This window comes from Eschscholzia californica, unplaced genomic scaffold (genome assembly GCF_041429995.1).
Source record: "Eschscholzia californica isolate CP2 unplaced genomic scaffold, dmEscCali1.0.p SCAF_3, whole genome shotgun sequence".
Lineage (NCBI taxonomy): Eukaryota > Viridiplantae > Streptophyta > Magnoliopsida > Ranunculales > Papaveraceae > Eschscholzia > Eschscholzia californica.
In genome coordinates, this window is record NW_028238420.1 from 27,725,301 (window position 1) to 27,797,389 (window position 72,089).

At 35.8% G+C, this 72,089-nt stretch overlaps 4 protein-coding genes across 5 annotated transcripts; 3 read left to right on the plus strand and 1 right to left on the minus strand.

Annotated features, from left to right (window-relative positions):
• The first annotated feature begins 30,887 nt into the window (after positions 1 to 30,887).
• On the plus strand, positions 30,888 to 42,309 carry LOC147549316 (enhancer of mRNA-decapping protein 4-like). Its single transcript, XM_086665066.1, has 12 exons — positions 30,888 to 32,129; positions 33,683 to 33,732; positions 33,814 to 33,970; positions 34,103 to 34,321; positions 35,514 to 35,642; positions 36,557 to 37,948; positions 38,279 to 38,638; positions 38,722 to 38,841; positions 39,286 to 39,456; positions 40,875 to 41,039; positions 41,144 to 41,287; positions 41,812 to 42,309. The coding sequence occupies exons 1-12, from the start codon at positions 31,305 to 31,307 to the stop codon at positions 42,118 to 42,120; spliced, it is 4,041 nt and encodes a 1,346-aa protein (XP_086521192.1). The 5' UTR covers positions 30,888 to 31,304; the 3' UTR covers positions 42,121 to 42,309.
• Positions 42,310 to 43,441: 1,132 nt separating this feature from the next.
• LOC147549317 (uncharacterized) lies at positions 43,442 to 44,839 on the plus strand. The gene has a single exon (XM_086671891.1). The coding sequence runs from the start codon at positions 43,582 to 43,584 to the stop codon at positions 44,743 to 44,745; it is 1,164 nt and encodes a 387-aa protein (XP_086528017.1). The 5' UTR covers positions 43,442 to 43,581; the 3' UTR covers positions 44,746 to 44,839.
• A 6,596-nt stretch (positions 44,840 to 51,435) lies between these two features.
• LOC147549318 (putative galacturonosyltransferase 4) lies at positions 51,436 to 54,650 on the plus strand. 2 transcript variants are annotated; one of them, XM_086670024.1, is made up of 9 exons: positions 51,436 to 51,655; positions 51,757 to 51,816; positions 51,913 to 51,950; positions 52,065 to 52,149; positions 52,234 to 52,418; positions 52,721 to 52,992; positions 53,081 to 53,438; positions 53,530 to 54,105; positions 54,234 to 54,650. In XM_086670024.1, exons 1-9 carry the CDS (start codon positions 51,652 to 51,654, stop codon positions 54,507 to 54,509), a joined length of 1,854 nt encoding a protein of 617 aa, XP_086526150.1. In that variant the 5' UTR covers positions 51,436 to 51,651; the 3' UTR covers positions 54,510 to 54,650. The 2 variants fall into 2 exon arrangements, with proteins under 2 accessions (XP_086526150.1, XP_086526149.1); XM_086670023.1 differs by having other exon boundaries at positions 51,566 to 51,816.
• A 1,268-nt stretch (positions 54,651 to 55,918) lies between these two features.
• LOC147549319 (glucose-1-phosphate adenylyltransferase small subunit, chloroplastic/amyloplastic-like) lies at positions 55,919 to 59,881 on the minus strand. The gene is made up of 9 exons (XM_086670124.1): positions 59,145 to 59,881; positions 58,071 to 58,367; positions 57,640 to 57,909; positions 57,346 to 57,525; positions 57,074 to 57,177; positions 56,869 to 56,980; positions 56,606 to 56,704; positions 56,360 to 56,479; positions 55,919 to 56,277 (listed from the first exon to the last, which is right to left on the minus strand). The coding sequence occupies exons 1-9, from the start codon at positions 59,406 to 59,408 to the stop codon at positions 56,161 to 56,163; spliced, it is 1,563 nt and encodes a 520-aa protein (XP_086526250.1). The 5' UTR covers positions 59,409 to 59,881; the 3' UTR covers positions 55,919 to 56,160.
• Between the last annotated feature and the right edge of the window lie 12,208 nt (positions 59,882 to 72,089).

Genomic DNA, 72,089 nt, shown 5'->3' on the forward strand with positions numbered 1-72,089 from the left:
GTAGCTAATCTTGTATCTAGGGTGTAGAGGAAACCCATACTTTGCCTTATTTTGAGATATGTTATTAATTAGTAAATCCTTCCATTGAGCTTCAATGTTTATTAGTTGTCATTTCATATTGATTTTATAGTCTTTTCATTGTTCATGCTTCATAGTGAGATATTTCATGTTTTTGTTAAGTTATTAGATGGGGTATGCTTATTAGATGATGAACGATTGTTAAGGAATATAGCATTTATATGATAATCGATTAAAATTACTTTATTTTGAAATGTGTTATTAAATAATATCTTCCGAAATCTAAATAGTTTATTATGTTATAGTTTGAGTTATACATGAAGAAGGGGATTTGTTAATGAAATGCATGTTTTAGATAGTCCATTTATGTGGTGGAATCAAGAACCCTAGATTTTATTAGTCTATTAGTATTGTTTTCTTTTTAAATTAGTTTTTAAAACCAATCAAATCAATGAATGGGGTTTTAATTTAAGATTTAGGTGAAATTGCTTGTCCCTTGGAACGATTCTCGGACTTATTAGAAGTACTATAACTTGACTCGAGAGGCTTCTGTCCCGGTCTGCTGACCGAGACAGACAAACACGTTTGGCCAGGAGCCTAGGACGCGTCCAGCACGCGTCCTAGCCAACACCTTATGGAAACTTCTAAAAAACAAAACTCCAAGTTTTTTTTTTCTTTTGCTTCCAAAGCTGCTGTCCCAATTTTAGAATACTTCTAAAAAAAACCCAAATCTTGGTTATCAAACAATTTCTAAAATCAATGAAAATCAACACTTTTGAAAACAATTTTCAATACAGAAATCAATCAAAATCAAATTTTTTGAAGCTCTTTTCAATCATCAACTTTGAAAATCAATTTGAATAACTTGAAATCACATTCAATTTAAAAAAATTGTAGCCTAACACACTTTAAGACATAACTATCAATCTAATCAATCATGGGTTAGTCCAAAATATAGCAAAAACTAGCTATGTGGAAGAGGCTCTGATGCCACTGTTGGGTTATAGTGTCTCCTAGGGTTGTCTAGCGGAATCTCAGACATCTAATGTCTAACACTAGTGTCCCCAGAATCTCATGCATAAGCTAATAATGAACTAAGAGTTTGAGATTACCTTAATCGCTACATTTTCCCTCGAACCTTTCCAATCGAATGCGAAGACCGAGAGCTCCAATTGTTGCTCCTGTACTCAAAAAACCCGAATGATCAACTTGATCTCCCACCTTGTTGCTAGCTAGAACACCAAAGGTGGTTTGATGAGGAACTCCTTCTTTTTGTGACTAGATAGATAGTTTGGGAATAATCACTCTTTCTTTCTCTACTTTTGGGGATGTTTGATGAGACATGGAAATGTCCCACCTGAGTCTCTTAATTTAGACTAGTTAGTCTCTCTAGAGCAGTTACTCTCACGAATTACTCTCTTTTATGTTCAGGTACCTTTTTACAGAGTTACGCGTGCAAAACGGATAAAGTCGGAAAGAATACAGACTAGGGGCATTTTGGTCATTTGTTGATTCTGACTTCTTGGTCAAGATTGATGCTCGGATGAGAAGAGGGGTCCCTGACGAGTATGTGGGCGAAAACGGAAGTCGAATCGGAATCCGAACGAGCGAATTAGGCAAGGTCAAAGTGTTGGTCCAAGTCGGTTGACTTAAGAGCATCCTGGGACACGTGGTATAAGCAGGTCGCTTGTGGGCTATCTTCGGTCACAGGCGGGTGATATTTGGGATCATATTGGAAAACTTATTCAGTGGGACGAGAAGCATCGTACTAGGGTACTCCCATATACGCGGATCAGGATCCAACGACAGAGAGAATAGCCGAACAGAATGGCGACATCTAAAGCAGTGCAGTAACGGTCTAAACTCTTCCGCGATACACTGGATCATTTTGATCCCTCCTCACGTGAAAGTTGAGCTGCCATTATTTTCGAACAGTTAGATAGAGAAACCGAGAGAGAGAGAATCAAAACAGATTATCTCCTTCTCTCTCTCGTCTCTATCTAATGCTTATGGAAGCTGTCTCATATAAGACCGAGAAAGAGAAGGTGAGTGGAGTTTTGAATTGATAACCGAGAGAGAGAGATTGAAGAAGATATTCTCGGAAGAAATCAAAACAGAAATAGAGGAGGGATTTCGATTGGATTTTTGTTTATAAAACAGTGAAAAAACAGAGAGCAAGGGGATCTCATCTTTGGGGTCCTCTCGGCTAAGAAAGATCAAGGGGTTTGGAGATAGAACAGTAGAGAGAGAAACGGTTTAGAGAAGAAAGTAGAGAGAGAGAGAGAGGGAAACCGAGAGCTTTTGATTCAATTCGTTTTAATTTCTGATTTTATTCTTTGATTTGTAACCTTAATTTCTTAGTGAGAGAGAGAGAGAGAGATAACAGAGAAAGAGAGAGAGATATTCAGATAAAGAGAACCTTCCTGTTTCTTTTTCTTAGTGAGAGAGAGAGAGATAACAGAGAAAGAGAGAGAGATTGTAGAGAGAGAAAGAATCAGTTTATTTTAATCCAATCTGTTTTCCTTAATCTTTTATTGTTTTCTGTTTTCTTGGTGAGAGAGAGATAGAATACATAAGAAGAGAGAGATTACAGCAAGTGATAGTAAAGATTAGAGAGAGAAACAGAAAGAAAGAGAGTTGGAGAAGATGAGAAAATAATTTTCCCAGAAGGAATCCGTTTCCGAGAAGACGAGAAAATCGTTTTCCCAGAGGGTGCGTTTGGCAGATTTCCGGGAAAAACAGAAGGAAATCAATTCCTTAAGGGTCTGTTTGGTGGGAGAAGCGCAGAAAAGTAAGTTTCTTTCTTCTTTTTCTTCTATTACTTCAAATATTTATCGTTTCTAGCATGAGTAGCTAAGTCCTTTATATCTAGGGTTTTAGATGAAGTTTAAATAATTATTCTAATGATAAATTTATTACAGTTTTTATTATTTTAACGATAATATCTTCCGGGTTTTTTTAGACCGTTCATGGACTGAAAACCTGAGTTATACAAAGAACTATCGAATTAGACCAAAATTAATTTGTCCGTAGAATTGTTAGGAAAACGGATTCGAAAACCCTAGGTTCCCTTTTTCTGAATACCGACTTATTTCTTTGTTTATTTATTTTTTTTGTTTTATTTTTATTAAACCACCATCAAAACCAATTTTAAATCTCAATAGTTTTAAGGTTAGAATTTAGTTTAACTTAGTCTCTGAGAAACGAACCGGTCTTACCGGACTTATTACTTGACGCCCGTATACTTGCGGGTGGAGACCTTTTAGGGTAACCTTTTAGGCCCATCAAGTTTTTGGCGCCGCTGCCGGGGACTAAGTTTAAATTTAATCTAATTTTATTTCTATTTTTGGTAAGTTTATATTTTTGGACACTTTTACTTGCTTTTCCGTTTTTGGTGTAGAATAAACAATAAGGAGCAAAGGAGAAGGCGCAACAAGGAGAGGAGCTCAAGAAGAAGAATTTACATTTTATTTTTATTTTTTTTTTTGTGAGAGAGAGACTTTTAGACTTTCTAGTTTTATTTTTTAAGTTTTGACCCTAAATTGGAGGGCTTAATTAAATTGTAACCGAAAACCAAAACGAAGCCTCAGGTTGGAACACTCGCGGGTCATCTACAAAGGTCATCGCCCGTCTTGAACGGGAGGTAAATTTCTTGAACACCCACGAATCTCCTGTCAGTGGGTTTTGGTGTGAATTCGTGTGCTTAATTGCTTTGATCGAACTGTTAGTGTAATCATTCTAGTAAGGGCACTAACCCAGTTACAAGATAAGAAACGGATTTCATCACCGTTCTCTTGCCCACATAGGTAACAACATTCACGAACCTAAACCTCACTTAAAAAGCTAAAATATTATTTAGACATCAACCCCTAAGGTATCGAGCTCATAGGACCCTTCAAAAACAACTCGGGAAATTGACTTTTATCTAGGCATTCTCAGAGGAAAGTTTGTAAACAATTCTTGTCAAAAAGGCCGCCTCGAGAAGAGGAAACGTTTGCCGAAGGAAGACGGCTGTCACAACGTTCATCGTTGGTTGTCTTCCTGGAGAATTGTTTACCGACTACTCTGATTGAGTAACCTTTATAACAGTCAAAGTTCAAGTGTTGTGGCGAAGTAGGAGCTGTCTAGCTTTTTAGGTGAATCTGACAAACCCACTCATTGCTAGATTTTGTCTAGGTTGCTTGGTGGAGTCAGCCTGATTGTGTTTGCTTTCCTATAAGATCTTCGTAGGGCTTCCCCGGTTTTCGATTTAAAAAAAAAAAAAAAAAAAAAAAAAAAAAAAAATTGAGAAATGGATAGATCGTGGTCCCAACATAATGGCAGAAGGGACGAGAGTTCTTCAAATCTACCATGGTGGTATTTAGCAAATGGTCAGAATAGTGTTAGTCATCCTAGATACAATGTGCATAATGATGGTCCTAGGGATTATTATCAACCTCAAGAAGGTTATGAACCATATTATAGATATCCTGACAGATCATCTTACATGCATTATAGTAGAGAGTCTTATGCTCCAAATGTGTCCCAGCCTCAATGGGAAAACATTGAAACTAATGACTCTTACATCTTTAGCATCACCTTCGTTGGTCGAAACTATGAGTATGTTAAAGAAGGTTCATGAAGAGTCTATGAGTGCGCTAAGGAGGATTAATGGAGAGTCTTCTGCTCCACACATGTCTCAACCTCAATGGGATAACAGTGAAACTATTGACTCTCCATCTTTAGGATCATCTTCATTGACCCAAACTGTTAGTGATCTTCAAAAGAGTACTCTCGAGTTTTGTCAGACTTTAAAAGAAAAGACTGACAATATCTGTAGACCTCTACCAGAAATAACAACCAGTATTATAGAAGAAGATCACCATGAGAATGTAGAGTACGGTCCACAGTGTCCCGTATACTATGATGACGAGGATACAATTTTAGAGGAGTACAGTTCTCCCGACAACATCGTTATTGAGACTAAAATCTCAAAAACGATGGAGCCCGATACTGAGATATCCTCTCATTGTATCGAACTTGAAATCCATTCAGACCATAATGAAGAGTTCACTAGAGTGGAAGATGATTTGAAGTCGTTTGACTCAACTGAGGATGATGAATCATGGTTGACCAATTTGCTAAATGAAAGGATTGACTCGCCAGATTTAGGCTAAGATTTAGAATTCTTTAGGGACACCGATGATAACATGATAAAAGAAATTATAGAAAGACTATCTAACTCGACTTCTAGGGATTGTGAGTCTGATAGTAGGGTTTCTCCATTGAAGGAACTCGAAGTACCTGTTTTAGAGAACCCTAGTTTAAGTCCGGGTGTCATTGATAGTCCTCTAGATTGCTTTGTATTTGTCCCTCAAAACCATGTGTAGATTTTGAAGCACTCACTCCCTCTGTCGATCATCCATATGAAGACCCATTCTATCCGGTCTGTGATCTCTCTAGTGCAGTACCAAACTTAACGACCTTATTGTCGTCTAAGTTTGGGGATTACCCTACTTTCTTGATAGTCTCACTTACACTATCACCAAGTTACGAAAATGTGAGACTATCGTTCACTGAAAACTTTGTGTTTTGGGTGGACCCACAGATGTATCGATTATTGGTTTACAGTTAATCACATATTTGTAATCCAGTAGGTATAATTCTTTCTATTTTTCAAGTCATCTGTTTCGTCTGGCTGAAGACGTTAAACTTAGCGCTTTCTGGGAGGCAACCCATGCATAGGACTTCTGAATCTGGTAACATCTTTTCCCTAATCCGGTTATTTTGCATAGTCTTCAGAACATTGAGGACAATGTTCGGTTTAAGTTTGGGGATGGGGGATTGAATTTTTAGTCCTTATTTCAAAAATTCAAAAGGGTTCAAAATTTTTAATTTTTGGATTAGAAACGTGAGTCTAGTTGTTTTTGCTTGTTAATAGTTATAGAGTCTAGTTGGTTGTACTATGCTTTTGTTAAAGGTTTTTCCATGAATTTCGAGTCTTGAAGTTGTCTGTGCTCTAGCCATGTAAGTGTTAGATAGGTGAAGAATAGACTTTTCTAAGAGAACTTAATCGATCATTAGTGGAGACTTAACCCATGTGAGATTCTGAGCCTTTCTTTTGCTTTGAGTGATCTCTTCTGAGCTAATTCTGAGTAGAATGAAGAGCTACTCAACCTCGCAGTATTCCTTAGAACTCAGTGGATCTCTTGAGTTCAAATTTTACAACCACTAGGGATGTCATCAGGAATGCAAACCTTCTCTTGTAGTCTGAGAAACTTGAAAACAGTGTCAACTAGAGGAAGATAGGAACACCATCATTATTTAGAACCCTGAGAATAAGGCATGAAGCAAAGTTGAAAGAATTTTACCCAAGGAAAGAATAATGTGAAGAAAGTGTGTTATGTATTTTGAGTTTTATTACCAGAGTCAGAATTCAAAAAAAAAAAAAAGAAAAAAAAAGAAAAAATAAAAAGAAAAAAGAGTTTGTGTAGTTTGTTTAAGTGTTTATCCCTTGAAGTAGTTCTTGAAGATTTGAAGACGTCGAGTTCTCAGGAGTTCTAGTCAGATCCTCATTAGTGTCTATCTGCCTCTAGGAAGCATTGTTAGATAGTAGATCAGGTGAGAAGAGTTGGTTAGCTTCCCCATTCCATATTAGTGGCTGTTTCCTTCTTTGAGATCAGTCGTCCACAGAATTTTAGTCCGTCTTTTTCATGTGTTGAGTTTTCCTTCATATTCATACTAACACATAGAGTGAACCATTCTTGAGTGACTTTGATTTTTGAGTGTATGACCGTGAGGCAGTAGTCGAGGCGAAATGTATCGAGACGGTAATCGAGGTCTTGTCTTTTCAGAACCGAATGATACTCATATTGGCTGGTCACGTGCACTTCGAGTCTTGATTACTAGTGAAGGGATTTTTAGCATTTGTATGGTTTGGTCGACTTAGATTTCATGTCTATTAACTTTTGAAAATCTACCGGATGAACATTTTTAGTCCACATCATATTTAGACCCTTTTGCATTTTTGATCTTTGAATTTTGTGGGTATATTCACTGCAAACCCTCACGAGACAAAACTCGTCCTCTTGGGTAACCTAGAGGTTTAACGGCTTATTGCACGTGCTAAGTGCAATCGTGGGTTCCTACGAAAGTGGTGAAATGGGTTTAGTTTTATTTTTCTGTTTTGCTCGAGGACTAGCAAAATCTAAGTTTGGGGATGTTTGATGAGACATGGAAATGTCCCATCTGAGTCTCTTAATTTAGACTAGTTAGTCTCTCTAGAGCAGTTACTCTCACGAATTACTCTCTTTTATGTTCAGGTACCTTTTTACAGAGTTACGCGTGCAAAACGGATAAAGTCGGAAAGAATACAGACTAGGGGCATTTTGGTCATTTGTTGATTCTGACTTCTTGGTCAAGATTGATGCTCGGATGAGAAGAGGGGTCCCTGACGAGTCTGTGGGCGAAAACGGAAGTCGAATCGGAATCCGAACGAGCGAATTAGGCAAGGTCAAAGTTTTGGTCCAAGTCGGTTGACTTAAGAGCATCCTGGGACACGTGGTATAAGCAGGTCGCTTGTGGGCTATCTTCGGTCACAGGCGGGTGATATTTGGGATCATATTGGAAAACTTATTCAGTGGGACGAGAAGCATCGTACTAGGGTACTCCCATATACGCGGATCAGGATCCAACGACAGAGAGAATAGCCGAACAGAATGGCGACATCTAAAGCAGTGCAGTAACGGTCTAAACTCTTCCACGATACACTGGATCATTTTGATCCCTCCTCACATGAAAGTTGAGCTGCCATTATTTTCGAACAGTTAGATAGAGAAACCGAGAGAGAGAGAATCAAAACAGATTATCTCCTTCTCTCTCTAGTCTCTATCTAATGCTTATGGAAGTTGTCTCGTATAAGACCGAGAAAGAGAAGGTGAGTGGAGTTTTGAATTGATAACCGAGAGAGAGAGATTGAAGAAGATATTCTCGGAAGAAATCAAAACAGAAATAGAGGAGGGATTTCGATTGGATTTTTGTCTATAAAACAGTGAAAAAACAGAGAGCAAGGGGATCTCATCTTTGGGGTCCTCTCGGCTAAGAAAGATCAAGGGGTTTGGAGATAGAACAGTAGAGAGAGAAACGGTTTAGAGAAGAAAGTAGAGAGAGAGAGAGAGGGAAACCGAGAGCTTTTGATTCAATTCGTTTCAATTTCTGATTTTATTCTTTGATTTGTAACCTTAATTTCTTAGTGAGAGAGAGAGAGAGATAACAGAGAAAGAGAGAGAGATATTCAGAGAAAGAGAACCTTCCTGTTTCTTTTTCTTAGTGAGAGAGAGAGAGATAACAGAGAAAGAGAGAGAGATTGTAGAGAGAGAAAGAATCAGTTTATTTTAATCCAATCTGTTTTCCTTAATCTTTTATTGTTTTCTGTTTTCTTGGTGAGAGAGAGATAGAATACATAAGAAGAGAGAGATTACAGCAAGTGATAGTAAAGATTAGAGAGAGAAACAGAAAGAAAGAGAGTTGGAGAAGATGAGAAAATAATTTTCCCAGAAGGAATCCGTTTCCAGGAAGACGAGAAAATCGTTTTCCCAGAGGGTGCGTTTGGCAGATTCCCGGGAAAAACAGAAGGAAATCAATTCCTTAAGGGTCTGTTTGGTGGGAGAAGCGCAGAAAAGTAAGTTTCTTTCTTCTTTTTCTTCTATTACTTCAAATATTTATCGTTTCTAGCATGAGTAGCTAAGTCCTTTATATCTAGGGTTTTAGATGAAGTTTAAATAATTATTCTAATGATAAATTTATTACAGTTTTTATTATTTTAACGATAATATCTTCCGGGTTTTTTTAGACCGTTCATGGACTGAAAACCTGAGTTATACAAAGAACTATCGAATTAGACCAAAATTAATTTGTCCGTAGAATTGTTAGGAAAACGGATTCGAAAACCCTAGGTTCCCTTTTTCTGAATACCGACTTATTTCTTTGTTTATTTATTAATTTTGTTTTATTTTTATTAAACCACCATCAAAACCAATTTTAAATCTCAATAGTTTTAAGGTTAGAATTTAGTTTAACTTAGTCTCTGAGGAACGAACCGGTCTTACCGGACTTATTACTTGACGCCCGTATACTTGCGGGTGGAGACCTTTTAGGGTAACCTTTTAGGCCCATCAACCCCCTATCTTTTCGATAATCTGGAGGACCTTAATTCCATATAGAGTGACCCTGTTTCTGTGGGCAGTTTGCCTTGGTAAAATCCCCACTATGGACTTCTTAATAAAAGAGGCCTAATTGCTCCTAACAGGTGCCCCCCTCTGTGGTAAGGATGAAGAATTTGTTCATCATCTTTTCTTGGATTGTGCACTCTCCATTGGCGCATGGTTCTATTTCATTCAGAGTTTGGGTCTCGCTTGGGTGTTCCCTTAATCCATTTCGGAGGCGATTTTAGCTTGAAACGTTTTGAAAGGGAGTAAACATAAGAAGACCATCCTTGACATGATTCTGTTTGCTATCATCTGGGCAATTTGGAAAAGTAGAAAATGACACCATTTTCAACAACAAGAAAACTTCCAAAGACCACAATTTCTTCGCGGCTAAATCCCTCATTTATCTCTGGAGTAGAAAGTTTCGTTCGAAAATGCTTTTTCTTTTGTGAGGATGGTGGAATCGTGGGACTCTTTCATCTCTCTTATGTAATTTTTTGTCGTTTTCTTGCCTTCGGGGTCGTTTTGTCTTTTTGCCTTTCGAGGTATTTCTTTGTATGCCTTTTTCTTTAATCAATTGAATCAACCTTTTCGAAAAAAAATGGAGGAGTCGAGGAGGAGGAGATAGTAACGAACACTTTGGACATTGAATTCTATTACAACAACAACAAGTAAGAGAGAAGAAAGATAATTGAATAGTGAGAATAACTAAGGAGTTAAAGTCAAAAGTTTATGAAAGGGAAATTGAAACGTTTTTGTCGTGAGAAGAAATTACAAGGGTCAATGAAGTTTACATGAACAATCACATTTAATGTGGGAAAGAAAATGGAAGGTTGGATTTAAATGATAAGTAGAGTTCATAGTCATATATCTACGTGGATGTCCAATCATCATTTAAAAAAAATTAATTTTATCATCTGATTTGTAATATAAAATATATGTATATATATATATATATATATATATATATATATATATGCTTTCAAAAGGTAATGTTTATGTTTGGAGTTCTATTTCAAAATAGTGGTGATTAAATTTAAATTTTAAAAATTGTCTTACGAAGATATTATAAACTTACAATTTTGTTAATGTATTAAAGTAAAATTGTGACAATGTTAAAAATTGTCACAATTTTATGGCATATATGGAAAACCAGGTGTGATCACTGCTTTCAGCAAACCTTATGCAATGTTAATACCATTCTAGATCTCATTAAAACTTTTACAAAGGTAAGTAATGCTCAGGTAAAACCCACCCTTGCGACTATAGCCAAGTGGCAACCTCCTCTCCATCCTTTCATTAAAATTAATGTTGATGCATCATTTGTCAATGTGGAACAGATTATAGGTACTAGTTTTATTGTTCATGATTCTCAATCCAAATTTGTCTTTGCTAATGTGAAAGTTGCTAGAGCAAGAAACAGTGAGGAGAACGAGGCTTTAGCTATTCTCAATAGTCTTATTTGGGCGAAAGATAAAAATCACATGCAGGTCATTATTGAAAGTGACAATATCAACCTGATAAAACACCTGAATAACCCCCGTCATCAAGTGCAATGGCAATCTTTGGTGCATATCAGTAGAATAAGAAACTTAAAGTGCGAGCTTCAGCAGGTGAAGTTCAGTCACATCAAGAGAACAACGAATACTCAGGCGGATAAATTAGCCAAATGGGCTCGCAGGAAGGAAAGATCTAAAGGGCGGACTTGTATTCCGTATTTTCTTTTGTCTATGTATTGTAATGCGACTTTGGATTCTTAGTTGTTTTATATATCTATCCTTAACAATATATATATATATATAAGTAACATAATTTATATAATAAGATTTAGGGTGTAAAATAGTTTACAATAACATTAGATATTGTTAATTTCAAAAGAGGGTAAAAGTTAATTTTGAACAAACATGGGAACATAATCAAAAAAATTAATCTTTTGGATTCATCCATAAAGAAAAATTGTTATTTAGTAAAGTTATTATACATAATAAGTAAACAGCCCGATGACTTCTTCAAATAATTAAAAGTGTATACGGTAATGTGTAATTGTAGTTTGTGTTTAAAATATTATCTCTAATTATTATTCGGTTCTTGGACCTTTTTCCTCCAAAAATACATAGCCAATAAATTCATGTTATCTCTCAGGAATAACTGGGGATGTTAGAGTTTATTTGTTCATCGTCATCGTCTTTTTCTTGTTCTTCTTCCTTCTGAAATAAACTCTCGATTTCTTCCTCCAACTTCAACACAATGTGAAATTTCATATCCACAAAAACTTTAGTTAATATTAAGGTTTCTAAATCACTTACGGTAAGTTTTCATTAATTTTGAAATCTTGTCTCAGCTCTTGATAATTCATCAACCTGATGCCTTGAGAAATTGGTCGGAAGTAAGTCGTCGGTGTTTATAGGTGTCATACCTAGGGTAATTTTAATGAGAGATGTAAATCTTAAACTTGGTTGCAGGGTCGTGTGGTTGGGGGTGCGCGTGGGGGCAGGGCGCCCGCATTGGCCCCCCACCACCAGGGACCCATTTCATCAAACGTCTGGTTTAGTGTATATATAAGGAATGATATCTATACAAACATGTAACCTTGATTAGCTCAGTTGGTGATGCAAGGAAAGTACCCAACTAATGACACTAGTTCGAATTCCTTGGCCTTTCCTTTCCTTATTTTTCTCTAATTTTTGAGGTTAACAATACAATGTTAAAGCCAATCTTATATTTGCCCCATTACACTTTTCTTTCCCATTTTGTTACTTCCCAATGCATTCTTCTTTTTTCAATTATTTTTTAATAAATTCAAATCTAAATTCTTTTCAGAAGTCCGAGCAATATGGAAATATATATATGTGAAATCATTACCAAAACATGCCATACTCGAAAAAATTCGTCTTTAGAACTTAAATTATTCGTTGTACGACTATCATTTTAAGCTAGTCACGCTCTCTAAGAGTTTTCGTCATGTCCTTGATCATGTTTGATAAGCTGCATGATTTTTTTCAATTATATTAGCATACAAATATTGTAAGAAACTTTAAAATTTCATATATTATTTGTAGTCATAATTTATACTTTAAGATAGAATAAATAGATATTTGTTGCTCACAAGTGATTGTGAATGGTTAAACTACATTTCCTATAAAAATGTAATTTCAAAATGAAATTTTTTACGGCTATTTACTTCAAAATACATTTGGATTAATCTATGGTTTTCATCTATCTTGTGATAAATTATCTTACATTTTGTTCAATTTTTGCTAGTAATTTTTTTGTTATACTAAAGGCCCACTTTGAATTTTGCATTGGGCCTCCGAATTCTCAGCCACGACCCTGCTTGGTTGTCAAGAAGAAGATTTACATATAGAGCAACTTGTTCAAAATATGTAACACCCCTATTTTTCTTATATAGCAAATTGGGTGCAAATGACAAAGTCTAGGTCAGTTTGGTTTGGATGAAATATTGGTGGGTTTTAAAATCTTAATACTCCTCACTTTTGAGAAAAAAAATATATAGAAACAAGAGATAGTGCAGCCGCTCCTTAGTGAAAGAAGAAAAAATAAAGGAGAAAAGAGATAGAGATGGAGTTCTCTAGAGAGAGAACAAAGCATGATTGTGGTTTTGAAGTCATCTAACGCGAAAAGAGGTAGATTTTTTATCTCCTAATTCTTTTGTAGGCTCATTCAAATTATTCCATGATAGGTTTAGTATTTTTAAGCACATAATTTCTATAAAGAATGATTAAATGGTTTAAATATTAGTTTTATCTATAATTCCATAAAACATCTACAGAGGACATTATTTCAGGTCTAGTTTGAATTGAATTTGGTATTGATAGGTGATTGATTTGGTATGTTCCTTATATTTGCATCAAGATCTGTTCTTCTACTTTCCAATGCTTCAGACGTTGTACTGATCGGAGTTCCGAGTGAGGAGTTATTATAGTATTCGTATAAGGTGTCGTATCAGTCTCTACTATATATCGTTCTAGTTTAAAATTAAATATGGTATTGAAAGATAATAAATTTGGTTGGGTTTCTTATATGTTTGGATATTTCCGTTTGCTTACTTTGTAATGGATCAAGCGGTGTTCGAGTGAGGAGTTATAATAGTTTTCGTACAATGTGTCAGAACAGTCCCTACTGTATTTGGTCTAGTTTAAAATAAATTTGGTATGGATACGTGATGAATTTTGGTGTGTTTCTTGTATTTTTGGAAAGGTCTGCTCATCTACTTTCCAATACTTCAAACAGTGTATTAATCAGAGTTTCGACGAGGAGTTATGATAATTTATGTATAAGGTGTCAAGACAATCTCTAATGAACGAATTTACTAAGATAATTCACATGCTTTCTGTTCTTTAGACAATGTATCTTCTAGATGGGATACCTTCTAGTGGCGAGTCTATATTTTTTAACTATTATTGTTATTTGTTTGTTTGAGGTTGCGATCCACGTGAGGATCTACTATAAGCATCATCCATTCTGACTTGTCATGTGTTGTTGGCTTGAAATGTTTGGTGAACTTATTTGTAATTCTTTATAAGAGCCAATGTTTGTTGTGTATTGGTCCGAGATACCCGAACGAGGGTTTGATGATTGTGTCTTTGGCATGATTTTTTGTCGACTTACATGTCGAGTTTGGGTGCTATAAAGGTTTATCTTAGGTAGAGGTGTGATCTTTTTATATCTATTGAAAAGGAGAAAGTTCGTTGTACTATCAAGGTTAGTATTGGATTATTCCAATATGAGAATGTTGAAAACCTAATAATCAAGAACATAAATTATTAATTTCTACAACCCTGAGGTAAATCTCGATGTCTTATGTTAGTTGTCACCGTTGAATTTCTGATAATGTCAATAATAAATATGAATGCAATGCTTCCTTGATTGGGGATTGAGCTTGCCTACCTAGGACTTAGGTTTGTGTAAATCTACTGTAGTTGGATTTTAACGTAGCTATTTTTTTCACATATTGATTGTGCACAGGCTTAGCTCGTGGATCCAGTTCGAAGGTCTCAAATCTTCAATTTCAAGGCGGTTAGCTTGAGATTCGGGATTTAGGGAGCTACAAAATATTATTGAGATCTAGTTTGATTGAATAAGAAGAAGATGCAGGGTTAAGTGTTACAAGATATATTTAATATTTACTGTTACACGATAGATATAAAGATCTAGTGCAATGAAAAATCGAGGAAAAACCGACCTTCAAGTCAGTTTTTTAGTAGGCAAAAAAAGTTGTTCTGAATTTAGTAGATTTGAAAATGACAAAGATAACTCAAAAGAATCATCGTCCAATTATTAGTAGATCAATGAGATATACAAGAAAATTTAGGTTTTAAGAAAAGAGTAATGTTTCACCAAATTTACATCTTTTGATCAAGTAATTTTTCATTTTTTGAAGTAAAGATCAAGTAATTTTTATATGCGTATGTACACGGTGTTTTAGTATTTGTTCAAATGAATAAAATTTGGTTCATATTTGTATGAAAGTGAGTATATCGATGAATCCAAAACGAAACAGAAAATTTGTATGAAAACGTAAGATAAAAAATGAAATAGAAGATTGTTTGTCATGACTCATGTAAATAGAATTTGCATTCTCAGTTTGCGAGTTTTTCAAACAAAGTTGGCTAGATTTGCAATCCTAGTTTGAAATGCAAACCGAGTTTGCGAGATTTTCAAACTGCAGTGGCGAGTTTCAACATCTATTATATAAAATAGGATGTATTACCTACCTAAGAAAAAAAAATAATGTTAACCTCTCATCAAATCTATTAAATCTTTATCTTCAAATCATGACCGTCCACTTCTAGTTGTAGCCGTTAGACCTACATCTGTTTTGACATATTGGAGTTTACAGGTTTAATTTTTGGTTCTCATGTTTGCTTATCTAAATTTTTGCATTGGTTGCTAAAAGAATGAACATATTGGAGTTTATAGGTTTAATTTGTCTGTCACGAAGTAGCTAAAGCATGTCAACATGATGTAATTATGAACAACTATTTTTTATCACCCAACAAAATAGCTAAGCAGTTTTACTCTCGACTTTTTGAGACTTAATAGCTTTAAATGGAATTGAATTTTTTCTATTGTTTTACATGTATCGATCTTGTTCTTAGAATAGTTTTGACGATACTAATAACATACAATCGATATATCTAAAGCAAAACAATCGACAATTTTCCTTTTCATTCTAGGTATTCTAAAGAAGTTGAGGTGTATGAATATTTGGCAAAACAATCACTAGAAGGAACCTTGTGAATCACTGCTAAAGGATATCTCCTTAATGATGGGCTTTGCTGACCGTGTAAAGCCGATGTTGTCGCAATTGAGAATGCATTAGAGAAATTTCAAGTATTATTTTCGAATTATGAGGTTTGACATTCTTCAAGTTTTTTGTGTATACCAAGGATTGTTTTGACATTATTTTGAGTTTTTGACATTTTCTGCAAGTGTTATGTGTATACCCGAGGTGCCCGTGAAGTCTTCTTTAATTGCTTTTGCAGGACCATCCAACTTTCTTAGTAACAAAGGAGTACAAACTCTTACCTGTAAGATGTGAATTCTAATAACTGGCACACCCTTTTACCTGTTACATGAGTTTATAATTATATAAAATTGGATGATGAGTGCTTACTAGGACAAACTCAAAGTCAAACTCAGAGACAAACCCAGAGATAAATGTGGTCGTCTGCACTAATTTCAACTATTAGATGTATTACCTACATTAGAAAAAAAACAATGTTAACCTCCCATCACATCTATTAAATCTTTATATTCAAATCATGACCGTCCACTTCTAGGTGTATCCGTTAGACCTACATATGTTCTGACATATTGGGGTTTACAGGTTTAATTTTTAGTTCTCATGTTTGCTTATCTAAATTTTTGCATTGGTTGCTAAAAGAATGAACATATTGGAATTTACAGGTTTAATTTGTCTGTCACGAAGTAGCTAAAACATGTCAACACTATGTTATTATGCACAGCTATTTTTCTCACCTAACAGTATACCTAAGCAGTTTTACTCTCGACTTTCAGAGACTTAATAGCTTTAAATGGAATTCAATTTCTTCTGTTGTTTTACATGTATCGATCTTGTTCTTAGAATAGTTTTGACGATACTAATGTCATTTCCAATTGATATAACTAAAGCAAAACAATCGACAATTTTCCTTTTCGTTCTAGGTATCTTAAAGAAGTTGAGATATATGAAGATATGGAAAAACAATCACTAGAAGGAACCTTGTGAATCACTGTTAAAGGATATCTCCTTAATGATGGGCTTTGTTTACCGTGTAAAGCCGATGTTGTCGCAATTGGGAATGCATTAGAGAAATTTCATGTATTATTTTGGAATTATGAGGTTTGACATTCTTCAAGTTTTTGTGTATACCAAGGTTTGTTTTGGCATTATTTTGAGTTTTTGACATTTTCTGCAAGTGTTATGTGTATACCCGGGGTGGCCATGAAGTCAATTGCTTCTGCAGGACCATCCAACTTTCTTAGTAAGACAGGAGTACAAACTCTTACCTGTAAGATGTGAATTCTAATATCTGGCACACCCTTTTACTTGTTACATGAGTTTATAATTCTATATCGCATGCATATCTGCTACTCTATATTCGATCTTTATACTGTAATTGATATGTAAATATATTGATTTCCAAATATCCCAAAACTTTTTATAGAGTAGTTTTGATTGTCTGATCAAGTTGTAAATCTTGGTATCATATTAGTTGTTTATCCTTCTAGCAAATTTTCCATTTTATCAAGCCTAGACTCAAATACTTCCCCACATAACAACACTTCGGAAAAAGCACTAACATGTGAAGTTCACTAAATTTGTATTCATTTGAAATAGATTTTATGGAAAAATTTACTTATTTGGTGAATATGAGTGGAGGTTGATGTCGAAGAAAGCCTGACAATAGCAAAAGCAGAGAGTTTTATATAATTTCAAGACTCAAGATTTTCAGGGAGGGTAAAAGAGTAAAAGGGATGGTCGGCCCAGACAATCAGTTCTTGAAGTAATTGGTAAGTACATTATAGTTTTTAGAAGATGAGTACATTATTTACAATGCAATGTTCATTTCAACCTACCTGGCCACCTTTATTTTGACCCAACTTAACTTACTAATCACATAATCGCTTTCTGTATTCACAAGTTCAGCAAGAGGAATACCAGTTACAAGTACGCTAAATAATTTTTCTTAGTTACATAGTCAAGAGAGTTTGGTAGATTAGTTTCTTATAAGGTTTTCCCATTATTCTTTCAATTATGATTGGTTTGTCATATTTTTTTGTTGTAATAACCCATCCTTTTTTGGGTTTCTTTTACTTTGGCTAACCTCATCCGTGTATCCGCAAAAATAAACATCCTCTGTCCGAGACTTATAAATATATACAGTTAATTAGATATATCTTCAACTTAAGTTTGTGAGAGAGGTGGAAGAACAAGAGTTTATGTAGATGAGTACAATATGTATTATACGAATAGTGGAAGAAATATTAGAGAAAGGGAGAACTAGAGTGTGTGTATGGTGGGTATCACCTGAAGAGAGAGAGAAAGATAAAGATTGGTACTTAGGTTTTTTTATTTAACTTTAACTGATTAAGCTCTATATGTGATTTGTGGGTGTTAAATGTCAAATAAAAAAACAATAGATCCTTTGAGTGTCGTTTGTAAAGTGCTATGGAAAAATATGACAGGGTGGGTTTAGGTTACATTGTTCAATTACGTGAGTTGAATCAATGATCTACGAGATGGTTTTCAACCCATTTGATTGACAAGTACAGCTGAACTACAGAATAAATGGTTCAAATTTTATTTAAGTTTTTATCTTTTCTTCCTAAATATGGTACAACTGCATTTGTCAACCAAGTGAATTGAAGTTTCTGGGTTATCAAGCATTTCCCAAAAAATTTAGGTCTCTATTAATGTTTGGCTAGGAATAGGTGTGAATATGAACCGGGAAGGGAGGTACCATTGGGTCTCTTTCTTTTGTTGAAATAAGGTACCATTGATTTTTTTTTTGAAAGAGTTACCATTGAATCTGGTTGTGGGGTTTCTTCTTTCTTTAGTATTTTTTGGATTGTTCAAGAGAAAAAATGATGTTTATTGTGCCGTAGGCATGGGACATATCTAGTCTTAAAATAAACCATACATTTTTCTGACCTAGTTATTTGCATTAGGTTTTTTATTCTTTTACAAAATTGCTATTTGCTTAGACAAAATATAAAATGTTTGTGATATGGGGAAACAAAATAAAATTCCTAAGAAAATATACTTAGGTGGAAGTATTTAGGGTTTTGATGTTCTCCATTGTGATATTAATAGTGACCATAAAAACTAGGGTTTTGATGTTCTTTCATTGGGGATATTTAAGCTTTTAATGTTCTTTGTTGGATTTTTTCCTAGTTTTGGTTTTGGATCTGCTCGCGTTTGCAAACTGCATTTATGAATTTTGTGAAACCAGTTTCCAAGGTTTTGCGAAACTTGTTTGCGAGCTTTTGCAAACTCAGTTTGCAAGATTCGCAAACCCATTTTGCAAGATTTGTAAACCCCGTTTGCAAGATTCGCAAACCCCGTTTGCAGGATTCGCAAACACAGTTTGCAAGGTTCGCAAACCCATTTTGCATCCGCAGACTGAATTTGTGAGATTTATAAATTCAATTTGCATTTGTCAATCGAGATTGCGAGTTTTTCAAACCTAATTAGTAGAAGTTGCCATCTAGTTTGCAAAATTAAACCCATTTTGCAAAATTTGAACTCTATTTGCAAAAAAGAAAACGTTGTTTTTCTATTTTTAAAAAATGTGTTGAAAGTGGATTAGTTAGAAAGATCATGAAAGATACCTTTTATATATATAAGTTTAACCGAAATCCGACATCTAATATAAAATTTCATATAAATATATATATATATATATATATATATATATATAATTAAAGAAAAATAATTTACTAAAAAAGGTAGTTTAGTCTTTAGATATATTTTGACATGAATATAATTATAGAATCTTGGCTATTTACCTATTATGAATACTATTTGGCTAAAATCCCATCTTTTTATTCAGTTCGAACCTAACTGACATGATAACAAAAATATATGTAACCACTAGTAACTTGATTGCCAGGATACTGGTTGACGATCAGGGCCGTGCCTGAGAATCCGGGGACCCGGTGCCAAATTTTTTAGTTGGCCCCCCTTGTATAAGCAAACGTAAAATCTAAATTTTTTAACGCATTCGGTTGCTTTTGTGTATGTCAAGGTTGTGGCTAACTTTTTCATCTCACACATTAAATTATGGTTTAGTTATGAATGATAATGAGAGTTTGGATAGAGATTCATATGATAGAAAGAATGATTAATTTTACAGAGGAGAAAAAAAATAAGGATTAAAAAGAAAGTTATGTGTCAAGGAACAAATTGCGTTGCGATTAAAATTATAGAAATATCATGTCGCAAGAGAGACGGAGAGAAAGGAGATTTGTGATAGTTAGAGAATAGTTTTGTTGTCCTTATTGGCTTTGGGATGAAAATACTATATATTATACCTTTTTTTTTGTTGACATGTATATTATACCACTTGAATCATTGACCATTAACGTTTCAATGTGACCTCTTCCAAAAAAATTAAGAGAAAGTGCTACCGGTAGCACTCGAACCCAAGTCCTCATGCTAATCCTATAACCTTCCCGGTTTAATAGGTTTAATAAATGGCCAAAACCTTGAAAATGGCCCTTTGTGGTGGAGGGCCTGTGCGGGCGCACGGCCCGCACCCCCTACTGCACGGCCCTGTTGACGATTCTGAATAGTTGAGACGGTTGAGCATGATCCTTAATGCTTAAAAGGGGAAATAGTCACCACAATTCTTTCTTTTAAGAATGCGTGTTTTGAACAACAACAAAAAGAAGACATTGGGTCTTTTTATATATTTTTGTTGAACAAATAGCGCCATTGTTTTTTGTAAGATAAGACTCCCTATAAATACTTGCACAAACAATTCAAAGAGTGCAAACTTGCATAAACTTTTGCAAACTTATGAAAATCTATGAAATTTCGGTGCAACTAATAGTTTAAAGCGATTAAGTTGCCAAAAAAGCAGGACACTCTAAATTAGCTTGGAGGATTGATTGGGTTAAATTACTATAGCAGGAAATTTTCGCAACACCTCGCCTACTGGTACTCCTAAGTTAATCTTGATTGTGGAAAGGTATCCAACGAGCTTTTGATATTGTCAAGGATACTTTCACTTGGGAACTACACTAAAGAACTTGTATTAATATTTGGAATGATGTCTGAATTCTTAATATACCCCATCCTATAAGGCTATAACTGATACTACTCAGCTTTAGTGTCACGCTAGTCAGTCAATTTAAGATTAACAGTTGGTAGAATGAATTTCTGAATAGTCTGAACATAAGAAGTCTTGGTATTGTGGTTCATAATAGAGAGCTTTATGCTATAACACTTTGGCAAATCTAGAAATCCCATTGTAGTATGATCTTTAATAATTCTATAGTTAATCCATTTGCAACATATCTCTTCATATTAACTATCTGGAATCATTAAAAATTGGGTTTTTGAACTTACCCTACCAGTAAGGGTCCATGGGTATATAGTCCAAAATAATGTTTAAAAAGGGTTTATGGTCCAATCTTGTCAAAACATGGATTTTTAGTCCTTTTACTCTTTGGTCAAAAAACCCTTACCATCTCTATTTTATTTCCAGTTGTGTCTTAACTCTATTTGAGCGGGATTTCGAAATGTGGGGCCGAGCGAATCTTTGTAACGGTTAAATGAAGCGTGATTTTTGGATTATTTTCGTTTACAACAATATCTCTTACTCGACTTTCTCTCTCATCAGTTTTACTATTTAGGCAAAAATCACACATTTCCCAAATCGAAACGCTCCAAAACCCTAACGAGATATTCGAATCGCCATCTTCTAGAAGGTAAGAAACCGACTTTATTCTTCAACCTTCTTAATCTTTCAAGCTTCCGATTCAGGTGAAGTGGTATCATCGCCATTAAAACGAAAAGTTTTCTCGATTCGTTTGGGTTTCGAACCATCATTACTTTCAGGTGGAAATCTATATAAAACCGAGCTTGCATGGTTATTTTCATCATAAAGAAGTTTGTTGCAACGTTATGGTGAGATTTTTGGTTGATTTTTAGGGTTTTTTCTGTTGTGACATAGTTGCTGATGTTCAAAGCTTCGTCATAAATCAATTTTTTGAGATCTGTTTGATAAATTATAGATACTGTTTTGTGAATAACTATAATTTATGATTCTTTCTTTATGATTCTTTCTTTTTGGGGTTAAGGTTTGCTTTTGGTATTTTGGCGATTTTGTAAACATTTTTTGTGCTTTAAGGGTTTTGATTTGTGATTTAAGTGTTTAGTTTCATATTGTTACTTATTTTGATGCTTATGATGTATAAATTACATATAATTTATTATAAAAAATGTTTTTAGGGTTCTGAAAGTATCTAAACTGTTTAATTTTTTTCTTGCAGGAGATTTCAATGGCACCTAAATCAAAATCGACACCGAAAGCAGCCAAAGATACTACTCCAGTTAGAAAAAGTCCTCTTAAAAGAAAAGCAACAGTGGAAGAATTAGTTCCTGCAAAAAAATCCAAAACCAAAGTAAGCTCGGCCAATGAAGAAGGTCTAACACTGAAAAAGCAAAAAAACAAAGTAATTTCAGTCAAAGAGGTATGATGTATGAGTCTGTTTATGAAATTTCTGAAAAATTTCCATTATTTATGATAAAGTATACATAATTTATTTGAAATTGGTCATTACATTGGACATACATCTTAATACTTTATGTAACAGGTGGGAGCTAGCTCAACTAGCAAGAAAGGGAAGGAAAAAAGCTAACTCTTGTCGTATTGTTGACATAGTAGGCGAGAAAAAGATAATTCCAGAGGGGAAGACATTCAATCCATTTAGATTTCTGAAGAAGAAACTAGATTTATAGTAAACTATATTGCCTAAGAGCATATCGAAATGCTTTTGCACCCCCAGGAAATAACTGTCATGTTTCTGTAAATATCTTATCCCAACCATATGATTTCAGTTTGATTTGCTTATTTTGATTTGATGATTCTGTCTGGAACTCCATCTATGATAACAAATGGAGAGAGATTAATACATATAAATTATATAGAAAAGTATATTATTTAGAATAAATTATATGAACATTTACGTAAATTATATGTAATTTATTTCAAAGTACACGAGATTTGCTTATATAAAGCGAAGTTGTTCTAATAATGAAACGAGTACTGTTTTGAGATTAAAGCATACATAATGTTCTATAAATTACGCATAATTTATGGACAATAATATAATATTCATGATATTCCTGATAAAGTATATATAATTTGTTAGAAAATACATATATCATGTCCTCATTTTGAAAAACATCGTACGGGAGATGTTTGTATAATTTACTGTAAATTATGGTAATTTATGATAAAGTACATGTAATGTTAATTCTGTTATGAGGAACCGTACGAAAAAAGCACGTTTCATAAATCCGTACGGATTGAAAACCAGATCTGGAGAAAAATGTGAATATCATACTTTGCTTAAACTACAAATCTAAAGATATCTGATATGATGATTGATTGCAACAATCAGTATACTCGATTTGTAGGATTCAATAATGAAGGATATTCTCATCAAGATCAAAATCATTAATGAAATTTTTAGAGAGAGAAAGACAATAATAACATACTCGATTTGAAACAGAATTAGTAAAGAAGAATTTTGTTTACCTGATTAACAATTAAAAAGATGATTTTCAAAAGCTCTAATGAATATGAAACAAGTTTTCTGTTTTAATGGAAGATTTTCAGTCGATTAAGATGTATAGAGAGATAATCAACTATAATAAACTGAAACACAATCAGAAAATTTATAAATTGATTCGTGTTTTACCTGATTAGCAATGATTAAGATGATTTCAGCAACTCAAACGATTATGAAACAAAGGTTTCTGATTTAATGGAGGATAGTTTCAGATGATTAAGATGTAGAGAGAGAAAGATAAAACCAAAAGGTTTCGGTTACAAAAAGATGATGAAGATCACGGTTTCTTTGTTTAGAAACGTGATTGGAGAGACAAACAAGGAGATAAAAATGGAAAAGATATTTGGTGAATTTGAGCTTAAATGTGTATTTATATTTAAGGAAGGTTAGTTTAGGTATTAAGATTTTATAGTTATTCTAGGGATTTGTGTTTTCTCTCTAGATGTACCCAAATGGACTAGATATCTATTTGTATTAATATTTTGTTTTTTATACCCTTTATTGGATTAGAGAGGACTAAAAGTCCTATTAGGGTCCGTTTTTTGGGCTATAAGCTCAAAAGTTGTACCAGTAATGCCTACTTTAGCTCATCTCTATTTGCAATTGGTTATTGGACTTACTCTTTTCGACCCTCACAATTAAATTTCAAGTTTTTATGTATAGCAAAACTACCATTTTTAATGTCAAACAAAACTCACCCGTTTTTACCTCTTCTCTTTCATCTTCAACTTCTTTATCTTCAAACCTTTCTTCATCTCATCTTTCTTCTTCTCTTTATATCAGCATCCCATTCTCTTTCACTCCTTTGTTTATATCTTATCATTTTCTCTTTTACATTAAGGATCTCTATTAATGGAGCTGCTAAAAAAAGTCAAAGAAAACTTGAATTTATGGGGTTGCTTTTGCTGACAATTCCCCTTTATTTATGACAAGGGTATAACTCGTGTAAGCCGGTCATGAACAGTTTTATCAAGCATGTTAATTAATTGTGAGATGCATTTGCGTGAATAAATCTGACCTTTTCTATTTTGTTGAAAGGAATAAATCTGACCTAGAATATTAAGTTAAACATTAGGAATAAATTTGAAGATGAAGATGAAGAAGAAGATTTTGAAGATACTGAAAAATTTGAAGATTGTTAAAAAATGAAAGAAGAAAGGAAAAAGGGTTATTCAACTTGGCACTAAAAAGGATAATTTGGTTATACATAAAAATCTACTTATTTGTGACGATTGGTAGAGGTAAGTTCAATTATCAATTAGAAAAAAGATAAGTTTAATTAGGCATTCCTTATAGGTGTAAGTTAAAAACAAAGGTGATGGCAGTTTGGGCCATTCACTTTTCAGAAACGGTGGAAAAAGCTACTACAATTTCAAAAGGTTGTTTAGGCCACTCAGAGTGAATTTACCAAAAGGGCAATTACAAATTTACAAATAATGTCTATATCCTAGATCACCATTTCCAATATAATAAAAATATCTATTTGAAACTCCGCTTTTATCGATATGTTTCTCCGGTCCCCCGATTTTTTTCCTTGTGTTTATACTTTTGATGGACTTTTTCATTTTTTTTTTCTGAAGTGTTTCTTCGTTTTCATAAGTTGCTTTCCAAAGTTTTTTAACCATATTTTTTCTAGCCATTTGAACTTCGATGACGTAAAAATGTTATTCATAACCTTTCAAAATTTTAATAAGGATTCATCTTTTGGTACAATCTTCATATTATATTTCTGGCATGAAAAATACAATTTGTTGTTTTTAGATCGAAGGAATATGAACAAAGAAGATAATGGGAGGGAGAGAGGGAGGTTGGAAAAACAAGAAAGAAAATTACCCTCATTCTTTCATTTATACAAGGAATGGTAATTTTGGTATTATCAGAAAAAAATAATGATGAACCCCACCCACGAGGGTGGATAAATATTTTGGCCCAAGCAATATTTTACGCAAAGAAGAAAAAGCTTTTTAGTATTTCTACTCCTTGTTTGATGACACAAAAAGTTAGTAATTCTATTCTCAGTTCAAGTATCGACTTTCCGCGTCAATTATGGAGTCTACCTCCAAAGTATGACAATGAGAATTAACTATTATATTTTTTTCTTAAATTTTGAAACGATAGATGAAATTGGTACTTGATGATGTCGGAAAGTGGTTTTTCTCAATACTTTCCTGCGAGCTCAGAAGGAAAAAGAACCTGAAAAAAAGAGGGAAGATACTCCGACGCTCAGGTTAGTGAGACATTGTTGCAGTTTAAAGAAGTAATTAAGTGAGTGAGAGTGAAGATGGTCCCTTTTGGAGCAAACTTGATATTCTTATATAGGTTTAGAATGTTGTGGCGATGCTCGACTGAGATGATGCGGTGGCAAGACACTAGCTCTGATGGTAGCCACGTTTGTATGGTCGTTTAGAACATAATATTTGTTGAGTGCGTATCTTTCGACACTCACTGAAAGATCTTCTTACACTTAAGAATTGTGTATAAAAAGGATATTTGCCTCTATCTTGATTTCCACTTTATTGTTGTTATCTTCAGGCAAAGCTGAGCTTGAGGTGCCAAGTTTTCTCGAGTCGACCTCTATACTTTGTCTCTTTAATCAGGGCAGTGCTTAGTGCAGTCTACCCAAGCAATTGTTGCGTAGGCACTAGATATGGCGAGTCTATATGGTATAAACCAACAGACTAGCACACCAAAGCAATTTGCTCTCACTAGAGACATAAATTGTAGATTTGTCAAATCTCAAGTCACCTGGTGGATCTGTGTAAAATAAGGGTGAACAAGAGAGCTAAAATGCATCATCATGGGGAATAAGACTAAAATGTTTAAGGTAAATGAGTAAAGACATTGAGAAACCCTACCTAGGTGAGAGGAGATCACAAGATTTAGGTTCAAAAGGCAACTGAAACTATATCTTGCTACGACGGTGACATTGAATCACTTACCCATTTCAAAGATGATATCAGGGTTGCCTGCATTAAGAGGCTAAACTTTAGGCTCTGAATGAAGCTGGAAGCTCAAAACTCGATTCTAACATGAGGTATAGCAGGATACCTTACCCTATATGCGTGCGAATTGGTGTTGTTATATGAGAAAGTCGTCCAAACCGACTTCTTCAGAGCACACGCGAAATCAAGATTGTTCAGAATCAGAATGAACACAACCAAAAACCTAAGTAAAGGATTAGCTTTGTGATAGCTATTTTAGTTTACAATTACTAGAACTTCGTTCAAGACTTATAGTTTGCTGCCATCCTTGTAGACCTTGTAGTTACTCACTAGGATATGTTTAAAGTCTAAGCATCACCTTCTTTCGATACAATCAAGTTGCATATGAACTTTATTAGTGTCAGTACCAAGTCTAGTTTTTAAAACTCGAATACTCATTAATGTTGTAGATTATTAGAATCTGAGCCAATTTTAGGTGCAAATTATTAGAATTTGAGCCAATTTAAGATCGATTCGACTCATAAAACTTAAAAATGAGATGCGTCTATGCATTTTGCTCGACTAGCTCTTAAGTTTAAGCCAAGAATCACTCGGTTCGGATTCCAGATGAATCAGATATTTAAGTTTGAAGTTTAGACGAAAAATGGTTAAAATTAACCGAATTTTGTTAAATTGGGAACACATTTTCAAAGCATGACAATTAGTTTGGGGGTCATTTTGCAAAGAAGAAAACATTACGATTTGAGGCTTCCTAGAAGATCAAATTGCGTGGGTTCTTTGGTCAGTCGCGTTTCATGTAACTTTCAATAAGGTCCCAATCTCGTCCATCCAATGACCAGGATCATCCATTTTTGGGATATTTGGTATTGTATCTAGATACAATGAATGGCGCTCCTTCCACGCGATTTGTCCATATTGCTGCCGCAACTGGCTATGCCCGAAAGGTCACCAAATGACTCATAACAACCACCAAAACTGTTCCCAATAGTCAACAAATGCACCTCTTTGAAGTCCACCCATTCAAAACTTATAAATAGGACCCCATAGCACTCAATATAATCCCCTCATTCAATTATCATTCTCTTCTCAAAACATTGAGCATTCCATGTGTGTTTGGAACATAAGTCTTAATTTTAAATTACGAAATAAAGAGCTTCTAGTACGTCTATAATCAAGAGCATTTTAGTGTATCTTGAATCTAGAATCAAAAGCTTTCTAATATGACTAAAATCTAGAAATCAAGAGCATTTTAGTGTATTTAGAATATAGAATCAAGAGCATTCTATTAAATCTAAAACTTCGATTCCGGAGCATCCTTTTATGCCTAAAAGACAAAACCGAAGTCAGTAGTTATCTCAAAATCAAGTCAGAAGTCAGGAGTTAACTAAAAATCAAGTGAGAGGCAAGAATTTACACAATAAACCTAAATTAAGAATGGAGTTATTTACTTTTTGCGTCCTACTTTGTGACCAACTTCCTTTTTGGCCCCTATTCTTCGTAAATTCAAAATTGGCCCCCTTTTGTTAACACCGCCAGTTAACTTTAAAAGTTAATTTTTTAGTTTTCATAATTGCCCTTCTTATAAAAGTGATCTTTTAATTCAAAATTGGCCTCCTTTTTATATGGATCAATTCCAAAAAAATCTAACCATTTTAGACCAAACTAGGGGGCTAAAATGGAAGTCACTTTTAAAACACTAAAGGCATCTCGTCTCTCCCTCTCTATCTCATCCATCACCTCTCTCTTACACATCATCTCTCTCGCCACCTCATCATCTTCTCCGCCGAAGCTCGCCGACTAGCCAATCTTTTCGGCGACCTTGAATTTTTTTTTTTTTAATTTCCTTTTTTTATCTTCTTCCTTCTTCTCCTCTCTTCACTTTTCTCTCTTCTTTCTTCATTTATCTCTCTCTCTTCTTTCTTATCTCTATAGTCTCTCTCTCTATAGTTCTGGCGAAAGGGTGGACCCCTTTGCCAGAGGACTGGTTTCCAGATGAAAGGGGTCTGGTTTCGTCTGGAAACCAATGCACCAGTGAAGGGGTCTTCCCCTTCGCATGAGCTTTAGAGAGAAAGAATAGAGAGGGAGAAAAAGAAGAGAGAGAGAGAAAAAAAAAGAGAGAAGAAAAAGAACAAGAGAGAAAGAAGAACAAAAAAAAAGGTTTGAAGGTCGCCGAAAAATTTTGTCGGCCGGGCGACCTTCGTCAGAGAAGATGATGAGGTGGCGATAGAGATGATGTGGAGGAGATAGGTGATGAAGTGGATGAGAGGGAAATATGAGGTGCCTTTAGTGTTTTTAAAGGGAATTCCATTTTTGCCCCTTAGTTTGGTCTAAAATGGTTGGATTTTTTTGGGAATTGATCCATATGAAAAAGGGGCTAATTTTGAAGTAAAAAATCATTTTTATAAGAAGAGCAATTATGGAAACAAAAAAAATTATCCTTTAAAATTAACTGACGGTGATAATAAAAGGGGGGCCAATTTTGAATTTACGAAAAATAGGGAGTCAAAATAAAAGTCGTAAGAATGAACTAAATCTACGTCAAGTCATAAGAACTTACAAAGGTTCACCCGCTTTCAGAACTGCAGAGTACCATCACAACCTTGAAAGGAAGTCGTTGGATCCTGGTAGAGTTACACTCAACATGTGGTACTGTTACAGGGGTGTAAAATGTTTTAAGGAAAGATAATTTGTTATCGCCTCGACTTTACTTACTTTACGACTATCTCGGTTCTGTTCAGATGAATGTTACTATTTGGCAATAACATTGTCGATCTCTTTACCTATTAGAAAAGGCCACGGCTTTGGGGAATAGAGAAAATTCTCCGGGGAATAAAGACTAAGGGAGCATATTTACTTTTAACCCAAAAATTTACAAAGTTGTATCTTGCCCCCTAATCTTCATCTTCATCTTCCATTAAGTTTATCTTCTTCTTCTTCTCTCTAAAAACCTTAATCCAAGAAACTCAATAATAGTACTACAAATCAAAATTCCTAATAAATCAAGAGAAGAAGATTGAGGAATTAGGGTTACAATTTGAGTTTTAGAAGTAATATTCATACACTTTCAAAAATCTAATTAGTTTGAAACCTACAAAGTGATGTTATATCAAAATTGGGTGAGTTGATTGACAATGATTTAGTATCCATTCCAACGCGAATTTGATGGAAGAAGAACCCCGTTGGTCTCTAAATTCCTCAATCTTCTTCTTTTGATTTATTCGGGATTCTGATTTGTAGTACTACTATTAGGTTTCTTGGATTAGGGTTTTTAGAGAGAAGAAGAAGATAAACTTAGTAGAAGATGAAGATTAGGGGGGAAGATACAACTTTGTAAATTTTCGGTCTAAAATGTAAATATGCTCCTTTAGTATTTATTCTCCGGAGAATTTTCTTTATTCCCCAAAGCCGCGACCATTAGAAAAACGGTTCTTCTAGTATGAATATAACCGAAAACTTTGTTTTTATTTGACGAAACAAATAGAGTGATAACTTGAACAAAACTCGAATGGAACCATGACAAACAACATGAAGAAGGGAAGGAAGACTTGCACTAGTAACGTCGAATTGGGCTAAGGAGATCGAGTGTTTGTTTTGTAGTCTGAACAGTAGGTGGCTCTAAGAATATAGTGACATTAGGACAACACTGAATTGTATGGCAAAAGTTATGGTTCCAAAAACTAGATCTTTCCTATCATTATTTGTTAGTGCGAAGTTTATAAATATATCATACGTGTAAGCAGATAATGAAAATGACTGACCAGTTACAAATTAAGTCAAAATCTTTTGTACATATAGCACTCATTTTTTACAAGGCCAGCGCTTTGGGGAAAACTAAATAGTTTCCGGGGTGTGAAATTTTAAAGGGAATATGTAAAATTTTGAAAATTTTCTGGGGAAATATATTTTATGGGGAAATTTTCCACCTCACCTCTCTCTCACCACCTCACCTCTTCTCTCTCTCCTCCATCTCATCTCTTCTCTCTGCCACCTCATCTTCTTGCCACTTCATCATCTTCACCGACAAAGGTCGCCGGTCGGTCAATTTTCCGGCCGGCGACCTTCAAACATAAAACATAAAACATAAAAAAGGTTTTTTTTTTTATTTCATCTCTCCTCTCTCTCTAAAAAGAAATTTTTTTTTTTTTTTTTTCATCTCCTCTTTCTCTCTCTAAACTCCGGCGAAGGGGGTTTCCCTTCGCCGGAGTTTGTCCGGCAGACCTTCCAGATCTGCCGGAACAGACCTTCAAGGTCTGTTCGAGCAGACCATGAAGGTATGCTCGAGCAGACCTTCATGGTCTGTTCCGGCAGATCTTGAAGGTCTGCCGGAACAGACCTTCAAGGTCTGTCAGAGCAGACCTTGAAAGATCTGCTCGGAGCAGACCTTCATGGTCTGTCAGAGCAGACCTTGAAAGATCTGCTCGGAGCAGACCTTCATGGTCTGTCAGAGCAGACCTTGAAAGATCTGCTCGGAGCAGACCTTCATGGTCTGTTCCGGCAAATCTTGAAGGTCTGCCGGACAAACTCCGGCGAAGGGAAACCCCCTTTGCCGGAGTTTAGAGAGAGAAAGAGGAGATGAAAAAAAAAAAAAAATTTTTTTTTTTTTTAGAGAGAGAGGAGAGATGAAATAAAAAAAAAATTTATTTTTATGTTTAAAGGTCGCCGGCCGGAAAATTGACCGGCCGGCGACTTTTGCCGGTGAAGTAGCAAGAAGATGAGGGGGCAGAAAGATGAGATGGAGGAGAGAGAGTAGAGGTGAGGTGGAGAGAGGTGAGGTGGAGGGAGGTGAGGTGGATTTTTTATTTTTTCCCCTAACAACTTACAAAATAAAAATGTCAAATAAAATTGACCAATTTTTGACCAAATCTTCACACCCCGAAAACTATTTAGCTTTCCCCAAAGCGCTGTCCTTTTTACAATAATATGAAAAAAAAAATCAAGATGACAAGAGGCTGAGAGGTATCACCGGATCACTATCATTTTATATAATAAAATCCTCATTTTATATAATAAAATCCTAAAGTCGGTTTTATTATATGTTTCTTTCCCTCTATTTCTTCTCACACAATCTCTCTCTCTCTCTCTCTCTCTCTATTGCTCTCTCTCTCTCATTTCTAGCTCACTTCCAACTCAAGTCTTCGAGGTACCGATTAGAGTCTCTCGATGCGGCTCTGATTCATCCCTTCAGATCTCAACTTTGCCCAATACTCTCTATCTATCTAGATTCTCGAGTATTAATTCTTTGGTGGCTTAATCTTCAATCTTCAATCTTCATTGTGAGATATCTCTTCTTTTCTGTTTCTTGTCTGTTAGATTCAATACAACTTCATTAATGGCTTCTTCTGGTAATTCAAATCAACCAACCCACCAACCATTTGATATGCAAAAACTTTTCAAACCTTCAAACCCTAGTAGTAATCCACCAAATCTCAATAACACAAGTAATCCACTACCACCTCCATTGTTACATTACCCTCCTGCATCTTCTTATCCTCCACCCACTAGTGCATTTTCATATCCACCTAATACTACTCCATTTCATCCTCACTTCATTCCTTACTCACCTGAGCAACTCTCTAATATGCACCATCAACAGAGACCCATTCCTTATCCTACACCCCAACCTTTACAACAACTTCCTCCTCATCTTCCTTCTTCCCCAAACCCTAGTAATAATCACCATGGAGCTAGATTAATGGAACTATTGGGTACAAACCCACATTCCAATATTGAATTCCCTCACCCTCACCCTCACCCTATTCCTCTCTCAACTGTATCCTCATTGCCTGGGAACTCTGAATTTTCAACTCCTGTAAACCCTAGAATGTTGGTAGAAGCTACTCCATCTGCTCCACCTGTAAATTTATCAATCGATCCACAGCTAACACCGATCCGATTGGCAAGCAAAAAACTACCGAAAGGGCGTCCGCTTTTCGGAGATAAGGTTGAGTATGATGTAGATGTTAGGTTGCAGGGTGAAGTGCAACCTCAACTTGAGGTTACTCCGATTACTAAATATATATCGGATCCGGAGTTGGTTGTTGGGCGTCAAATTGCGGTCAGTAGGACATATATATGCTATGGTTTGAAGTTAGGGGCTATTCGGATTCTGAATATTAATACTGCATTGAGATCTTTGCTCCGAGGCCTCACTCAGGTAATGTGGGTATTCACGGTTTCAAAACCATTGATGATACTGTTTAAGTTGATTAATGTTCATATAGAGAATTGAAACTTTGAATCGTTGGAGTATAAATTGAATTGTTAGAGCCTTAGAGTAGAGTTTGTGTGATATTTGTAAGTACTTCGCCGTTACTCAGCTCAGATCAATGGAGATCGGGGTCGGCCTTTGGCCGATCCCGTGGTGATCCCCAAGGACCCCGACCCCAACTACTTCGTCTTTTTGAAAGTTTCTTGAGTCAAACTGTCCACCTCTTTGAGGTATTTTCCTTCGTTTCTTGGTATTGCATAATGGTACTTGATTCCATTTAATCCAGCCGTTCGATGGAATCCAGCCGTTGTTTATCTGAATTACATATTTTTTTCGAATAATTTGATTTAATTAAGAAGAAAGGGAGCAGAAATTACAAAGCCCCAAGGGGATAAAAGAAGAGAAAATTACTAGACAGACATAAAAGTTTCCCAATTCTCCACAGGATCCTCAAAAGATTTGAGCCTAGCCCAAGCAAGATTTCTACGCCAGTGGTAAATGAGGCATTTAGCCAAGAAGAAAACTTGCTCACTTGACACTATTTTATCAGAGAAGATGGCTTCATTATGTATTAGGCTCTAAATCTTCATCATATCCGATGAACTTCGTTATACCACCTGGGTCATTGGAACTCTGTCAGGTGAACCCTGGTATTAGTGCTAATGTTTGATTGTGAAAATTGAACTCCTTTTTTTGACTACTGGATTTTCTTTTTTCATTTTCTCTTGTAGCTGAATGAAATCCAGCGGCATGTTTATTTCCTGAAAATTAACTGCTTGTCTTTTACTCTTTTATATTCTCTGATGTGTTAATTTAGAGAACGACTCCTAACTTCAGTGACATCCTAGGTGAAACTATCAAATTGCCAAATAAAATGCACATTGGAAAACTACTTTCGCAAGTTAGATTAGAATTTGCGACAGTTTTCGTTAGCTAGTTAAAGTGTTTGAGGACAGAGAAATGATTCTCAAGTACTATCTTTTTAGGAACTCTTTACGAGAAGACAATGTTAGCAACCTCATAGCTAAGGCGACAGATCTTTCACGATGCATGCAGGGAAGAGCTTTCCTTTGCAGAGTTAAAAAAATGCCACTTTTTTTTAATTGTGATTAAGATATCAAGCACCACTTAGTGAGTATGCCAGGCTTGGTGAACTGCTTCCTTTGGAAACATAAATTCATCTCCTTGTATATTATTCCCAGGTTTCTATCATACTTCTATGTTTATTTTTTCAATAAATAAATAAATTTTTTAGTGTTAGCATTAAAGTTGTGGTATATCTGAATTTGTGAAGTATGGTGTCGTAAAATTTCTTGCAGTTTTTATGATGAGATAAATGTATTTTGTCCTGAAGTTTATTCTTGTGCAAATCAGAAGTTTGCGAAATTAAATCTACTGGAATTTAAATTACAATGCAAAAAGAACAAATATATTATCCACACTCTCTTCCTTTATTTATTGATTCTCCACTTAATGAGACAAATTTATTTATCTACCAGAGGGTCACAGACATGGCTTTCTTTGCTGAGGATGTTCACCTATTGGCCAGGTATCTCTCCATTTGTATTTGTTAAGTTGCATCGCTTGTTAATTATCTGCATTCTTACACTATTCCAACATTTTTTCATAGTGCGAGCGTTGACGGAAGGGTGTTTGTATGGAAGATTAACGAAGGTCCAGATGCGGAAGATAAGCCACAAATCACAGGAAAGATAGTTGTCGGAGTTCAGATACTAGGAGAGGAGGGACCATTATGTCCACGAGTCTGTTGGCACTCCCACAAACAAGTAATGCTAAAACCTAAGTATCTATTTCCTGAATGACAGAAGTGATAAGCTTGGGTTATTTTTGGGAATTACATTTCATATACAGAAAGAATCATAGAACTATTAATATTTAATTCTAAACACTTGTTGCAGGAATATTTAGTTGTTGGAATTGGAAAACATGTTTTGAAGATTGATATGACAAAAGTTGGAAAAGGTGGAAGATTTTCAGCGGAAGAACCTTTGAAGTGTCCTGTGGACGACCTGATACACGGCATCCAGTTAGTAGGTAAGCATGATGGGGAAGTTACGGACTTGTCAATGTGTCAGTGGATGACTACTCGCTTAGCTTCAGCATCAGCAGATGGAACGGTGTGATTTTTCTCATCTTATTACTATTATATATCCTTTTTATTTCTTTTTCTCATCAATGCCGTACGTGATACATTCTAAACATGGTCAATAGTCTGGAGTGGGGTTAGTTAATGATACTTTGTATAAGCATATCTATAATCATTTTATGTTCCTCTAGTTTGCAAACCATTAGTTAACATGGTTGAGTTGAAAAATATGTTGTATTTGGAGCTTCCTTTGGGTAAGTGGGTCCATGATCAGGTTGTTTATGAAATTCTTCCTGATCTTATTAACCAAATAAGGAAATATAAGTAGCAGAATACGAAAAAAGTCCTGTTTTAGGATTTATAGTTTCGTTCAGTAGATAAGGCTTCTGGGCTACTATTCAGCAATAATAGCATATTCTTTTTTCACATATATACAAATTTTTTGGTGGACATGAAAGATTATAAATTACAGGTTACACTTATTCCCATACCTAAGATGCTTCCTTTCGACTACTACTTATGTGAGCCTGTCGCCTGTGATATAGTGCCTCCTATATGGGCAGCTGTTATGAAGTGTCTGGGCTACCATTTTACCTAAGACTAGTCTCTGGCGCTAGAAATGAGTAAACCAGGTTATCCAGTTCCGTACAGCTTTTTGTCAACAACTTTTTAAATTCTGGAATTATTACTTGCAAAATTCAGATGTTCTACTTTCAGGAGGTGAAATACTAAGGTTTTGGAAGAATTTAATGTAAAATTAAGCTAGTTTCCCACGTATATATAAACATTGAACGTGGACTAACTGTCCACTTGGGTGGATGAACAATTTTGTTCATATTGTACACATATTTTGTTACTTCAAATATTTCAGCATGATCAGAAACAAAAACGCCTATATTTTTTAACAAAGGCAGATACATTAACTAATTTGATGTATTAAGTACTCTGTACTCCTATTGTTCTTAACCCAAGCAAAGTTCATTTTTCCTAATATTGATCAGCAATTTTTATCTGCACTCTTTTCAGAACACGAGTTGTTAAGCAGCTAACTTAAGCTTTTAGTGTGCATGAACTATAATTTGGTTTTACGGATTGTCTTAATCAGTTCATTATATCATTGTCTTATCGATATCGATTATATTTTGGTTCATATTTCTATCAAATTTAGAATCATTGGTTGTGGATTTTGTTGGCTCTTCTTAGACATTTATCTTATGCAACAGGTAAAAATATGGGAGGACCGTAAGGCAACACCTCTTTTTGTACTGAAGCCACACGATGGTCAACCAGTTAACTTTGTTTCGTTCCTGACCGCACCTGAGCGTCCGGACCATATCAATCTTGTCACAGGGGTATGTGCTCATTTACCAAATTATGGATGTATTTTGCCCTGGGTGGTCCTTAAATCGAGATTGTTTCTTCGGCAATTTGCGTAAGTGGAAAATAGATGACCTTAATGGTCGCAGATTTTTTCTGAACAAGAGAAAGAAAAATTGTGTTGATTAATGAAAATTTGCAGGAGTAACATTTCGGAACTATCCCAAAATACACTTCAAGTAAACTTACATCTCAGTGAATCCAGTTTAACTTACATTCCCTAATATGAAGGCAATTTTGTCTAATTCTTTCTCTTATACCAAGAAGCATAGTAACGTAAGTATAGCAAGCCTTACTCTTACATTTTTTAGCCTTTTCCCCTTCAGGACAGCTCGATTATTTGATTTCTGAATTCCCCAACCAACCGCATGAGGAACACGTTTCTCAAACTCTTACTTTCCTTTGGAGTTGGATTACTGCACCATGAGATTAGGAGCATCATCAAATCCTTTGGTAGCGTCCACACCACTCTATTGTAGAAAAAGATGCCCATATCTTAATAACCGCTCATGACATGGTGATTTCAACTTAAATCATTTGTCCTTATCCATATCTGAAATCATCCTACTCACCCTAAATGTAGGCGTTACCCTTCCAATCAAATTCAGAATTCTCGCCGTATCATCTATGTCCTAATCATATAGATTTTTTCATTTCCTAAATCCCAAGACACTTTACCTTCAGAAAATGTACAACATTAAAAAAATACTAACATCCTTATTCATGAAATGAGAAAACAATTTTTGGGATATATCCTGTAGCAACCTCTTGGAACACCAAAAATCCTTCAAAAAATTGCGTTCCCATCCCCTATTCCAGAATTCAGTCATTGACGAACAATTTTTTTGAAGTATTTTGTTGTATCATATTCTGTAACTGTTGTTTGCAGGGTCCATTGAACCGGCAAATGAAGATATGGGCCTCGGCAAGTGAAGAAGGATGGCTGCTTCCTAGTGATTCCGAAGCATGGGAATGTACTCAAACACTGGACTTGAAGAGCTCAGTCGAACCTCAATACGAGGAGGCATTTTTCAATCAAGTGGTAGCCTTGCCACATGAAGGACTAATTCTACTTGCAAATGCCAAGAGGAATGCAATATATGCTGTACATTTAGAATATGGTCCAAATCCATCTGTTACCCGCATAGATTATATAGCTGAATTTACTGTGACAATGCCTATACTAAGTCTTACTGGAATGGGCGATTCTTTGCCTGATGGAGAACATGTTGTTCAGGTTTATTGTGTCCAGACACAAGCTATACAGCAATATGCTTTGAACTTATCTCAGTGCTTGCCTTTGGAAAATGATGGGTTTCAAAGGACGGAATCTGGAGTTTCTAATTCTCTGGACAAACCTGTTTCAGATGGGTTTACTTCTGCAGAGACATCTCATCCAAGTTCATCTATAGAGAATGCACCTGCAGTTAGATTTCCAGAGGGTACACCTGCCATCACCTATGCTGATGCAGTTCGTGTTGCACCGCCTCCACTTCCTTTGGGTCAGAATATGTCTCGAAACCTATCTGGCCTGAGAAACACATCAAATAGCTCTGAGCATGATCTCGGTGATCATGGTGTGGATAAACCAGTTCTTGACTATTCGGATGACAGGGTAGTTAGCACTCCTGTGGCGAACTTGCACCATGTTTCTTCATATAATGAGAATTCAAGGAGGGATGCAAGTACGGTTCTGCAAAATGATATATCTGTGGTCCCGAGTCCTGTAAATTTCACACAACCAACACATCTGATAACTCCGTCGGAAATATTTTCAACGAAGGGCAAGAAAGGGGCTTCTTCTGAGGTGCAGGATATAGACAATGAGGCCACAAGTGTTGAATTGGAGGTCAACATTGTGGGAGAAACCAGATCAAGTCAGCCTGATGAGGCCAAAGATCGTACTGTTGAGATGGGTACAGAATGCTGTGCCTTGTCTACTGAAAATCTTAATTTGGAAAGTAGGCAAGTTGATGATGCCGGGACAGGCGAGGTACTGAGACAACCAAATTCTTATGAGGGGAACATTGAAGACTCCAGAAGTGATGTGCCTGAAAAGGAATTGAAGTCGACAGTATCGTCAATTCTACCCTCCGCATCATCAACTACGAAAGGAAAGAAGCAGGACAAGAACCCCTCTCATGTTTCAGGTCCCTCATCCCCTTCTCAGAGCCCTTTCAACTCCACTGATTCTTCAATTGAACCGTGTAGCAATACAAATTTCCTCGCCTCAGAGGCTGTCTCCTCACAGATTCTATCCATGCAAGACTCACTGAACCAGGTGATTGTTTTAATTTCTGCTTGCACCTACATTTCGTAGACACCTGTATTTTATTTCCAGGCGAATTCTGTTTAGGGTTATAATAAGTAGGTTATAGACTTATAGCTAAAGACTGTTCTTTATGGGACACCAAAAGATAACAAATCCTGAACTTGAAGCTGGAAAAATCTTTTGGGAATCAATGTGAATGATTTTGGTTTTTTTTTAAGTCTCGTTTTCTTGATATTTTTTTGTTGTTTGATACTTTTCTATGTGTTGTTTTTAAAATGCTTATCTACTGACCTTTAGCTTAAGCTAAAACTTGTACATTTGTTTTGTAATCTCTTGTAGTTGATGACCATGCAAAAGGAAATGCAGAAACAAATGACGGCAATGGTGGCTGTCCCAATTTCCAAAGAAGGCAGAAGAGTGGAGACAGCCCTAGGCCGGGTTATAGAAAAAGCCGCTAAATCCAACAGTGATGCTTTGTGGGCTCGTTTCCAAGAAGAGTTCGCAAAACGCGAAAGGATAGAAAGAGATTATACACAACAGATAACAAGCTCAATCTCCTCTTTTATAAACAAGGACTTGCCAATCATGTTAGAGAAGATATTGAGAAAGGAAATAGGTACACTAGGACAATCTGTGGCTCGTCTAATTACGCCTACAGTGGAGAAAATAGTTTCTGCATCAATCGCAGAGTCGTTCCAGGTTCAAACTCAGAGGCTTCTCGGTTTCTTATTTCCTTTACCTGAACTTGTTACCTAAACTCAATTCTATTAACACTCCTGCAGAGAGGGGTTGGGGACAAGGCAGTGAGTCAACTGGAGAAGTCTGTTGGTTCAAAACTAGAAACAACTGTGGCTAGGCAAATCCAAGCACAGTTCCAAACTTCTGGCAAGCCAGCACTTCAGGTATAATTAAGTTATTATATTGATGATCTCCTGGAATTGGCATAAAATGCATGAAAATTCTATTTAGATTATCTGACCTTGTGTTATTAGAAAAAAAGGAAAAGAGCAAAAAAAAAATGAAGAAGAAAGACTGTCTAACTCTGATCTGACATCGCTTTAATTTAATGTATTCTGGTCTGGAATTATATAAATATCCATCATCCATCCCAAGGTAGGTTCATTTTCTTTTATATGTTTCAATAGTTAAAATGAAATTGTTGTGTATGTTACCTAACAATAGATAATGACCTTGTAGCAATTTCTTTGGGGTAATACAAGTTCCAATTTCCAGATGGGCGTCGGAATCCTTATTCATAATATAATTCCTTGACAGTTAATACAGAGGTTCTGTATTGTGCTTCTATTGATTGACTGAAATAGGCTGATAAATGCCCATTACTGCAGGATGCATTGAGATCTAGTTTGGAAGCTTCGATAATTCCTATGTTTGAGAAGTCTTGCAGAATCATGTTTGAGCAAGTAGATGGTGCGTTACAGAAAGGCTTGACCGAACATATTTCTGTTTCTCAGAAACAACTCGAATCTATTCACTCTCCCTTGGCACTTTCTTTACGGGTATGTAAATGGTAACTAGATCCAGGTTATTCTGTATTTGTTTCGTCGTTTTTACATCATCCTCTGCATCATTATCTAAATATTTGCATAGGCGAATGAAACATTCTTTGATGAAGACTGTTTTTAGTCAAAGATAACATACTAGTAAAACTCTTGAACTTACCCCGCATCTCTTCGACTATGACGGGATATTCTGTGGTTGGTGAAGTTAGAATAAGGAAACTCATGAACAATGGTGTGCTTCTGGAATTAATTGCATATTGGGGCCATTAAAGCTTTTAAGTACTTTTTTTTTTTGAAAATTTGATTGAATTAACAAGAGAAACTATACAGAAAAAACGAAAGGAAGATGGGTTGCTCAGGTTATGCTACATTACATAACCCAAGCCTCCCAATTCCTAACAACATCCAAGAAAGAGGAATCTTTGAATTTTGAGGAACCACTAATCCAGTAGTGAATTGTTCCTTTTACATCTTCTACATCTACCGATGAGAAGGAATTAGATTCCTTAAAAATTTTGTCATTCCTATCCTTCCATAGATTCCACACTATAGCAACTGGCACCAGGTCCCATATTTCCTTCTTGGATCTCAGTTTAAAGATGCCATCCCATTGCTTTTAAGTACTTGTATGCAGCACACTTTAACATTTACATTTGCAGATCTTTTTGTATCTTTATTTTTTGAAGTTGTCTGATAATAATTTGTCATTTTCTCTGGTAGTAAATAAGACATGAAAGGTTAATATGTTGAATCATCAATAACGCTGTATATAAACTTCAGTGGACTAAACTTAAGTTATATAAGTAAAATCAAGAAGAAATTAAAAAGAATCTAATGAGTTGGCGTTTTGTGTATTGAGAACTAGTAGGTCTTGCAGTTCAATATATTAGCACAATCTCAAATAGCTAGACATTAGTGAAGTAGATAAACTCTCGGGCAATCCTGTCCATGCAAGGCGGTTTTCAAGGAAGTTAGGCCCAATTGTCCTGAACACAATAGTCAAATGTCATTCCCTACAGGAAAAAAAGTGAATTACGTCATCAAGTGCCAAGTATCTGATAAGCACAGATTGTAGGGTCTTGCTAGGGGATATTCAGAGGCAGAAAAAGATGCACTCAGTTTGGTAATGATTGAGTGACTTGCCTGTTTTGTTCAAACTTCAAACCAGTGCACCCCTTGGATATGATGCGAAACGGATCTTGTTCTCGATAAGAGTTTTTTGTCATGAGAAGTACCGGTCGGAGTTTGAAGGGAGCCCTCGTTTCGCAACAGATGGAGGAGAATTTACTTCATCACACAGAATATGGCAGTCTTACGGCAATATAGTTGATATATATATGTCTTCTGGTCATCTTCATATTCGTCGTTTTATCTATCAAACTCATTATTCCTAATACCAGAATTTGTGCTTGCAGGATTCTATTAATTCAGCTTCGTCAATCACAAAAAGCCTGACAGGAGAATTGGCCGATGGCCAGCGTAAGCTCATAGCGCTTGCCGCTGCTGGAGCAAACTCACAAGCAGTAAATCCCTTGGTCACACAATTAAGTAATGGACCCATGGGTGGTATCCATGAGATGGTATCTTTCTATCATCCTATGCACACATTCATTTACTTATTTGTGATATTGCATTTCTCAATTAAAAAATATCTCTAACCTTGCTCGATTTTATGTTTGAACAGGCAATGCCTGTGCAACAAATTGAGACTCCTCTAGACCCAACCAAAGAGCTCTCGAGATTGATATCTGAAAGCAAATTTGAGGAAGCTTTCACTAGTGCACTACAAAGAAGTGATGTCTCCATTGTATCATGGTTATGCTCACAGGTGCACTTTTCACTCGGATATATATATATATATATATATATATATATATATATATATATATATATATATATATATATAATTTTTGAAAAACGTTTTCCGCCTCAAGGCAGTTTTCTCCGGACAAACAAAGCGTTGCCTTGAGGCATATGCCTCGCTGCAGAAAAGGAATACACTAAATCCTGTAGAAAAAAAATTGATACCACATTTAGAGGAGATTTTGAGATAACGTAGCCTTTTTCACTATGCTACAATAATATAAAGACTGAAGTGTTCAACAAACAAGAAATATGGATGTTTTTTGCTTATTGTGTTGCGTAAACTTAAACGATGCTTGTAAGTTCTGTTTTTTACGAGGTGAAAAATACCGCCTCGCCTTGGGCCCGCCTCGAGGCGTACACATCTACTGAACTTTAAAGCAGTGTATATATATATACACATCATGGGTTTTATCTGCATTGCCCTTTAGTTTAACATTGACAAAGACTCTTACTGTTCGATTCACATTTTGTTGTTCATATCAACAGGTTGACATACAGAGACTTTTGTCTACAATTCCTCTTCCTCTTAGTCAAGGAGTTTTATTAGCTCTCCTTCAGCAGTTGGCTTGTGATATCAGTAGTGATACATCGAAAAAGCTTACATGGATGACGGACGTTGCTGTAGCCATAAACCCAGCTGACGCGATGATTGTAATGCACGTAAGACCCATTTTCGAGCAAGTATATCAGATACTTGGTCACTGCAGAGGCCTACCCGCAACTTCTCCATCCGACTCCTCTAGCATTCGCCTTCTCATGCACGTCATCAACTCAATGTTGATGTCAGGTAAATGAACTCACTTTTGCTTGGAATCTGAAACAGAAATGATGTTTTAGAAAATGGATTTCTTGAAGAAGTTAGGAAATCTGAAGTTTTGATACATTTTTTGTATGTAATATAGGATTATGTTGAGAAACTATGTTTCAAGCTCTTTTCATACATGACATTGAGGAAGTGTCAAAAAAAAAAATGAATTTTCATCATATTATCTGGATTTTATGACTATTGATTTTCATGTTGAAAATATCAGATTATTTTATTCTTAAACAGAGCAAGGGTTCCATTAATGAGCTCTTCATCTATTTTGTTTCTTAAACAGAGATTATACTCTGCCCGACTCCCTACTTAGTACTTACCTAGATAGTGGATAGTAGGTGCCAAATCCTAGATTTTGGTTTTGGTTAACCTGTGAGAAGAGCCCTAGATTTCATTTTGATCTTCAATATGTGGAAACTCACTGAAACAGAACGCCCGCCATTGATGTTAAAGAAAGAGGAAGGAGATGATGAGAGTGACATTTGAGACGAGGAGAAAATGAAGTGACTAAATTACACGTAGTACTTTAGAAAGATCACAAAATCTACCCTTGACTGCAGTTAGGGATAACCTTGTTGTAGCTCTGCTCATGTAGGTACCATGCTACCGACGCCATTGGTAGCATCGAACAGGTAATGGGTTTCTTTATGGAACTGGTAAGCTCGACAAATGGAACCTTAGAGCGTCTCCAATGGGACACTCAATCACTAACACTTAGAGTGTCATATATGACTTTTTGGAGTTTTTGTTAAAAAATCATCTCCAATGAGACACTTTGTTAGACACTCTATTATGAGGTGGACACATTTATTATAGAGTGTCTAGAGAGAGACTAATTTTTTTTTCTCCTTAGAATTTTGTTTTTCGCTTGCGACATTTTTCGAATCGACTCAATAAAATGCCGCTGGAACGAAAAAATCAGCAGGAAATTGTCACGCTCATTTTATGAACTGAATCCTATTCAAAATTGAAATAACCCTAAGAGGGACAACTTTATACTCTGTTTGCACATGTTATTAATATTGCATAAGAATCAGTCACATTATCCATCTTTTTTACACGATTTTCGCAATAAATCATCGTCAACTCGTCAAACTAGTGACCACTCTTAGAACCGATAATATTATTTTTGCCATGGTTTCTTCGTTGCAACATTCGAGAATAAGCGTGGCCAAAGGTCTTGTGGTTTTGTAGTGGTAACGGAGAAGTAAATAGATAAGAATACTGATAAGGGGTTTGGGAAAGGAGGGCGGAATAGATGAACACTAAAAAAACTCAATCCGTAGGTATAACCAACCACACCAAGCATCCTTCACAACTCTACACGTCAAAGTGAATAGGGACACGTTTACATTACAACTCCACATAAAAACATATTCAGAGAGGAAGTGTGAGAGAGAGAGAAAGAGATCATCAATAAATCAATCGAAGTGGGATCAATGGCGGACGAGCTATACCTGAAAACAATGGAGGAGAAAAAACTAGTAGGACCCTTTACCCCAGATCATAGAGAAGGTCAAACCAGAACTATGTCTGATTATATACAGGAAAGAGCTTCTTCTATTCCCGCTGGAAAACAAATTAAAAAAGAAGATGGAGAAACAAAAAGAAAATCAGATGGAGAAAGAAAAATAGAAGATGTAGAAATAAAAATAGAAGATGGAGAGGGAAAAAGAGGAGAAAGAAAAAAAGGAGATGGAGAAAGAAAAGGGGAAGATAAAAGAGAAGAAGAAAGAGAAGGGGAGAGAAAAGGGGAAGACAAAAGAGAAGAAGAAAGAGAAGGGGAGATAAAAGGGGAAGAAAAAAGAGGAGAAGAAGGAGAAAGAGAAGGAGAAGAAAAAAGAGAAGAAGGAGAAGCTGAAGAAGAAAGAGAAGGAGGAAATGGAAAGATGAGAATCACAGTTTTAGCAACTGTTGCAGTTTTAGTTATCTCATCACCATTTCTGCTAATTTTTAGTCCAATTCTAATTCCAGCTGGATTAATTCTTGGATCAGTCATGGCTGGTTTTCTGGTTGTAGCTGGAATAGCATTAGCTGGAGCTCATATGGCTGCCTGGTTTTATCATGTTATTACAGACATGAAAGAAAGAGGAGGACAAAGTGAAGAAGAAGAAGTGGAAAGGGAAAGAGATCAAGAAAGAGAGAGAGTGGAGGAGGAGGAAAAAGAAAAGGGGGAGATGGAGAAAGAAAAGGAGAAAAAGAAGAAAGAGGAGTTAAAGGAGAAAGAAAACAAAGAGAAAGAAAAGGAGATGAAGGAGAAAGAGGAGGAGGATGAGAGATCATCATCATCTGGGTCATTGTTGATTTCAATTATGTCATTAATAAAAGCAACTAGAACTAGTTTAGCAACAGCAGGACCATTTCTATGGATGATGAGGATAACACTTTTATCAACTATTGTAGCTCTGGTTATAGCATCACCATTTCTTCTGATTTTCAGTCCAATTCTGATTCCAGCTGCATTGATTATTGGAGCAACCATTGCTAGTTTTGCAGTTGCAGCTTCAATGGCATTAGCAGGACTTCATATGCTTGCTTGGAGTTATCATGTTATTAGGGACATAAAAAGAAAGAATATTGGTGAAGATTACATTAAGGAATAAAAGTTTGAGAGACTGAAGGAAGGGGGAGGTCATATGGTTAATGTAAGAGACTTTAAAAGTAGTGACTAAAGAATAATGAGTCTTTTAATACTAACTATTTGCATAATGTCAATAATTACTTGACCAATTTGCATTCTATCACGGTTGAAGTCAGTGGAAAATGATGCTATGCCTCGTACGAATCCCGGCACGATGACGTGTCGGTGCCATGATTTAGAGAGAGAAATTCTTTCTCTAAAGAATAATGAGTCTTTTAATGTAATTACTTGACCAATTTGCATTCTATCACGGTTGAAGTCAAAGAAAAATGACGCTCCCGTACAGGATGACGTGCCGGGTCATGATCCCGTCGGGATTGGTGCTGGGCATTCTATCACGGTTTTGTAAATCAAAATATTTGAGAAAGAATTGTTTGGTGTATGGGAATCTTCGTGCATTACACCTAGTGCTTCATTTACAAGGAAGTGGCACTTCCTTACCCTACCTCATGTTGGTATAAAGCCCTATCACCATGGTATGAAGCCCTATAACCAAGAGTGTTATCGGCCCATAATAATTTGAAACATTCTCTATTAAATGATCATGAGGTTGATTCAAGCTCATAATGCGTTGAAGGACAGCAGGAAGAGCAAGCTCATAACACAGTTTCGCAATGTTCTTGAGTCAGCTGTTGGAATAGAGCCGATTTTGGCTCGACCCGATTCGTCAAACTCAAAAACGGAATGCTCCATTGCGTTCGTCTCGTCGATCTCTTCAATTTAGAGCAAAGAATCACTCAAATCCGATTCCGGATGAATGAGAAATTCAAGTTTAAAGTTTGGACGAAGATCGGTTGAAATAGGGACTAAAATGTCAAAAGGGACAGAGTTAGATTGGGGGCCATTTCAGCGAAACAAGCTCGTCCAAATCTGGACGGCTAGCGTTCATCGCGCGGGAAGGCGCCAGATCCAACGCCTGGCGTTCACTCCGCTTCTGGCACGCTTCGGGATCCCATCTAAAGGTCATTCAGTTCGCATGTTGGGTAAGTTTTGGGATTGATCCAACAGCTCATGTTCTAGCCGAGTTTTTTAGCTAAATTTGATGGCCCAGAATTCAACCGAAATTTCCAGTTAATTAACCAACTCCTTGTCAAGAGTTATGTCCCAAAAACTAAGGGTTTTGTCCCCAAAACTCAAGAGATATGTCCCAAACTAATGTGCCTACTCGATTCCTATATAAACCACCCAAACCCACTTCATTTCACACATTCAATTCATTCTCTTCTTCTATTCTCTTCTAACAATTAGTATTCTGTGTGTCTGGAATACGGATTGGGAAGTAATTCTAGTATATCTAGAAAAAGGAAGAAAGAAGTTTCGAGTGAATTTTTCAGGCGTCTAGAGAAGATCATCCGCATAAGTCTAAGAGCTCATAATATTTACGAAGGTTCGTCTGCTTTCAGAATATAGAAGTACCATTTTAAAATTCTGAAAGGAAAGTTGTTGTATCCCGAATGCATACACCCTAACGTTTGATACTGTTACGGGGGCGTAAAATGTCTTAAGGAAAGAGACCTTATTCTCGCCTCGACTCCGTTACTCTCGTCTATCTCGGTTAATCCGAAAGAAGGAATATTGATAAATCATTATTCTCTAATAGTCTATCTCTCTATAAGTTAGAGAAAGGAAACTCTGTCTAAATCAATCCAAGACAGAGAGAAATCGACTTATCGATTGATAACCAGAGGAACAACATCAGCTTGACAATTTCAGGGTCGTCAGTCTGGCAAGCCAACTCACAATAGATTTAACCCCCTTGCCCTTCTACACTGCTACAGTGGATATATATAAACTTATTCTTCTACCATCTCTCTCAAATAAAATCGTAAAAGCAAGTTCTGAACCGGGTTCTGCGAAGTGGATGATTCCGTCGATGTGGGACTATCACAATTACAATCCCCCCACCCTCAGCGAATAGTAGTGCTCGACTTAGATATTGTAGATATTGTGATAGTCCCACATCGCTCATGAGAGTGTGGGGAGCTTGGGATATAAGTGCACCATCAAGCTTAGTTAGTATTGACGCCTTTTGGGCGGGCTCGTAGAATCTTCACCAAAAATAAAATCTCGTACTTGTGGACTTAGGCTTGGGGTGGTAAAAGCTGGGATAATATTGTTAACTTCTAAGGGTTGGAGCATCACTAGTGGTATCAGAGCCACAGATGGCTAATCCCACATTGCTCACATCCCACATCGCTCACATCCCACATCGCTCACGAGAGCATCCAGAGCTTGGGCTATAGGTGCATGCTCACGCTTAGCAAGGTACTGAGACCTATAGGTCGGTAACTGCTAAAGCTTGGGGCGTCACACTGACAACACTAGGCTCGTTGTAGTGTATCAATGTTTCTTTCATCGACCTTATCTGTAACCGAAACCCATCTTATTAATGCATATGAATTTCCAGTTGTTTAAAGTCGTTCTCTTACTTTTTTTTGGTTTTCTGAATCTCTTTCTTTGCTTTTGTACGAACTTAATCTTGTACTGGCCTCTTGAAACTGAACATTCCTACCCTTGTATAGTACTTTGAGGTTTCATTCTGACCCTTAACACACATTCTGAGCTCCCGTGCTCTGAACTCTGGCTGAAGGCTTTGTTCTGATCTGGAAAGACTTCAGAACTTATAATACTTAATTACCATTGAACAATCTTAAAATGATTGTTCTAGCTAGTGAGCTTCGTCAAGAAAAATCCGACCCTCATCGAAGAGCTATGTCATGACCTCTTTCAAAGATTGTTCATTATAATGTTGTTAAAAAAGTTTGATTGTCGCTGAAAATTTTAGCCGACTGGCGACCATCGCCGGAGAAGATGATGAGGTGGAGATATAGTGATGACGTGGAACAGAAAGGGGATGGGATGGAGGTGAGAGAAGTGTCTTTAATGTTTTGTAAACAAAATTCACTTTGACCCCCTAGTTTTTTAAATAAGTTGAAACTTTTTTGGGAATCAACCCCCTAATTTATACCAGTCGTCGGATGTGATCTCTATTAAGTTCCCACCAAAAATGAACGGTCAGACTTATTCAAAATAATCAACTGACCTGTTTTTATACATATTAGAATAGAATTAGAATTAGATTAGATTAGATAGATAGATATTAACATTTCATTTCGTCCAAACGTGTGTAAGAAGGAAGGGTGACTCCCTCTTCGGCCCACCTTGTCTCACGCTAAAGGTCAAAACTTGATATTGTCGTGGGCCTCTAACTTGCAAGTTGCTTGGTAAGAGTGAAATATGACTCATTCATCACTCTAACCTTTACTGCCACCGACACTTTCCTCATTACATTATTTCCAACTACTTTGACAATATTACAAAATCTATTAGTACTAGTTTCCTTCTGCAAAATAATGAGCTCAGATGGTTCATTTTTTCTTACCAATTTATGACACCTCCCCTATAATTGTGTTGTTATTTCTTTTAAGTAGTCCTTCCCAATATTGTGGGAGACTAGTACAGGACTTGTTAGCCTTACCCATTAAGAGCACTTATTTGTGTTTATTGATGATTTTGGACTCTCTTAGGATAGTTTTTGGAATTGAATTACTAAAGGAATATATATGACTAACCTATTAAGTGTTCCCGTACCACGTACGACTTTAAGCCAACATATGTACCTAGTATTTAATAATTTTTCAAATTAATTATAGAAGTTAAATCTTCTGGAAAAGTTAAATTACTTAATTAGAGCAAAGTTAACGAGGGATGGAATAATCAAGCCCCGCTTATAAAGATAGAATAAACCTAGAGAAGATAAACTAAAATTAACATCTCTTTCAAGACTTGGCTAAAAATGGGACTAGAAATGCTATATCTCACAGTTGAAGGGACAAACAGGTGTATCGTCCTATTTAGAGGGTTTAAACAGAGATTAACCATATTTCTTACAAATAAGCTATGGTTCAACACTTCAACTTAAGAACAAAGAGAGGTACAAGAAGAAGGGTGTGAAGAAATTACATCTCTGTTTTAAAAAAAGAAAAGAAATTACATCTCTCTTTCTGTAATTTCATAATAGTGAACAAAGTAAAATGGTTAAAATATATAGGAAATTGGGCAGATTCCCTGAAAATATTAATTTAAAAGACAAATTAATTTTTTCCATTTTTTAAGCACGAATAACTTCCCTGAAAATATTTACCTATGAAATTGCTCACAACCATACCAATATAAATTCAGGTTATTTTGAAAAACTCGACGGCAACAGAAAAAGAAATGATGCCTTCGAATTTTTTGTTAGCTAAACTCGCAATAGTTTTTCTATCAAATCACCAAGCGATTTTAAATTTATTTTTGTTAAAGCAATCTAAAGAAAGAAGCTCCAATTTCTTGTTTCTGTTAAACGAATTAGTTCGGGTTCTTGAAGGATCCTGATAGTAGAAAATAATAGAAGGAAAATATGTTATTGTTTAAAGGTATAATCTTAGTTTCTTATTACTTATCAAAAAGTTTCCTCCTTGTGGTGCTTTTAAGGCCGAAGTTTAATAAGTACTTAAGATCCTTATGGACTTGGATCTTTGATAGGATCCGAGATTAAGTTAGTAAAACATTAGGCACGGTTCTACCCCCATGATTCGGGATTGAGGTATTTGGTTCATAGGATAATGATGACTTTATTGGAAGATCAATCAATCCGGTTCAATTAGGAGTCGTAATGCTTAGCTAGAAGCCGCTTACGATTGTCGGATCAATTCGGTTATCCGCGGCTAACATAGACCGGATACTACAACGGGTTACACATAAGAATTGGTAACTTGAACAGTGAGAATAGACTAATGGGAACTGGTATATAGATGGATATGATCCAATCTAAGAGATAGAAAGAATCAGACTCGAAAGAGAATTCCGAAAAGGCAAAAACTCACTTTGAAGGGGCAACAAAGGATTCCCTTAAAAGAAGATCCCCGACTAGCCTTATTAAAGGGGTGGGCCGGGCAGAGTAAGCCCATTAAGGGATACTCTAGCCGACCACACCATGGGGAAACCCTAATTAGGGTTTTCCCCATATTAAGAGTCCTAGTTAGTTTAACACTAACTTGTACTTATCTTTTCTGAGGGACTTTTTTATTTGAGTGGGACTCTACTAAGGTAATGCCTATATAAAACCCCATTATGAGTTCTGAAAAGGTGTGGAAATTTCTCAGAAGAAAATCACTCTTTTCAAACAACTATTGGAGAGAGAAGATTTTAGAGAAAAAGTTCCCATTTTATTTATCAAGTCTAGAAGAAGCAGTTCTTCATCTCAACCTTCAAGAAGGTCCTAACTGACTGAAAGAAGGGAGTTCGAGTTATACAATTCGGTGTCTCAAATAGAGGAGCTACACTTGAAGCTCTTTATCTTCCGAATACTGGTCGGAATTTAGTTCGTGGGAAAGCGAATAAAGGTATTCTTCTTCATTCTACTAGTTCATTGATTAGTTCATGTATAGATCATGGAAAACTTAGTGTGAATCATATGATGATTGAGATTCTGCTACCAACACTAGTAAGATGATTAGAGATGTATTTGATAAATGTAAAACCCAACATACCGCTCTTCCATCTTCCTCATAACTCAACGTTTCTGCTTTCATCCTCTCTTTCTCTCTAAAATCAATCACCACCAAATCAAGCAAATTTATTCTCATTCTCTCTCGATCTCTTTCTCGTTCTCTTTTCCTCTCTCTCGCTCTATCTCGAGCCCACCGTAGGTAATGAATCCACTACGGTGTTTTCCCATCGGTTATTTTTTTTTTACTAAGAGAAACCATATTCGGTATGGTATCACCGTATCATGTTCACATTATTCAGTGGAACCAGATCGATTTGAGCTCTGTGTTGAACAAAAAAATTAATACAACCAACAAATAGATCATAAACACATGTAAAACATTGTTACGAAATGTTCATATACCTCTTGGGAGACTGAATCTTGTCCAAAAATTGATGTTTGGATCTTTTGCCATTTCATCAAAAATTTGGAAGTTGTTTCATCCATGGTGGTTTGCAACAATAAAGATACTTCGTAGCTTCAGAGATGAGTGCAACAACAATATGAGATGTTGCACAATTTCGGTGAACCTTCCCCGTTACTAATGGTCGTCGGCGATGACAATTCTGGTATAAAAAGAGCGGAAGAAGAAGAATGTATAGGGATTTAAGTTTTGGGAAGATTTATGATTTTCTTAACTAAATTGCTAACGTGGGTGAAATACACCCTTAAAGGCGGGTTTGTTTCACCCACTCCATAGGAGGGCCTTTTAACCAAATTAAGTCAATGAAGTTTTACTAAGTCAACCGAGTCACGGGGAGGCCTTTAAACAAAAACGGAAGGCCCTATAAAATCTCCCTAACACTTATCATTTCACGAGTTGAAAATGACTGAGGAGCTAAAATGTGACAAAATTAAAAAAATAGTCAAAACAACAAGTGATTTGTGAGTCCTCCTCCCTCCTATATATATATATATATATATATATATATATAATAGGGAAAACCCTAGTGACGATTAGAATCGGGTGGACAAAAAAAACACACTCTCATCTCCTCACATCCATCATTCACCACCAAATCCACCATTACTATCTTCTAGTACTACTATTTTTATTCAATTCCACGTCAGCTTAACCTTTCCTTACAAAAACGACCCCTCAGCTTCTATACTTATGACATCTAACAGCACCACCAAATCACTCATAAATCCTCTCTCTCTCTCTCTCCTTCAATTATGTTTGTATCTTCTTTAGATTAATAAATGTAGTTCCCAAAAAGTAAATTTTATTTTATTATTTCTTCTTTCTTCAAAATACCAGTCCAATTAAATTTCCAAATTGAGTTCATTTTCCTTTTACTTCCTAAGTAAGAGATTTTCTTTACTTGCACGAGAATGGGTGGGTTTTTAAATTGCTGATGTTTCTCTGTTCTTAAACAATGAAGAAGTTAATGATGATGATGATGAAAAAACTATTATTGTTCTTACTCTTCATCACAGTTTTTGCTCCACTTCTTCTTTATACTGATAAACTTGGAACCTTATTCACTAATTCATCTAGTAAGTTGTCTCAATTAATTATAAAATTGAATTATCAGGACTCTGTTTTTTTTTTCTTCTCTAATTTGATAACTTTTTGTGTATTTTTTTGTTCAGGAAACAGAGGATTTGTTGAGGAAAATGATTTTACTCCAGTAAGTAATTAATAATACCCTAATTCATGATTCAATTTCAATTTATTTCTTTGAAATTAGAAATGGGTATGTTTAATTCTCTTTGTTTTATTCAATTCTATTTCAAATTACTAGGATTTGTCATTCAAAGAGGAGAAATCAAGAGACATTTATTTGCTCAATTCTAGAAAATCTGGTGAAATTGGAAAATTTCTTGAAGGTAATGTTATTCAAATTTGTCATCTTGATTGTTTAAATCTCAATTTGGATTGTTTATTAGGTTTTCAATGTTCAAAATAAACAGGGCGTAAACCTAGAGCTTTATCAACCACAGAAGATGGAAATTCAGGTCAAGATGATAACCGCATAAGGCAGACAACTTCAAGAAGGGTTAGGTTTCAAAAACAAGAATTAATTAAAGAACAAGAAAAGGAAGATGATGAAATTAATGTTGTGGACCAGGAATCTGAAAATGTCTCAAGTAAAATGGTAAATTAACTTCACTTTTAGTACTTTTCTTGAAAAGATAGTCAACTGCAAAAAATTAATCCCCAAAAAGGAGAGTCTGATACCAGAGAACTCTGGCTCAGACAAAAATCTAACTCTGAATCAGCTCGAGTTTGATTTCAGAATGTTTATTTTTGTTTGACTCGTTTGAATAGTTGATTTTGGCTAATGTGATGTCCATTTGAGTTAGATGATTCAGATTCAGACAATTAGAAAAAGCAAACACCGCCAAATATGCACCAATAACTTAATCTAATATGTTTTAGTAGTAATTTCGTTCTCAGGGAAGTAAAATTATGCGAGAATCTGGAGAAAGCTCTCGGAAAGGTGATTCTGTGACAAACACAGAGAATAAGACTCCAAGACGAAGTCGGCTATCTGATAGTCCAGATAGCCGTCTCCGACATCTGAAAGATCAGCTCATAAGGGCTAAAGTCTATCTCGGTCTTGCACGCACTAAAAACAATGGCCAGTTTATTAAGGGGCTTCGGTTTAGAATACGGGAACTTCAACGAGCAATTGGAGATGCTACTAAAGATTCAGAGCTACCTAGGAAGTATGTCACATTGATCTTGATCAATATATATATATATATAGATTCATCGTATGTTTGTTTAACATATGGTTTTGATTTTCGAATGCAGTGCCTACGGAAAAATGATGGCAATGGAGCAAACATTGGCGAAGGGAAGGCAGATTCAGGAAGATTGTTCTGGTGTAATAAAGAAGCTTCGTTCATTTCTTTATTCAACGGAAGAACAACTCCGAGTTCACAAAAAGCAGACATTGTTCTTAACACAACTCGCAGCAAAGACTCTTAGTAAGGGTTTTCATTGTCTCTCTTTACGTCTTTCAACGGAGTATTATTCCCTGAACCCTAGTCAGCAGCAATTCCAGAATCAGGAGAAACTTCATGACCGTCGCCTATATCACTATGCTATTTTCTCAGATAATGTACTAGCTTCAGCTGTTGTCGTGAATTCGACCATTTCTCATGCCAAGGTAAATAATGTCGTTACTCCCGTAACCTATTTCTATTCCGACCATCCGAAGCTTCGTCGATAGTTGAATATTTTAATGGTATGTTTGACAGGAACCAGCAAATCATGTTTTCCATATAGTTACTGATACACTTAACTATGCAGCAATGAGAATGTGGTTTCTTGCTAATCCACCAGGCAAAGCTTCAATAGAAATTCAGAACATTGACGAATTCACATGGTTAAATTCAACTTATAATCCAGTTTTGAAGCAGCTTAGTTCTCGATCCATGATCGATTATTATGTCAAAACTCGTCATGTCAAGTCCGATTCAAACTTGAAGTTCCGAAATCCCAAGTACCTTTCAATCCTTAATCATCTTCGCTTCTATCTACCAGAGATCTTCCCGAAGCTCAACAAAGTTCTTTTTCTAGATGATGACGTTGTAGTTCAGAAAGATCTCACCAAGTTATGGTCACTTAACTTGAAAGGGAAAGTTAACGGTGCAGTTGAAACTTGTCGAGAGAATTTTCATCGGTTTAATCGTTACCTAAACTTCTCGAATCCTATCATTTCTACTAAATTTGACCCTCGTGCTTGTGGGTGGGGATATGGAATGAATATCTTCGACTTAGATGAATGGAAGAAACAAAACATTACCGACGTTTATCACTCGTGGCAGAAACTGGTATGACTATGTATTCTAATAGAAAGTTTATTATGCAATTTCGATCTTAAGTATTAACTCGTCGTCTTGGCCAAATATTAAACATGAGAATGGAAGTTTGATCCTGAAATTGTTTTATGCTTTTGCAGAATCATAACAGACAACTTTGGAAGTTAGGAACACTACCTCCTGGATTGATAACATTTTGGAACCATACTTTTCCGATTGACTCGTCTTGGCATGTTTTAGGACTCGGGTATGATCCGGATGTGAAGAAGAAGGAAATAGAAGAAGCTGCAGTTATACATTACAATGGTAATATGAAACCATGGCTCGATATGGGCATTCCAAAATACAAAAACTATTGGACTAAATTCATCGACTATAATCAAGTTTATCTTCGTGAATGCAACATTAATTCCTAAGATTACCTTACATTGTTAATAGTTCTCAATTTGTTTTCTGGCATCAATGAATGTGAGATATTCTTTATTAGATTGGCAGATGTTATATTGTTTTAGGTAGCATTTGCTTCTTTTCTTTAAGAAGGTGGTGTTTTATTTTTCTCTTTTGTCCCAATTATCTTACTTAAATGAATCTAAAATCAACCTAAAATCAGACATTTTAATACAAGTTAGACACTAGATGTCAAACATTTTAAACTTTGTCCTGATTGATTGTTAAAATATCATAGTACGACATATATATATTTAGAGAGAAGAATAAGGAAATGACCGACAAATTCTATATTGCTCGGAAATTTTTCTACATAAAAACGAGGGGTAACGAAGCAACGCCCTAGAACCCGTCGAAGAATAATTATCATCATGAGTTCCAGTGCATTGCAATGATTATAAATCTATCTACAAAAGGATTTGAAATAGGTTGCAACTAAGTTCCAAAAGGTTTTACAAAGAGTTCGCGAAAGGGTTGCAACAGTTTGCAAAAAAGTTTCAGCAGCAGCAACAACTATCACAAAAAAATTCGGAGCGAGACATTACATATAGGACAAGAACATAGGATTCAGATCCTGTTGGAAGTTACTGCACCAATAAAATTCATCGAAAAAAATTCAAGATAATCTATTCAAAACGAAAAATGTTGTTTGTCCAAACCATTTAGACAATTGGAGTCTTTCTTGTGGTACAATCTAAAATCAGACTCTGAAAAGATAGAATTAAAAGAGAGGAGGGACAGGATTTATGGGCCTTTAATATCTTATATGCTATAAGACAATAATTTGAATCGAACCTTGTGCAATTCACTCACAGTCCAACTAGTGTACCAACTACACCTCTGTAACTTAGATGTCTAAATCTGTCTTTACCAATTTTAAAAAGAAGAAAGTAGGGGCTTTATAGTGGGGGGCCTTGGGCGGGGGATCGGCGTGCAACCCCCGCCACACGGGCCACGGCCTTGTCAGTGCTCGTCTTTAGGCAAAATAGAGATCGTAGTGCCGAGCTAATGCAGACCTCCCTACTCCGTTTCAAGACACAAGGAGGGCTCAGGGGTATATATTTGGTTTTGATCCACTTCTTCTCTTGCCTTTGTGTCTGCAAAGGGTTCAAGGTGCCGCCGTGGCGGCTCATGTCGATTTCACAACTCCCTGGTCAGAGTTGGTCTTAGGTGGTAGAGCTCTATTGGAACCCCCACCCTGATGACTCTATCATGGGTTTACTCGTGTGCTCGTGGGAACTGACACGTACGGTATAGGCTAATCTGATGACTTCTTGAAAATGAGGACCCAATAGGTATTAAAGTCGTATGGGATACTAAATCCTTATCGTGTATGAAAATGAGGATCAAAACAGCATAAACTATTCAGTTCCGGGTAGGTTCCAAATAAACTGGTGCCCCTTGGAACCAGTATTAATATATTTTTCAATTTAAACTGAACTTAAACATCTCTTAACAACTAAATAATGAAAAAAGAAAGTATCTTAATCTAATATTTATATCCCAAATAAACATGAGCAAAGAGAAGATTTTTCATACAACCCATCACTCTCAGGGTGTGAGAAAAAAGAAAATAAACTATCAAAGAATGCATGACAAGACAGGAGAGGTTACGATGATCTAGATGACGGTTCCACTTGGTATAAGAGCATCCTTAATCACTGTCACGATTCCGCTCTTTATGAAGTACCCATCTGTTTCTCTCGCTGCTTCTTGCACGTTGTCGCTGTTAATTATCTGAAACTCAAAGTATTCCTCACATTAACAATACGTAATTATCCTGGAATTTACAAATTTAGAAGAGAAAGTGATTGACAACCTTCACATTGTCTCCAATTCGAGCATTTTTGTCGATAATTGCTCTCTTGATGTGAGAATTCTTTCCAATACCAATTGGGACGCTACCTTTGGCAGCCAGAAACCTTCTGTCTGCATCAGTCTGACACGAAGCAAACAACATAAACAGGAATTGCTGATGAACGAAATTCAATCGATCTATAAAAGTCTAAATATGCCTACTAGATTTGCATTCAATAAGTATATTTGTTGTCTAGAAATGAGCTACCTCATAATAATCTGCTCCCATCAATAATGTGTCTTCAATGATGGCACCTTCTGATATGCAAGATCTGAGTCCAACCACAGAATGATGAATCTTGCAATTCTGCACAAACATAAATCGGGGAACAACATTTTTATAAACTTCGGAACCAGTTACTCTTCCTCGGTATTGAAAGAGAAAGAAACCTTGGGTGTTTTAACACATTGAAGACATATTCGTCAAGTTTACAAACATAAACATAGGATGAAGTATTCGGATTGGCATACCTTAATCACACAGCCCTCGCCGATAACACTATCAGTCACATCAGCATCAAGCATCTTGGAAGGAGGCAAATATCGAGGTTGAGTATAAATAGGAGAGGAACGATCATAGAAGCTGAGGATAAGTTAAAAGTCAAAATTATGTTCCACAATGAGGAAAAAAGGTTTTAAATAATATACTAATCTCGATTCTGTCTAAAAAGAATACCTGAAATCTGGTACTGGTTTCTTGGTGATCCCTAAATTTGCATTATAGAATGCCTCAATTGTACCGATATCTTCCCAATAACCATCATATAGGTAGGCTTGTACCTACAAGTCGAAATGTCAGTATAATAGAAACTTGTCCAATTAGGTTAATTGTTTTTGTAAATAATTCGAAAGTGGACCATAATAACTGGATAGTCCACATTTCTCATTCAGCACGAGTATTCTCGGAGAAAAGTACATTGTTCCAGATACAAGCAAATGGTTATGTACCCTCATTCCAATGGAAGTTGCACCAGGAATAACTTCACTTCCAAAATCGTTAGCTCCAGGGAATTTGTCCCGGAGTAAATCCAACATTACATCTTTGCTGACAACATATATACCCATACTTGCAATGAATGGCATCTCCTTCGCTCTCTTATCGTCGAGGCCTAGAATGGTAGTATCGACCTGAATAAAATCAAGAAATTCAGTAAAACACATACGTTAATTTTAGGATTAAGGTGTTACGTTGATTGAATACTAGTCAGTATAAAGACAACCCTAACCAGTTTCACTGCTTACCTTCATTGCTTTCAACTGCTCTCCTTTAGGTTTTTCGGCAAATTCAATTATCCGTCCTTCCTCGTCTATCTTCATTAGACCAAAGGCAGTGGCACGTTTTTCATCCATTGGTAATGCAGCAACAGTAATATCAGCATCTGTTTCTCTATGTGCCTGAATAAATCTCTCATAGTCCATACGGTATAAATGGTCTCCAGCAAGAACTAGAAATTCCATAACGTTGTGTTCCTCAAACAACCATAGATATTGACGTACCGCATCAGCTGTACCCTGTATAATACAAAACCATAGTCACAGGGAATCCGAGCATACAATTGTTTCCGGCGTATAGAAAGCACACTAGAATAGAACCGTAAAAACAAAAAGAACGAGATGTTTATACTGAGAAGATGGTAACTGGCTTTCAAATTACGGACTAAGTTTTGGATTACCTGGAACCAGTTTGGATTCTCAGGGCTCTGCTGAGCAGCAAGAACTTCAACAAAACCTTCGTTTTTATATCCACCCATATTACTAGCATATGCCCGAGAAAGATGACGATTAAGAGATGCAGAATTGAATTGTGTGAGCACATAAATCTTCGATATGTTACTGTTCAAGCAATTGCTAACAGGAATATCGATCAGCCTATAGTTTGCTCCAAGTGGAACAGCAGGCTTAGCCCTCTTCTTTGTTAGAGGATATAGACGAGTCCCAGCTCCGCCCCCAAGTATAATCCCCAAAACACTCTGAACAGAATCACATAAAACACTTTATGTCATATCCCACCCCCAAAACGAAAACGATACTTAACAGTTATTATATCATGAACATTCAATTAATGACACAATTAGGTCAAAGATAGCAACAAATTCTGTAATATAGATCTTACAGATTACTTCTGCCATCACAAAACTGGACCTCTTGTTATTAAAAATAATCTACCAAATCTCTAACTAAGTACAATATTTAAATCCAAGAAGGGTACTAACAACAAAAATCAAATCTAATAAACAATAACTATAACATCAACCAGAAAAGTTATATATAATTAATCCATCTTCACAAGTTTAGGTTATAATTAAAAAGCTTGTGGTGGGATCTAAGGTCTGATTAATGATCTTAATTGTACTTAATAGAATGTTGTTTAGTTGGTGCAGTAATAATACCTTCTTCTATTAATAAATTCAACTCATTTGTTAAACAAAATTTAAACCCATTGTCAGATTTATCAGATTAAATTATATTTTACACACAGAAAACCTAAATCAGAATGAGGATAAACTAACCCTAACCATCAATCCATCATTAAATACTAAACCCCATCTCATATTTCCAAATTTCACAAGATTTTACATTTCAATTTTCCAACAGCATTTTGATAACCTCAAATTAGATCGGATCGAAGCAGAATGAAAACAGTCAAAAGAGATTCTACTCAACTAAAAGTTAAAACCCTAACTGAAATGAAATTTAAACAAGAGGAGAGTAATTAACAAAAGATTCATGAAAATGTGAGAACATACTCGACTTGCATCTGGATCAAGACAAGTTTGAGAGTTGTTTGAATCAGAAACAGCTTTTATAAACGGAATTCTACCAACAGAGTTAGTATTCCGCCGGCGATTTAAAACTTTTTTAAATGGAATATGATCAGAGGAAATGTGAGATGAAGAAGATAGATTTTGGTTAGTAGGTCTAAGGAAAGTAGTAGTAGTAGTAGTAGTTTTTGGAGTGATAACCCTAGTTGGAGGATTTGATGATGGAATTCCTATAGCTGTCATCGCCATTGAAGTCACTCACTCTTCAAACTCATTTTTTTTTTTTCTTGTTTGTCTAGAGAGAGATCATAGAGAGAGATCATAGAGAGAGAGAGAGAGAGAGAGAGAGAGAGAGAGTTTATGTGAGTAGAGAGAAGATATTCTTCATTCATTAAAACAGAGGAAATATTTGCCACTTGGGATTAGGGAAAATTACGAGATGACCTTTAATTAGGAAGTGGGTTATACTAACATAACAAGCAACGCATAATACGAGGTAGCTAAAACGAATAAGGTTGACTAAGTAACCGGTTTTACCGGTAATGACTTTCACATTAATGATGGGTCTTGTTTGTTTGGAGGTTTAAGATTTGTCAATTTTTGTGGAGGTTTTTTTTTTGTTTATCAAATGGGTAGTATTTGGTACGAAACATTAAGAGTCAGATACTTTATTGAGACCCAGCTAAACTGTTATTTGCACCTGGGAGAAATTCTTTCTCTACATAGCCCATACTTTATTGAGAGTGCGGCTAAAGACACCCAGCCACTATAATGCTATTCTCCCTATGGGAGTGGACTAGAGGAGATTGACCTTAGTCAATTTCCTTTAACCCCAAACACCTATAGAGTCTGCATGTATCAAGGGGATGGATCGACCCGTTCCAGACCCGTTCAAGGGTATTTCGGTTTTTTTTTGTCCATCCACAAAAATAAAATAACATGATTTTTGTATGGAATCAAGCTTGGTTTGGCATCAAAGTTCTTTCCGTGATTGTTTTACTTTCTTTCTCTTTCTAAAACAAGGTTTTTTCTCTCTCTAACTCCTCGTTGCGGATCGATGATAATAGGTTCAGAAACAAGGTTGTTTCAATGATGGCGTGACGATGATGATGATGATAATGGGAAAAAATAAAATAAATAAATTAGGACAAGTGAAAGGGTGGAGAGGGGGTCTTGGGCGCTAATAGGCACTTTCCTCGCCTCCACAACCACCACCATCACTTTCCTACCACTGAGCACCAGTACAACCGTTTTTTTATTCTTTCTATCCTCTCATTTCTTCTTCATCTTCTTCCGTCCTCCTCTTTCTCTTCATCTCCTTCTCTTTCTTGTTCTCTTCCTTTCCTTCTCGTTCTCTTTATCACTTTTCGTTCTCTTTCTTTTTCTTTCCCTCTCTAAACATCAGAGGCGTGGAAGAGGGGGTGCAATTGGTGCCGGCGCACCGGCCCCCCTCTTCTAAGGGGCCCACTTATGGTATAAATATATGTAAATATAATTTAAGTTGTAATATTTTCTCTAGTGAAGGAGTTGTAGCTTAGTGGTACTATGACTGCCTTGCACACAAAAGGTCACTGGTTCAAGTCCCACAAAGTGCAATTTTTGGTCATGTTTATTTAACCAAGTTCTGAAAATCCTACAGGCAGCTTTTTTTGGTCATGTTTTATACAATCTACAGGCACCCTGTGATGTTATCTTGCCTACATTTCGGACATCTTTTTTACTAAATAAAATGCAAATAATGCACATGTAGATACTTTTTGGACAATAAATATATTTATGTGGTGACATTCTTTATATTTAAAACAATCGTTTTATTCTTGAATTTTTTTTTTATTATTTATGTATAATTTCTCAGTTCGATAATATCATACTGCAGGGCCCCCATCGATTGTTTTGCACTAGGCCCCCTAAATCTCGGCCACGCCCTGCTAAACATCCTAGTAGATCTGACTAGAAGAAGAAGCAGGTAGATTGGAATGTGTTAGAGAGAATAAGAGAGAGGTGAAGAAGAAAGTAAGAAGCAGAAAGAAAAAAAACAATTGTAGCGGTGGTGGTGCTAGGTGGTCGGAAATGATAATAGAGGTAAGGTGAGGATGAAGGTTAGGGACTAAAATCCAGTGAAGTTTATTTTTGTTCTGAAATAATGATGTCTCTCATGTCAATCTCAATTGTTCAAGTCTTTATTTTCTAGAGACTATTTCAGATGCCCCAAAGTCGTAACCTGAACTAATTGAATTATTTAGGTGACGTTTAGAGATCCTCAAGTGAACACTCTGAATTTAGAATGTCATCTTGAAGATCTCTGTAATAAATGTTGTTATATCATTTTAGAGACTCCAGTTAAGTCTTGCATGGGAGACAAATAAAAGAACAAAGTTGAAAAAAAGTTTTATAAATTTTACCATTTTAAGGTTCGCGGGAGTTTTTTTTTTAAGAATAATTTAAAATGGGCAACCTTCAATATGAGTGAATTATAGGATGGATATTAGAGAAAACTTCATGGTTGTGGTCGGAAGTGATGGTGGTGGTCAAAAGTTGTGGTTGTGGAGGTGAGTCAAGGATGAAGATTAGGGGATAAACAATGAAATTTGCTTTTTGACTAAAATAAGGATGCCCATTAGGTCAATTTTGTTTGACCAAGTCTTTATTTCCTACAGACTATTCCGGATGCCTCAAAATCACAGTCTAAATTAATTGAATTGTTTAAGTGACACTTAGAGATCCACAAAGAAATACTCTAAATTTCGAGTGTCATCTTGAAAATCTTTGTAATAAATGTTCTCATATCATTGTAGAGATCTAAGTAAATTTTGCATTCTTTCAACAAAAAAAAGGATTTTGCATTAAACACAAATAAAAAAAACTATAAAAAGATCTTATGTAGTACTATAAAAGTTTAGCATTTGAATGTTGCATTATAGTTTTTTAGAATAAAATAAAATGAGTAACCTTCTATATAGTCTCGCAACCCTAAAAACAAACACACTTTCCCTACGGGTGAATTATAGGATGGATATAATAGAGTATGCATTTTTAGTGGTTTTAGTCTTTCAAAAGCCACACAAGCGTACCTCTTACATTTATCAAATTACCAATTCAGACTGTCAAAAAAATTAGTAGTACTAATGAAGCGATGGGTACCGAAACACGTGCTCCCTTAATACTACTCACGTTACCTGCTCTGGCTATTTCCTTTCCGTGTCAATCTATACAGATTGGTGTTATCCTAATTTCATTTTATCAACATTCAAATTTTCACTACACTAAAACAATCATCAAAAAATCAAATATTGTCGTGATTCTACCAAAGGAGAGAGATAATTTAAATAGTAAAGGCACTTGAATAACCAAACTCTGTTTTCTTATAAATCAGGTATGACACGTGGCTTCGGCACGTTCAGTTTCGTATATTTGTCTCAAAGATCATACATGAACAAAATAATTGTAGATTTTTACTATGTTAGTTATTGTTATTCTAAGGAGACTCCTAACCATTATGAACTATTTGTCAGGTGAAAAGGTAATGTTAACACGGAATTGTTGTCGAATAAATGCCAATTTTCATTTTTAAGTGGAAATGATGAAACAGAAAACAGTAAAAGCACCTGGGCATATTTATATGACCTCATGCTACAAAGAATTTGGCTTCTTTTACACTGCATCCATTAACTCCATATATGACCATCAATTTAGCACAAATATAGAATAATTTTCGTTACAGTGTTATGTACATTTAGCGCAATGAAGGTGAAGCTGAAAGCCCAAATATTTGAATGATTTTGTCCGAACATGAATTAATTGAAAGGGAAAAACTGAAATTGAACATAAAAGTCCCAACAAAAATAAAACCTAACCACTGTTCACCGGTTCTCCCGTTGTGATGATATGTAATCCAAACATAAGCCGTTAGCATAAACATTTTGTTGATGTCAAAGACTCCTACTTACCTTCTATTCGTTTTTGTTTAAGCTCCTTGACCTGAACCAAATCGAATCACATTGAAAACAAACAAACTTCTGTATTAGCTTGAAGTTTCACTTTTTCCTCTTCTTTCAGGAACCCAGTATCGATGGTATTTCATAAACAAACTGCGGCCACCTGTCCAGGACCTGAAACGAAATTATGACCAAGAACATGCAATAAAATGTAAGAATCAACCAAAAGTAGTATTAAAGAAGTATGCATCACTATAGAAGGTTTAGAGGGCAGTCTATTCAAGGATTTAGAGATAAATTTATTAATTTTTTTGCCCATCTTAGTCTCTCTTTATTTACCATCATTCCCAGTATTACTTACAAGTGACAACCACCATTAATAAGTACCATTTTTCTCCATGTAGAGGGCAGGCTATTGAAGTCAATAAGTGAACAAATTGATCAAAATACTCTCGATCAGATCCTCATCAAAAGTTATCACACATGTGATGGATTCTACGGAAACTTAGTTTGAATTAAAGGGCCAAAATAGATTGTAGACAATATGGGAGTACAAAATGGTGAGTTGATGACATCTTAATCCAAACAGGGAGTAACTCAAAATGTTGATGTATCCTACTGGGGAATTTGGTAGTTCTTGTTTTACCATATAGAAAACCTTAGAAACACAAAAAGTGTTTCCCCGCCATTTATGTCAAAACTTCTTAAGAGTAGTTTTTTTGTTGTTGAAATTCTTGAGAGTAATTAGTGTAAGAAGTTGGTAACTGCTAATTTTGTTTGTGAGAAAAGAATTTTGACATGTTCCAAAGTGGGATATCAAATTCTATGGTAACTTCAACGACACCCATGAGGATGTAGACCAAAATTAGATTTACATGCGCCAAAACTGACATTCTATTAGCAAGAAAACTTATGAAATAGTAAAAAATTGTTTCACCTGGACATTTTATCAAACAATTGGTGAGCAATGAATAACTTTGTGTAACAGAGAAACTCAACTAAAGAAGCAACTAAGATTAGAGTTAAAAGGGAAAGAAAGGGATAAGGTTCAACCTTGAGAAGTAAATCCAAATATCAGCACACGAAACTAACAAAGCAGAATTATCGAAACAATTAGCAGGCAGTAAATTCAAAACTATTGTTGAAGCAGAAGTGAAGAACTTTGATGGTAGACACCAAATTATATAGGCTTTGATGACCAAGATTGAAACAATAACTGATCATTTTCTGTAACAGTAGTAATTACTCTTGCAAATGATGGGTAATTATAGATTCTAACAAACTAAATTGAATTTCATATTAAAGAGATGGAAATGTTTTGGAGAGAGAAAGAGACATTTTGTTGAAGAAGATAAATGAGTTAGTGAAGAGGAAAATTGAATCCCATGGAATAGTGATAGGCGAATGGAAATGGAAATGGAAATGGAAACGGTAGAATAGAAGATGATGTGCTTAAAACACCCATTTGATATTATTGCTCTTAACTCGTTAATTCTCATTAATATTACCCCTACGTGATCATTGGAGTTAAAAAGTAGGATTGTGGAGACCATTGGATACCACATGACTATGAGAATAATTTTGTCCATGTTAACATAGAGCTTGTCCTAGTAAGCATGAGAATGGGTTATTTTGATCCAATCACCTGCATTTATTTTGTCCCAGTCATCACTAAACTGATGTAGGAAAGAAATGGGAAGCTGGGATTAAGGAAGAAAATAACTTGATTATATTATAGAAAGACAGTAGCATCACACCAGTACAAACTAGGAATCACTCCTAGAGCCCTTAGGCATCACACCTTTGGGGTATTTGCATCACACAAACACAGAAAGCTGAAATAGCTGTTGAAATACTCTCTGTCTGTCCTCAAACAGCAGAATACAACCCTTATATATAGCCTAAAACTGACCCTTAATATCCCATACTTCTAGACTTTTAAACTTCTAAACTCCTAGGACATAAAAGACATTGAAGAGACACTAGATGACATTAAAGACATTAAAGAGACACTAAAAGACATTAAAGATACTTAACCATCCTAATACTTAGAAACTAGTAGAATCTCCACAAAGACATGTGGATCAGGCCCGCATTATTCAAGGTTCTAAGTGGGCCATTCATGCAAGACACACCAAATCAGAATTTGGGTCTGGCAATCCTTCTTTTGACGTCTCCCATATGCCTTAAACAGTTGCTGTTATTCATCTCTATCAATTCTCCCGGGCATGAGAAAACTCGACCCCGACGACTTAAATGCATAAAATTTCTCATCAAGGTCCTGATCAAGTACTTTGGACTCATCATCTCTATCAACTCTCTCGAGTTTGAGAAAGCTCGACTCTGGCGAGTTAAATGCATAAAGGTCTTCGTCAAGTACTTTGAACTCATCATATCTAATCCTTGTATAGTCAGTAAGTGGGTGCCCCTTCCAATTAGTCCAATATCCTTGATGGGAATCCACCTCGATAGAAACACTTTGATGATTAACAATGTCTTTAGTTTCTTCGTTTTCCACTGTTAGAGATGTGGTAACGAGTCCAACAACAGATACATGGGAACTATTTTCTTCCTCCCCTAGGTCATGATACTCATAAATTCCATAATCAAATAAAGTTCCATTTTCTAGAGCTTTCTCTTCATTACTTCCGGCTTGCTCATCTCCTTTTGCAGTTTCAGGATGTTTAGCAAGATGGTGTCTTCGAGTTTCCATCTTAGCTAGTCTGGTTTGCACGTCTTTGAGTCGTGCTGTAATTTCAAAAATGATATCGTCTCGTTCATTCTCAGTTAATCTTCTCCTTGATGGGTCACGAAAATGTCCCATCTGAGTCGTTTAATTTAGTCGAGTTAGTTCGCTTCGAGTCTTTATTATAATAAAATGGTTGGTTTTCTTGATTAGGTGTCTTTTGTAGAGTTATGTGTGAAAATCGATTAAAAACGGGAGGAAGTTACTTGAAGGGCATTTGATCTTTTGGACACAAGGGTATTCTGGTAAATTTGGCCAAAGTCAGTTTATGGGTGAAAAGTAGAGGTCGAGACGAGTCCGTAGGAGAAAACGGAAGTCAAATCGGAGTCCGGATGAAGGAATAAATCAAGGTCAAAGTTAAGTCAAAGGATGTTGATTGGTGGGACACTATCGGGCATGGTTCTGGCATGCGGTATTGCTCTAGACACGTGTCTTGGTATGGAGGTCGGGGCATCTAGTTACCGTATTCACGCTAAGCATCCAAGTGCATCCTAAGCGCATGATCTAGTGTAGCGCGTAGCAATTTAGTCCCATTGTCCAGCTCCAACATTTTAATCGTGACCGCTTGCTCCCGCGTTATCAAGATCTAACGGTTGTTGTGTGTCCCGTCCTTTATTCTTGTCCCGTGCTGCCCGAAGCAACTTAGAACCCGTGCTCCCTACACGTGTCTCTCTCTCGTCAGTACGGGTTCTAAGTTGCTTCGGGCAGCACGGGACAAGAATAAAGGGCTCCTGTGCTGCGCGTCAAGATCCAAGGGCTGCTGCTCCTAGCACAAGATAATGTGGTGAACCGAGAAACACCTCAGCTTCCGAATTTAAACCCTAGCCGCACCAGACTTTAACTTTAGGATTTCTACTTTTAAGTCCCTGGAAATTACCACTTTGCCCCTCTTTTTGTCCTTCCTTAATTTTCAACCAATAAGAATCTTATTCTTGAGTAGAAAGCAACCCTAACTTCCTATTTTAACCCTCTTTCTCCCATTTTCTCCCAATTAACTCCTAAAACCCTAGCCATCAACCCATCTATAAATAAATCTCTACCTCTTTCATTTCTCTCTAGACTTGAAAACCCTCTCAATCCCCTCTTACCTATTTCTTTCTCTCTTCTCTAGTATTAAATTCATCTTTCTTCTTACTAATCCATCTTTCTCTACTACTACTACTACTACTACTACTACTACTACTACTACTACTACTACTACTAAAGAGATTTAAGTAATTAAGTGCTTGTTTATAAAGTGAAATTATGCGGTGGATTTTATAACCTTAGATATCCTCTTACCTCTCATTTAGATAGTTTAGTTAGTTTTATTTGTTTTCTTATTTCTTGCAAATCAATTATCAAATTTATGAGTGGGGTGGGTGTGTGTTTTAGTCTAAGTTAGCTATTGACATCTTGATTATTGGGTTAAACCCGCATTCATTATCCGAAGTTTACCTATTCCTTGGGACGAATTCATGATTTACTAACATACTATAACTTGACCCCGTATACTTGCGGGAATAGACCTTTTCTATGCCTATCACTCCTCCTGCATGTAATTCCCATATTACTTGCTCTCTAAGAGTCGTGTCGGGTAAACAAAGTTGAGTCCCCTTGAACAAGTAGCCATTGTGTATAGAAAATTCAGTATGTACTCCTTGCTGTCCAGCCAACAAATCAGCATAGATGATGCTGAAATCTTTACAAGAGGGGTAGTCCTTTTTTTAGTAAATCAAAACCGACAACTTGGACTTGCATGGAAGAGAGGATATGAACTACTCGACTTAAAGCATCAGCAACCTTGTTATATTATAGATAGACACAAAGTCTATCACGAAGCCTTGGATATAATATATACCACAAGGCAGAGAGGATATAATAACAAAAACAAGTAGTTATTTTTTTGAGAATAGTCATTAGACATCAATACATCATCAAGATGTGATAAGCATGATAACGGTTTTAGTGAAACCGATAATTAAAGGGGTCTAAAGTTCAACAATATAGAGCCTAAAGCCTGAAAAATTTATTAGATTATTTATACCTTTAATAATCCAAGTTCAGGAAATTATAGATTCCATTTCCTCCGGACTCCGAAAATCGAACGTGAGATTTTTAGGATTTTGGAATTTATATCAACACTATCAACCACTTGGACAACCAAGTGTTGACAAAAAAAAGTAGCTTTCAATTGTAGCGTGGTCGATGTTTTTTAATTGAAACAAGTAGCTTTTGAGAACAAAAGAATATAATAGAGAAGAAAACAAAAAATTTCTATCAACAAAAAGAAAAATAACAATTTGGTACTAGTTAAGAAAAATGACAATTATTTCCATTAACCACAATTTTCAAGCAGGGTTATGCATGTCGAAGGCAAATCTTTTAGAAGTTAATTAGTCAGTCGTAGAAAATTTGTAGGAATAATCAGTAAAAAGAAATACGTGGAAACCTTAAGTAATAAGTCCAAAGAGATAACCTGAAAACCTGAAAGGTGATGAAAACTTTGACTTTGGATTTGAAAATATATTTTCTCTTTTGAGGAAAGAATATTGTTAGGAATGTTTATTAATGAATATATTTACGCCTTAAGTCTACTATAATTTTAATTCTGAATCTTTTGATTGTTAAGATAATATGTTTTACTGATCGCAAATTAAAATTTAGATATAAATTTCAGATTATTTGTTGAAGAAGACAACATTGAACCATAGTAATGGTGTCAATAGTTTCAGCCTCGTAATATTTGCTCTCTATTATATTAATTGTTATCCGAGCTTAAGTGTTTATAATGTAAGGAATGTGCTAGTACAATTTTATTTGTAATAAATAGTCCATATACTTTTAAAAGAGTATAAAACCCATATGACCTTTCATCAAAAAAAACAAAAAAACCCATATGACTCCAACCTTAGACGTGGAAGACCTAGTAGGTGGATATTGAGATGATCCTTAATTTGAAATGAACCGTTGAGATATACATTTGTAGCCGTTGGTAACTTGAAGAAGAGTTTTCCCAACTGTTACTTTCTAATTTCTAACCCTTATTTGAAATGAACGGTGGATATTAACTTGATCCAACAGCCCAAACTTTTCCCACGCTTTCAGTTTCCTCTATTTATTAGAAACAGACCCTTTCTTACTTACACATACCTGAAAAACCCCACTTTCTATTTTTTGACTATTTACTCTCTCATTCTACTCTCTCTCTCTCTCTCTCTCTCTCTCTCTCTCTCTCTCTCTTTTTTCTTTCTTTCTAAAAAACAGAGCATTGAAAACCAGAATCACCAATCTTATAAATTCCCATTCTTTTATCATCCATCTTTCTTTGTTACCCATTTATTATTCAGATTCATTTAGGGTTTTCCATCTTCTTTCTTGTTGTTATTTAATCAAGAACAAGTTCTTCTTTCCCTCCTCTGTTTCGTTGCGAGCAAATTTCCCATATAAACAAACACAGGTATTATTATATTACTACTCTCTTTTGCTATCTCTCTCTACAAATTTAGTCAATCAAGGTTCTTTTATATAATTCAAACCCTATTTCTTCCTTTTTTTTGTTTTAGAGTTTTAGGGTTTTAGGGGGTTTTACCCTAATAAGTTTCTAAATTACTGTTATGGAGTTGTTCTGTTTATGCTAACAAGTTTCTAAATTTAGAAGTTACTAAAATTAAGTAGTAAGTACTACCCAATCTCTATAAGTAGTAGTGTTGAAGTCTTTCTTTCTTTGTTACTTACATGAGTAAGTAGTAGTTACTATCATCACTCTTTCAAATAACCCTAAACCCTCCCCAGATAGATAGATAGATATTCTCTCTCCTCCCTCTCTTTTTCTTAACTAGTTTCTATAAATATTACTATTAGAAATCTCAAATCTTACTAGAGAATCTTGATTATATTTTGGTACAGAGTGAAAAATCAATCACAAAACAAACAAGAGAATAAAAGATGGGGAGGAAGAAGATAGAGATTGAAAAGATTGATGATACAAATAAGAGGAATGTGACCTTCACCAAGAGACGTCAAGGTTTATTCAAAAAGGCTTCCGATATTTGCGTTCAATCTGATGCTCAAATTGCCGTGGTTGCTTTCTCCGCTGCTGGTAATGTTTTCTCCTTCGGTCATCCGTCGGTTGATTCCGTTATTGATCATTACATTAGCGGCGGAGCTCAAGTACAAAAAGAAGAAGATACAGAGGAGAGAATTGAACATGTTGACAAGAGGAGGAAGATTAGTGATAATGGTGGTGGGTTTTGGTGGGATCAGATTGATATTGAAAAACTCGATTCATACGACAAAATGTCCTACGTGCAAAATAAAATAATGGGTTTGAAGCAGAATATCAGGAAGAGGATTCAGAAACTCACCTTGTCGTCTTCACTACCATCATCATCTTCTATTGCTCCTATTCCAGCTGCTCCTGGTTCTACTGCCATTGCTGCTGCTCCTTCTACTTCCGTTCGTGCTACTTTTGATGCTGCTCCTTCTACTGCCGTTCGTGCTACTCCAGCTGCTGCTCCTACTGCCTTTGCTTCTACTTTTGTTGCTGCTCCTACAGCCGTTGCTGCAACTCCAGCTGCTGCTCCTACAGCTGTTGCTGCAACTCCAGCTGCTGCTCCTACTGCCGTCGGTGCTCCTACTGCTGCTCCTTCTTCTACTGATATTGGTGCTACTACAAGTAAGAAGGAAGATGATGTGCCTCTCTTGACGGAAGAGGAATTTTCAAAATTCATGGCAGAATTAGATGATTTGCCCAGCTTACCAAAAAGATATGATTCGACCTTCTTCACGGAAGATCAAATTGCGAAATGCTTTGCCGAAGCAGATTATTTGCCGTTCTTAGATGTGAAATGTGATTTGCCTTTTATGAAGGAGGAAGATGATTTGGTTGTGGAAGAAAAAGATGAATTTGTGTCCAGCCCCTTCTTTGATTGACTTGCTTATAATTCTACAACCAAGTTTGTATTAAACATTGTATTATTTTGTACATGTCGGGATAGTTGGATTATTAGAACTTCAGATTATGTTTCATAATCCCCCGAGTCAAAAACACTTTCAAAAAGCTTATTCCTTGATATAAGATTCCTTAATTTTTTTCATGAAACGTTGCATGCTCGAGCTCCTTATCAAGGATTATTTGAAATGGCTAACCCTATGATGTTTCTTTAAATAAGAATTTATGTAACAGTTTCTTTTTTCTGTCACTTATGATTAGTTCACAGGTTTCACTTGCTTCTTCTAGGAAGGAACTTTTTGCTGGTTTTCCTCCTGACTCTCTAACAGATCAAAACTGCATGGGATTCAAAAGACAATAAAGTTGGGAACTTTTTTTGCACTTGCAAACGCTTATCCTTCTTCTGAGGTTTGGATGACGTTACTTTGTACAGAATAGGCAGTGGCGAGGCCGGAGAATTTTATGAGTGGGGGCACTTTTTTGTAATAGTTAGTGAAAGAATTTCATAGTGTACGATCAGGCTAGAATCAAAAAACAAAATTTTATTTATAGTTTAGATATTCCATGGTAATTTTGATGTACAACAAATAATAATTTTCTCATTAATATGGTTTGGGGATCTTTCCCCCAATTGCATTCCCAAAAAATATTAAAATAAAAAACAAAGGAAGGAATGAAGAGATAGTGGTGAAGATTAAGAAAACGATTGTGGAGATGATGAAGAGCAAGTGATCGTAATGAAAAAAAAAATGAAGATAAACTTTTCTTTCTAATAACATGTTTACTATAACAAACGTGTAAAAAAACAATCTTAAAGTCTAAAATACAAGTCACTGAAAAATCAGGCAAAATCAAATTTAAGGGAGTTTTTTTAGAAAACTCATCATCTCAACGAAGTCGTTTTATTAAGTTGGTCACTTTGAGGAGGTCAAAATTGAATTAGTTCAATTAATAAGAACCAATTTTAGACCAAACATGCACTTTATAAAGTATTTTCAATAAGCAGTCATTTTAAACCTAACGTAAATAGTAGACATTTTACGAAAAAAGTGTAAGTAGTGAAAATTCAAGAAAAAATGGTGTTTTGTGTGGGTCTATCCCAAGACCTCCACAATGTAGCCCAAGCGTTTTACCACTTGAGCTAGAGAAAAATTTTGTTTAAATTGAGGAACTATAGATACATAATTTGGTCACAAATGCAATTTAACACATACGAGTCACATTAGGGTCGCGTGCCCCCACGGGCCCTTATGTGGGCTCGCCCCTGAGAATAGGAGAAATAAAAGTGTTTCGTTACATGCTATGTTATCTATATT

Bases quoted from the DNA above. Each gene is read 5' to 3' on its own strand.
- LOC147549316 (XM_086665066.1), top strand. From the start codon at position 31,305: ATGGCTTCTTCTGGTAATTCAAATCAACCAACCCACCAACCATTTGAT. The intron at 33,733-33,813 runs GTATCTCTCCAT...ATTTTTTCATAG, and splicing joins GATGTTCACCTATTGGCCAG to TGCGAGCGTTGACGGAAGGG. The intron at 39,457-40,874 runs GTATGTAAATGG...TTGTGCTTGCAG, and splicing joins CCTTGGCACTTTCTTTACGG to GATTCTATTAATTCAGCTTC.
- LOC147549317 (XM_086671891.1), top strand. From the start codon at position 43,582: ATGGCGGACGAGCTATACCTGAAAACAATGGAGGAGAAAAAACTAGTA.
- LOC147549318 (XM_086670023.1), top strand. From the start codon at position 51,696: ATGAAGAAGTTAATGATGATGATGATGAAAAAACTATTATTGTTCTTA. The intron at 51,951-52,064 runs GTAAGTAATTAA...TCAAATTACTAG, and splicing joins AGGAAAATGATTTTACTCCA to GATTTGTCATTCAAAGAGGA. The intron at 53,439-53,529 runs GTAAATAATGTC...TATGTTTGACAG, and splicing joins CGACCATTTCTCATGCCAAG to GAACCAGCAAATCATGTTTT.
- LOC147549319 (XM_086670124.1), bottom strand. From the start codon at position 59,408: ATGGCGATGACAGCTATAGGAATTCCATCATCAAATCCTCCAACTAGG. The intron at 57,178-57,345 runs GTACATAACCAT...TTCGACTTGTAG, and splicing joins CAACTTCCATTGGAATGAGG to GTACAAGCCTACCTATATGA. The intron at 56,480-56,605 runs GTAGCTCATTTC...GCTTCGTGTCAG, and splicing joins TGGGAGCAGATTATTATGAG to ACTGATGCAGACAGAAGGTT.